This window comes from Oncorhynchus mykiss, chromosome 5 (genome assembly GCF_057628025.1).
Source record: "Oncorhynchus mykiss isolate SJ-2025 chromosome 5, ASM5762802v1, whole genome shotgun sequence".
Classification (NCBI taxonomy): Eukaryota; Metazoa; Chordata; class Actinopteri; order Salmoniformes; family Salmonidae; genus Oncorhynchus; species Oncorhynchus mykiss.
This window is the reverse complement of record NC_143026.1, coordinates 50,260,899-50,326,612: the sequence shown is the minus strand read 5'-3', so window position 1 is coordinate 50,326,612 and position 65,714 is coordinate 50,260,899. Positions and strand designations below refer to the sequence as shown.

Here is a 65,714-nt window from a genome sequence, read left to right as displayed (position 1 = left end):
AAAAACACCTTGATGATTGATTCTAAACAACGTTTGCCATGTTTTCAGTCGATATTATGGAGTTAATTTGGAAAAAAGTTCGCGTTTTGAGGACTGAATTTTCAGATTTTTTTTGGTAGCCAAATGTGATGTATAAAACGGAGCTATTTCTAATACACAAGGAATCTTTTTGGAAAAACTGAGCATCTGCTATCTAACTGAGAGTATCCTCATTGAAAACATCAGAAGTTCTTCAAAGGTAAATGATTTTATTTGAAGGCTTTTATGTTTTTGTTAATGTTGCGTGCTGGATGCTAACGCTAATGCTAACGCTAAATGCTAACGCTAAATGCTAACGCTAGCTAGCTACTTTTACACAAATTATTGTTTTCCTATGGTTGAGAAGCATATTTTGAAAATCTGAGATGACAGTGTTGTTTACAAAAGGCTAAGCTTGAGAGATGGCATATTTATTTCATTTCATTTGCGATTTTCATAAATAGTTAACGTTGTGTTATGCTAATGAGCTTGCTGATAGATTTACACAATCCTGGATACAGGGGTTTTTTCATAGCTAAACGTGACGCAGAAAACGGAGCGATTTGTCCTAAACAAATAATCTTTCAGGAAAAACTGAACATTTGCTATCTGAGAGTCTCCTCATTGAAAACATCTGAAGTTCTTCAAAGGTAAATGATTTTATTTGAATGCTTTTCTGTTTTTTTGTGTAAATGTTGCCAGCTGAATGCTAATGCTAAATGCTACGTTAGCCATCAATACTGTTACACAAATGCTTGTTTTGCAATGGTTGAGAAGCATATTTTGAAAATCTGAGATGACAGTGTTGTTAACAAAAGGCTAAGCTTGAGAGCTAGCATATTTATTTCATTTCATTTGCGATTTTCATGAATAGTTAACGTTGCGTTATGGTAATGAGCTTGAGTCTGTATTCACGATCCCGGATCCGGGATGGGGAGATCAGAAAGGTTAATGGTACACTGTGCAGAAATCACTCCGCCATTTCCTGTTTACTAAAATGTGAATACTTTGGTTAATTTCAGTTTATGTGACAAAACAAGCAAGTATAGTGCAGAGAATCATTGTTCCATCCAACCCCCTGTGAAATATATGACCAATAACCAAAAATATAGCATTTTCATTTGAAATTGGAGTACTTTAACAAACTGAAGGTAAAAGAAATAGCACACAGAGAACGGTTTTACAGCTTTCTAGACTTGTTTTCAATGAGAATGACAGATCAATAACTCCCATTTTTTGGTGAATTTGATCAGGTTGCCCCAAAAAAATTACATATTGCAGCTTTATGTCCAAGAGAATCCAACATCCTCCCCAGACCTTGCCATTTCCTAGCTTATGCTGCTCCAAGGTCTTGGATTTCTGAGACTCTACAGAGTGACCAAGGAGGTAACTACATAAGGTTGTATGGTGGCAGGGAATAGGCTCTCACCTTTGGGAGCCTGTACTTGTCTCTTAGGCACACCCTCAGAGTTGCCCGCTCAGCCTTCTTGTGTAAGAAGTCTGCTTCTCTCTCCATCCTGAAAAACAGAGAAAATTAATGAATGACTGATTGATTGATTAATTAATTGATATCTAGCATGATCAGGTCATGGATAACTGTATGTATGTACAGTATGCATGTATATACTACAGTTGAAGTCAGAAGTTAACATACACTTAGGTTGGAGGCATTAAAACTAGTTTTTCAACCACTCCGCAAAATAATTGTTAACAAACTATAGTTTTGGCAAGTCGGATAGGAAATATACTTTGCGCATGACACAAGTCATTTTTCCCAAAATTGTTTACAGACAAATTTAATTAAATTAAATTATTTAACTTATAATTCACGGTATGACAGTTCCAGTGGGTCAGAAGTTTACATACACTAAGTTGACTGTGCCTTTAAACTGTTTGGAAAATTCCCGAAAATTATGTCATAGCCTTAGAAGCTTCTGATAGGCTAATTGACATCAATTGAGTCAATTGGCGGTGTACCTGTGGATGTATTTCAAGGCCTACCTTCAAAACTCAGTGCCACTTTGCTTGACATCATGTGAAAATCAAAATAAATCAGCCAAGACCTCAGTAAAATAATTGTAGACCCCCACAAGTCTGGTTCATCCTTGGGAGCAATTTCCAAACGCCTGAAGGTACCAAGTTCATCTGTACAAACAATAGTATGCAAGTATAAACACCATGGGACCATGCAGCCTTCATACCACTCAGGAAGGAGACGCGTTCTCTCTTAAAGATGAACGTACTTCAGTGTGAAAAGTGCAAATCAATCCCAGAACAACAGCAAAGGACCTTGTGAAGACACTGGAGGAAACAGGGACAAAGTATCTATATCCACAGTAAAACGAGTCATATATCATCACACTCTGAAAGGCCGCTCAGCAAGGAAGAAGCCACTGCTCCAAAACCTCCATAAAAAAGCCAGACTACGGTTTGCAACTGCACATGGGGACAAAGATCGTCCTCTGGTCTGATGAAACAAAAATAGAACTGTTTGGCCATAATAACCATAGTTATGTCTGGAGGAAAAAGGGGGGGGGGGGGGGGGGGGGGGGAGTGCACTCAGTGGCACTGTAGTGTCCTCAAAGCGAGCAAATAAGTTCTTTAGTCTGTCTTGGTCCTGGTCTGCGATGGGGCTGGTTTTCCTTCTATAGTCTGTGATTGACTGTAGACCCTGCCACATACCTCTCATGTCTGAGCTGTCTCTATACTGATGCTTAGGTGTATGTAAACGTCCGACTTCAACTGTATGTTTGTTTACTGTGCATTCAAACACAATAATGGTTTGGACATTATCTTGTTTTAACCAAAGGTACATTATATTTGCGTGATCCACCAGCACTCGATCAGGATGGTGGAACATGGCTAACATTCTATAGCTATCATGCAAATACATTGTAATCCCATACTGTAGAACAACACCTAAAGTTCAGAGGATGCAGGGCTTATGGATGTTGACCCTTACAACAGTGTAAATGGCTAAATTGTAATTACTTTGCCACTATTGGCCTATTTATTGCCTTACCTCCTTACTTCATTTTGCACACACTGTATACAGATTTCTCTATTGTGTTATTGACTGTACATTTGTTTATCCCATGTATGTTGTTGTTTTTGTCTCACTGCTTTATTTTATCTTGGCCAGGTCGCAATTTTAAATGAGAACTTGTTCTCAACTGTCCTACCTGATTAAATAAAGGTGAAATACAAATAAAATAAAATGTTTCCTGACCTTTTGTGCCATGGGTTAACCATGAGATGGGTTTAGGTAAGAAGCTAATGAGGTGTCAGGCTACATAATCTCACTGTCAATCATATGCTGCTTCCATCATTTGAAATTAGAACATGGAGGATGACTGGCTGCTATCATAGATTTGTGTATGATTACTGTGTTATAGTACGGTTACTGCTGCTATCATAGATTTTTGTAGGGTTACTGTGTTATAGGCAAATGGCTGCTTGCTTTCTTCCTGTTTTTTTAAGGCGCACACTATGACTCCGATACAATAATTTATTAAACCAACATTTACACCACTTTCCTCTTGTTTCATTATTATGGCTTTACACAACCCAGACCATATCAATATGTGTTGAACAATGAGATACGGTGCATGGTCAATTCATTATTGTATTGACATTAGGCTAAGGGTCATGGGAATCCCTTTCTTGGCCAGTTTGTTCCAACCTCACTGGTCACTGTGGAAATGGAACTGTTTACCCTAGCCAATTAAAGAGGATTATTAGTTGGCCAGGTTGAGGGATAGGGCCAGATTGAGGACTAGGACAAACACCCCACAAAGCCACAGCATAACACTAACTCTTGCAATGCTACAACCGAGCAGGGCTCATATTACTCTCTTCAAACTTAACTCTAACTTCCTCAAGATGTTACTAAGACACACCTCAAACACTCTTGACATGTTAGTGAGTTATTACATTTAAATTACTCTTTTTTATCATCAATAACGTACCTGAAAACAGGCGAGAAATAATCACGAGAGTGATACGGTGTTGTTTTCTCAATTCAACTTTTAGTTGAAATGAGAAAAGGCCGCGATTTCCCCAGGAATATGGGTGGAGACCAGAGCAATCGATCTCAGGCTCATAGATTAAGAGCATTCCGTAGATCACAGATTAACACTTTTAGGCACCACAAAATAAAGTAATCAATATAACGTTTACACATTACTCACAATTCCTACCCTTTGTACGCTTGACGGATTTGAACTTTAACACAATTATATGAATGTTATCAATCTCTATCAACTAATACTGAATGCATCTTTTTAAGGTTAGATGTTTTAAGATCCTCACATACTATGAACTTACTAATACTTTTTAATGTATAACAGGCTATGAATATTTCCTTTAACCTGTCACACTAGAAGCACGTGTTTCAGACATAAGGAAGTGGATGGCTGCAAACTTTCTACTTTTAAACTCGGACAAAACAGAGATGCTTGTTCTAGGTCCCAAGAAACAAAGAGATCTTCTGTTGAATCTGACAATTCATCTTAATGGTTGTACAGTCGTCTCAAATAAAACTGTGAAGGACCTCGGCGTTACTCTGGACCCTGATCTCTCTTTTGAAGAACATATCAAGACTGTTTCAAGGACAGCTTTTTTCCATCTACGTAACATTGCAAAAATCAGAAACTTTCTGTCCAAAAATTATGCAGAAAAATTAATCCATGCTTTTGTCACTTCCAGATTAGACTACTGCAATGCTCTACTTTCCGGCTACCTGGATAAAGCACTAAATAAACTTCAGTTAGTGCTAAATACGGCTGCTAGAATCCTGACTAGAACCAAAACATTTGATCATATTACTCCAGTGCTAGCCTCCCTACACTGGCTTCCTGTCAAGGCAAGGGCTGATTTCAAGGTTTTACTGCTAACCTACAAAGCATTACATGGGCTTGCTCCTACCTATCTCTCTGATTTGGTCCTGCCGTACATACTTACACGTACGCTACGGCCTCCTAATTGTCCCTAGAATTTCTAAGCAAACAGCTGGAGGCAGGGCTTTCTCCTATAGAGCTCCATTTTTATGGAATGGTCTGCCTACCCATGTGAGAGACGCAAACTCGGTCTCAACCTTTAAGTCTTTACTGAAGACTCATCTCTTCAGTGGGTCATATGATTGAGTGTAGTCTGGAACAGGAGTGTGAAGGTGAACGGAAAGGCTCTGGAGCAACGAACCGCCTGGTTGGTTCCCCTCTTTCTACTGGGATTCTTTCCCTCTAACCCTATTACAGGGGCTGAGTCACTGGCTTACTAGGGCTCTTTCATACCGTCCCTAGGAGGGGTGCGTCACTTGAGTGGGATGAGTCACTGATGTGATCTTCCTGTCTGTCTGGTTTGGCGACCCCCTTTGGGTTGTGCCGTGGCGGAGAACTTTGTGGGCAATACTCGGCCTTGTCTCAGGATGGTAAGTTGGTGGTTGAAGATATCCCTCTAGTGGTGTGGGGCTGTGCTTTGGCATAGTGGGTGGGGTTATATCCTTCCTGTTTGGCCCTGGGGGAGTCCTCGGATGGAGCCACAGTGTCTCCTGACCCCTCCTGTCTCAGCCTCCATTATTTATGCTGCAGTAGTTTATGTGTCGGGGGGCTAGGGTCAGTTTGTTATATCTGGAGTACTTCTCATGTCCTATCCGGTGTCCTGTGTGAATTTAAGTATGCTCTCTAATTCTCTATTTCTTTCTCTCTCTCGGAGGACCTGAGCCATAGGACCATGCCTCAGGACTACCTGACATGATGACTCCTTGCTGTCCCCAGTCCACCTGGCCGTGCTGCTGCTCCAAATTCAACTGTTCTGCCTGTGATTATTATTATTTGACCATGCTGGTCATTTATGAACATTTGAACATCTTGGCCATGTTCTGTTACAATCTCCACCCGGCACAGCCAGAAAAGGACTGCCACTCCACATAGCCTGGATCCTCTCTAGGTTTGGCCTTTCTAGGTAGTTTTTCCTAGCCACCGTGCCTCTACACCTGCATTGCTTGCTGTTTGGGGTTTTAGGCTGGGTTTCTGTACAGCACTTTGAGATATCAGCTGATGTACGAAGGGCTATATAAATACATTTGATTTGATGTGATTTGATGTGTCTTTGAGCAAGGCACCTAATTGCTCCTGTAAATCGTTCTGGATAAGAGCGTCTGCTAAATGACTAAAATGTAAATGTGAATGAGAATTATTCCTGTCTGATACTGTGTTTATGGAGGAGTAAAGTTGACAGAGTCCTGAAATTATTTTAGATTGACCAAGCTTTAATAAGATGGCATTAGATCTATTATTTTTCACTTCAACATCAAAGTGCCTCCTACACCATCGCAGTTAAATCATCATGGGTCAAATTTGGCAGCCATTCTGAAAATTCCACCTATGGTCTTAGTAGTTCAGGAACTAAATAGGATAGTAGCCAAAGAAAATCTAATCTAAGACTATTTTGCAGATTTGTTTTACTTTATTTTAGTGCTGATCCATTTGTGTGTTAGACAGATTCAATGTTGGTTAGACAGTTGGGCGTCAACAACAATATTGTTGACAACACAGCAGAGGATCAATGATCAGAGATTAATTGTGTACTGGTGGTTGTGGTTGAAAGGGACTGGGGTGACTTGGAACACAAAAAACAAGCATGTATTTTTACAGAAAGAATATGCTAAAAAAAACTCCAGTTTGAGTTTGGGTCTCCATTCTAACCTTGAATGACTAAACCATCAAGAAATAAGTCAAATGAACCAAAATAACAATAAACTGTAACAACGGGAATACATGTAGATACATTAGAAAACTAGAATATTCAACAACAGAAGGTTGGACACACATACTCATTCAAGGGTTTATCTTTATTTTTACTATTTTTGACATTGTAGCATAATAGTGAAGACATCAAATCTATTAGATAACACATATGGAATCATGTAGTAAACAAAAAAGTGTTTAGCAAAGCTGTTATCAAGGCAAAGGGTGGCTACATTGAAGAATCTCAGATATATTTTGATTTGTCACTTTTTTGGTTACTACATGATTCCATATGTGTTATTTCACAGTTTTGATGTCGTCACTATTATTCTACAATGTCAGAAAATCGTTTAAAAAAAATAAAGTAAAAAACATGGAATGAGTAGGTGTGTCCAAACTTTTGACTGGTATGTAAAAAAATAGGAAGGTGCAGAATTCCTGCATGGTGCTAGCCAAGGTCAGATGGAATAGTGGTGGTGATGGTGTCATTATGTAGGATTATCCAGCCATGTTCTCTGCTTTCCATGATCCAACAACAACAGCAAAACAAAATGGAGTTTCGGCGACAGGGCAGTTTACTTACTTATCCTCCACCAACTGTTTTTGGTTCTCCTCATTCTCTTCGCGTGTCATCCCTGCTGCTTTGGCTGGGTCGGCAGGTGCCGCCTCCACATCCTCCTCTCCTCCACGCATAGGATTCAAACCAGCCAGTGGGTTAGGCATCATTGTCTTGATTAGGAACATCTTGCTGCCCTTGACTTGGATATACAGTGGGGCAAAAAAGTATTTAGTCAGCAACCAATTGTGCAAGTTCTCCCACTTAAAAAGATGAGAGAGGCCTGTAATTTTCATCATAGGTACACTTCAACTATGATAGACAAAATGAGAAAAAAAATCCAGAAAATCACATTATAGGATTTTTTATGAATTTATTTGCAAATAATGGTGGAAAATAAGTATTTGGTCAATAACAAAAGTTTATCTCAATACTTTGTTATATACCCTTTGTTGGCAATGACAGAGGTCAAACGTTTTCTGTAAGTCTTCACAAGGTTTTCACACACTGTTGCTGGTATTTTGGCCCATTCCTCCATGCAGATCTCCTCTAGAGCAGTGATGTTTTGGGGATGTTGCTGGGCAACGCAGACATTCAACTCCCTCCAAAGATTTTCTATGGGGTTGAGATCTGGAGACTGGCTAGGCCACTCCAGGACCTTGAAATGCTTCTTACAAAGCCACTCCTTCGTTGCCCGGGCGGTGTGTTTGGGATCATTGTCATGCTGAAAGACCCAGCCACTTTTCATCTTCAATGCCCTTCCTGATGGTAGGCTTTGTTACTTTGGTCCCAGCTCTCTGCAGGTCATTCACTAGGTCCCCCCGTGTGGTTCTGGGATTTTTGCTCACCGTTCTTGTGATCATTTTGACCCCATGGGGTGAGATCTTGCGTGGAATCCCAGATTGAGGGAGATTATCAGTGGTTTTGTATGTCTTCCATTTCCTAATAATTGCTCCCACAGTTGATTTCTTCAAACTAAGCTGCTTACCTATTGCAGATTCAGTCTTCCCAGCCTTTGTGCAGGTCTACAATTTTGTTTCTGGTGTCCTTTGACAGCTCTTTGGTCTTGGCCATAGTGGAGTTTGGAGTGTGACTGTTTGAGGTTGTGGACAGGTGTCTTTTATACTGATAACAAGTTCAAACAGGTGCCATTAATACAGGTAACGAGTGGAGGACAGAGGAGCCTCTTAAAGGAAAAGTTACAGATCTGTGAGAGCCAGAAATCTTGCTTGTTTGTAGGTGACCAAACATTTTCCACCATAATTTGCAAATAAATTCATAAAAAATCCTACAATGTGATTTTCTGGATTTTTTCCCTAATTTTGTCTGTCATAGTTGAAGTGTACCTATGATGACAATTGCAGGCCTCTCTCATCTTTTTAAGTGTGAGAACTTGCACAATTGGTGGCTGACTAAATACTTTTTTGCCCCACTGTAGATATTATATTATTGTAAATAATACTAGTTTCTTCCCTATGGTCACTACTGAAGGGTTGGGATTCTTAGCGGTTGGTTAATTCCAAAAGGATCCTGTATGTCTAGCTAACCTGTCCTGCTGCTTGGATTTGTAGTGAAGGACGCAATCACGGCTAGGGAGCAGACACCAACATTTTTTTTTTTACGCCCGGTCGTAATCTGGATTAAACCTCACCACAGCGACACCATGCTAAGAGGCAGGTGGCCTGGTTGTCCGCATTCTATTTTTATAACACACAGCTTTATGGATTCATATTGATTATGAGACATGTTCAATCAATGGCAGTATTGGTGTACAGCACCATGCAAAGGTCACGGTAATATTTTGGAATTTCAAGATCCCAAAACATTCTTGTTCTTCTGTCAGTTGGTTGGTGCAGACGTCACATACTGTATGTTGCTTCCACCCGCCCATTGCTAGTAATCCCATTACTTAAGAAAGGTTGGCCCCTCCCATGTGGCATATCTACTAGAGAGTTACATTTATACCCTGCCTGAGCTGAGGGCTGATGGCTGGAGGGGGACGAGGATGATCAGCTTGTTTATCTAGCAGACCTGGGACTCAAGTACTATTTAAAGAAAATGTAATACTCAGCTGTGCTTGATTGAGAAAGCCTGGCACGATGGAACCCAATTGAATAGTCCCAAAAGTGCAAACCCCGCTCATCTAGCACTACAGACATGCTCATTCAAACACTCAAAGTATTTGGAAGGCCGATTTGAAAGGCACCACATTCCTCAAGTCTTCTGCCTTAAGTGTGCACTTGTATACTTCCCATTCCTCAACCCTTCTGCCTTAAGTGTGCACTTGTTCACTTACCTTTATCTATTTAAAGGAAGTGAACTGGTGTAAAACCAATGCTTACACCAATCCAAGAGACACCAATCCCCCCTGCACGTTAAGACTATGCAATCACCAATGACCTTTGATAGATTCAGATTAACCCCATGCTTCTTAGATTGCCATTGGAGTGGCTGGAAAGAGATGATATGCAAACAGAAAAGAAAACATCCTTTATATGCAAACATGAAAAAAACTTTAGAGAACAGAAAATACATAACTGCATACAGATCATTAACATAACAAAATATTATATTTATAATTGGTAGGTAATTCTATAGGGATAAAGATAATTGTATAACATTTGCCTTTTTCTATAGCTCCGCTGTTGTGTTGGCCATTGATTGTGCTGTGGCAGGGGAGCCAGGGGAGGCAGCTAACTTAGCTTTCCTGGGTGTGAAAAAAATGTAATTGCCTTTTTTATGACGTGACAATATGGTCTGATGAGAGATCATTAGCTGTCCCAAATGGCAGTGCACTATACATGGAATAGGGTGCCATTTGAGACACAATGGAATTCATTGTGCATTCACAATCCACATTTGGGCTAAGCACACACCCTTGTGGGGCCCCAGTGTTGAGGGTCAATGAAGTGGAGATGTTGTTTCCTACCTTCACCATCTGAGGGCGGCCCGTCAGAAAGTCCAGGACCCAGCTGCACAGGAAGGGGCTGAGACCCAGGGCCTCCAGCTTGATGATGAGCTTGGAGGGTACTGTGGTGTTGAATGCTGAGCTGTAATCAATGAACAGCATTCTTACATATTCATTTCGTCCAGGTGAGAAAGGGCAGTGTGGAGTGCAATAGAGATTGCATCATCTGTGGATCTGTTTGGGCGGTATGCAAATTGGAGTGGGTCTAGGGTTTCTGGGATAGTCTTGGTAATCCGTCTGGCCCTGCAGCCTTGTGTATGTTGACCTGTTTAAAGGTCTTACTCACGTCGGCTATGGAGAGCGTGATCACACAGTCGTCCGGAACTCTCATGCATGCCTCAGTGTTGCTTGCCTCGAAGCAAGCATAGTAGTGATTTAGCTCGTCTGGTAGGCTCGTGTCACCGGGCAGGCAAGCCCTGCCACATAAGACAAGCGTCGGAGCCGGTGTAGTATGATTCAGACTTAGCCCTGTATTGACGCTTTGCATGTTTGATGGTTCGTCCCAGGGCATAGCAGGAATTCTTGTAAGCTTCTGGGTTATAGAGTCCCTCACCTTGAAAGCGGCAGCTCTACCCTTCAGCTCAGTGCAAATGTTGCCTGTAATCCATGGCTTCTGGTTGGGGTATGTACGTACAGTCACAATTGATAAAGCCAGTGACTGATGTGGTGTACTCCTCAATGCCATCGGAAGAATCCCGGAACATGTTCCAGTCTGTGATAGCAACACAGTCCTGTAGTTTAGCATCTGCTTCATCTGACCACTTTATTTTTAGACCGAGTCACTGGTGGTTCCTGCTTTAATTTTTGCCTGTAAGCAGGAATCAGGAGGATAGTTGTGGTCGGATTTACAAAATGGAGGGCGAGGGAGAGCTTTGTACGCATCTCTGTGTGTGTGGAGTACAGATGATCTAGAATTTTTTCGCTCTGGTTGCACATTTAACATGTTGACAGAAATTTGGTAGAACTGATTTAAGTTTCCCTGCATTAAAGTCTCTGGCCACAAGGAGCGCCGCTTCTGGGTGAGTGGTTTCCTGTTTTCTTATTTCCTTATACAGCTGACTGAGTGCGGTCTTAGTGGTATGGTTAGGGGTTTAGTGAAGGCAGGTCATTTTTTACCCTTAGGACAAGGGGATTATACAGAATGTTAAGACTACAAGGGGGGATTTGTTGAAATATGCTTACTGCTGTTATGACTGATATGCAATAATCTGTATGCCTACCGATCAGTGTTGACTCAAATACAATGTTGCCAATTATTTACATAAAGGGACATCACTATCCAATCTATGTTGATACATTGCCAAGTGGTATTGTTACAGCTGAAGGACGATATTTGCTTTCAGGAGTGCATTACAACAGTAATTAGAGATATTGGTTGTCGAGTCAATTATACCATGTCAATTTAAAGTCACATTTTTTTGAATAAGTTAGCGAGTGGAATCATGGACCCTGCTTCGTGAAAAACCCCTGGTCTCAGATCCAAGCGAAAATCAGTGACATTTCCAAGTCTCCCTTGTAAAAGACATGCATTGTATTCTGACATCAATTGGACTTCATGGATAAAGGTTAAAAAAAAGTTTCAAGGATGTACTAGACACCAGAAATGTTAGGTGTTAATGTGTTGGATTCAAAGCCAAAAGTATTTAAATACAGGTTTAAATCACATTATTAGTTGTAGATACTAATAGATAGTAGATACTGTAGATACTACTCCAATATCTAGGCGACATACACGTGTTGTTCTCTTATCACTAAGGTTGAGCATGTGTCCAGCATGTTTTCTGTCCTGTCAGAATATTATAGCTGGACACCAGCCTACCGTGCCTCACACTGTAGTCACTTTCTCAGACCAATCCTTGACCAGACTAAGCACTAAGTCAAGCATTTAGCTAATGTCTCAAAGAGTTCCTGATCAAAAAAGCCAGGATGATAGCCTGGTCCCAGATGAGTTACAAGGTGCAAGATGGCACAAACACAATGTCACATTTCGCGAGTGAAAAGACAACCAAAACAGATCTCTGATCATGCTACCAATACTAAACTTTCAGGTAAAAATTGTACTATTCGGCTACTTTTTAATAGAAGAGCACCAATATGTAAACAAGATAACATTCAGGAACAAGAAAGAGAAAAACAAAAAATAAACTGGCATTTTGCAGCTTATGTAAATTGCTCGAGAAGAAAGACAAAGTCAGTCTTTTGGCATGTTACAACCACTCAAGAAGACACCCACTGGGTTTAATTCAACATAGCAGCATTAATACAAAATTGCGCATTTATTAAATTCACAGTTTTCCAAACTATGTGAATTGGCAGACAGTGGTTTGTCTGTCTTCTGGGGGTGGGCACTTGTCAAAAATAAATAAAAAAATCTAATATCATCCAATGACTTGTAATATATTCTGTACAGTATTTTGCCATATTTGGAATCTTAACATTTCCCACTCGCTCATTCATTCACATACCACATTAAAAATATCAGATCAAATAAAAAAAAAAGAAACTTCTCAAACAAAATCTCATTTGAGTACAATAATTTACAAATTCAAAAACATAAAACAGCAAAATTAACAGTCCCTCATTTACATATCATGATATCGATGATAATGTTTCCTCAAAAGAATTTCTTTGCTGCTGCTTCTTGTTGACTCCTGTAGGCAGGAGAAGAAACAAGAAAATAGAGATTGAATTGTGAGAAACAAAAATGTAACTACAATTTTGAATTACCAAAGCTAATAAAGTGAAAACAAGATCTCATTCTTACTTGTACACGATGTAGCTGAAGAACAGGACTGATTGGATGACCACAAAGACCAAGAAGTGAATAGTACCCAGACAGGAAGGCATTTTAGGAGAGTCAGGGCATTTCTCTCCCTGATTTTCACTGGGGCTCTACATGCATTACAAAACAAAGAGTAAAAACACAAATCCAATGCTCTTTCCAAATTCATTTGTTGAGACTTGATGTGGTTTTTACAGCGGTTTACTGTAAGATAAGTTATTAACAGACCCCATTGCGTGTGATAAGGTGTTCGATGTTCCTCTTGACCACGTGTAGATGTTCCTGGATTTCGCTGAAGTGTTGCACCGTCTTATATGTCCCCATGCTCACTGGGTTGGCTTGGTGCTGAGTGGCGCCGATCTGCTTCAGAGACTCATGGAAAGAGTTTCTGAGGAGAAAAAAAACAGTGTCACGTATATCTGTTGAACACAGCTGATGCTGCAGTAGAAGAATGCATAGAATAGAACAAAAAAAAGATTTAGCCATTTTCTACATCTCATCTCACAACAGCGCACCAGAAAGGGTAGCGAAGAAATCCATAGCCCATGGTAAATAAGATCTGACAACATTAACAAGATCTAACAACATTAAACCAGAAATGGAATCAATAGGATTTCAGTTTGATATAGAATGAAGGTCATTGAATATTTTAATATCTTTGTATATGTAAATTATCCCAAATGAAACATGTGAATTTGGAGTAAAAAGAATGATTAAATGAAAGCTTGGAAATTATTCAATCTTTCCAATAAGGTAAGAAATGTTTGGCTTTTCCCTACATTATGATAGTGTGTGAAGACGTTAATGTGTGACCCAGACATAAAGGCAGGTTTAACCATGATGACACTAAAGATATTGGACCGTTGTCTGTGAACAATGCCCAGACCACTTATCTGGATTAAAAATAGGAAGATGAGGCAGAGACGCTGAGCCAACACAGATAACACACATTCCCGATTATTGTACAGCACACACAGAACTCTTTCATACATCCTTGCTCACTCACAAATGAGACATCTGTACAGATTTAACAAACTATTTTGGACAGCGAGAGGGTGACAGGAAAGTTGGTAGGAGAGATAGAAGGGCAAGAGGTCTGGATTCTAACCATCGCCAATACTGGGATATGAGCTCTGAAGGCAGTGGCACAAATCGGTGTCACAACAGGCAACCCGGAAACTACTTTAAATGATAGTGTGGGCTTCCTGCAGTTTGTTTTATTAAGTCCAGCCAAAAGTCCTCTCCAGAGATAAGAAATTACTGCAAATGTACTGTAAATGAACAATTTATAATCTTAATATTACAGTGAATTGTCCAAATTCATCTTTTGGATCTTCTATTTAGCTAACAAAAGGCAATTTATCCTTAAAGTTGAAACAAAATCTAATCATCCAATAAAAAAGGACATGATTGCTAAATTAATCCCATGGAGTGATTCCATTCAAAACCAGGACAAAAAAAAAAGACTGATTCGGGAGATTCACAAAATTGAATATATAGAATAGTCCTTTTGAAGAATTGTAACATCTGAGAAAAATACCCAAAGACACTGAAGCAGCAAACTGTGAAAATGAATGTGCGTCATTCAAAACTTTTGGCCACGACTGTATATATATTAAAAAAAATTGATTAGGCAAATGCTTCCATATATTGTTGAACATAATATAGTCTATGGGCATGTCACAGTTCGAGAGTGGGATCTCTGCTAGTTTAAAGTTAAGGACCATTTTATACAGAGAAATTGGCATAGAAGGCAAATGTAACAAACTACAGCCCTCATTTTACTTGTATCATTTGCACATCCTGCAAATCACCAGCAGATCGAGCATTTTGAATTCAAATTGGATCATAATTCTTAAACTAACAGATTCCACTCTGGAACTTTTATATGCTTGTACAGTATATTATGTTAACAGTATAGTCGTGGCCAAAATTTTGAGAATGACAAATATTAATTTTCAAAGTCTGCTGCCTCAGTGTCTTTAGATAATTGTCAGATGTTAATATGGAATACTGAAGTAAAATTACAAGTATGCCATAAGTGTCAAAGGCTTTTATTGACAATTACATGAAGTTGATGCAAAGACTCAATATTTGCAGTGTTGACCCTTCTTTTTCAAGACCTCTGCAATACTCTGGGGAGTTTCCTGGCCATGGACCAAAAATATGGATGTTTTGTTCCCCGAGCCACTTAGTTATCACTTTTGTAATTTCCGTCATGCTGGGAAAGGCATTGTTCATCACCAAACTGTTCCTGGATGGTTGGAAGAAGTTTCTCTCCGAGGATGTGTTGGTACTATTCTTTATTCATGGCTGTGTTCTTAGGGAAAATTGTGAGTGAGCCCACTCCCTTGGCTGAGAAGCAACTCCACACATGACTGGTCTCAGGATGCTTTACTGTTGGCATGACACAGGAGTGATGGTAGCGCTCACCTTATCTTCTCCGGACGCCCCAAACCACCGGAAAGGGGATTCAGAGGAAGTGACTTTACCCCAGTCCTCAGCAGTCCAATCTTTGTCCCTTCTGCAGAATATCAGTCTGTCCTTGATGTTTTTCCTGGAGTGAAGTGGCTTCTTTGCTGCCCTTCTTGACACCAGGCCATCCTCCAAAGGTCTTCGCCTCACTGTGCGTGCAGATGCACTCACACCTGCCTGCTCCCATTCCCGAGCAGGCTCTGTACTGGTGGTTCCCCGATCCCACAGCTGAAATCAACTTTAGGAGACTGCCCTGGCGCTTGGTGGACTTTCTTGGGCGCCCTGAAGCCTTCATCACAACAATTGAACTGCTCTTGAAGTTCTTGATGATCCGATAAATGGTTGATTTAAGTGCAATCTTTCTGGCAGCAAAATCCTTGCCTGTGAAGCCCTTTTTGTGCAAAGCAATGATGATGGCATGCGTTTCCTTGCAGGTAACCATGATTGACATAGGAAGAACAATGATTCAAAGCACCACGCTCCTTTTGAAGCTTCCAGTCTGTTATTCGAACTCATATCAGCATGGCAGAGTGATCTCCAGCCTTGTCCTCGTCAACACTCACACTTGTGTTAACTAGAGAATCATGATGTCAGCTGGTCCTTTTGTAGCAGGGCTGAAATGAGTAGAAATGTTTTTTGGAGATTCAGTTCATTTGCATGGCAGAGGGACTTTGCAATTAATTGCAATTCATCTGATCACTCTACATAACATTCTGGAGTATATGCAAATTGCCATCATACAAACTGAGGGAGCAGACTTTGAAAATGTATATTTGTGTCATTCTCACAACTTTTTGCCACGACTGTACAGAACAATTTACCACATCCAAAATTGTGTTTTTTCAAATATTCATGTTGATTTGTCATTATTCAAAAGTAAAAAATGTTTCTCTTGAAATCAAAATACTCATTACAGTACAAGCGGTAAAGCGTCATGACAATAATTGCTGCTTTGTAGCACCTACAGATTAAACATTATGGAGTATAAAAATGAGGCCTGAGTAAGAAAAATGTCATATGCCAACTTAAAAAAATTATAAAAAAATAAAATCTTAATTATGCTTTTAGATACATATGTCAAACACACAAAAGTATGGAGACACCCCTTCAAATTAGTGGATTCGGCTATTTCAGCCACACCTGTTGCTGACAGGTGTATAAAACCGAGCACACAGCCATGTAATCTCTATGGAACAAACATTGACAGTGCCTGACCTCACTAATGCTTGCGGCTGAATGGAAGCAAGACCCAACAGCAATGTTCCAACATGTAGTGGAAAGCCTTCCCAGAAGAGTGGAGGCTGTTATAGCAGAAAAGGGGGGACCAACTCCATATTAATGGTTCAAAAGTTTGGGGTCACTTAGAAAATGTCCTCATTTTTGAAAGAAAAGCAATTTTTTGTCCATTGAAATACAGCTACAATAGTAATTAACAACATTAACAATGTCTACACTGTATATCCAATCAATTTGATGTTATTTAAAATGGACAGTGTCAAAAACAAGGACACCAAAATTGTGAACGGTAGTGTATGCATGTAGGTACAGTTGAAGTCGGAAGTTTACATACACCTTAGCCAAATACATTTAAACTCAGTTTCACAATTACTGACATTTAATCCTAGTAAAAAATCCCTGTCTTAGGTCAGTTAGGATCACCACTTTATTTTAAGAATGTGAATCATCAGAATAAATAGTACAGAGAATGATTTCCAATTTAATTTCTTTCATCACATTCCCAGTGGGTCAGAAGTTTACATACACCCAATTAGTATTTGATAGCATTGCATGTAAATTGTTTAACTTGGGTCAAACTTTCCGGGTAGCCTTTCACAATAAATTGGGTGAATTTTGGCCCAGTCCTCCTGACAGAGCTCGTGTAACTGAGTTAGGTTTGTAGGCCTCCTTGCTCGCACAAGCTTTTTGAGTTCTGCTCACACATTTTCAATAGGATTGAGGTTAGGGCTTTGTGATGGCCACTCCAATACCTTGAATTTGTCCTTAAGCCATTTTGCCACAACTTTGGAAGTATACTTGGGGTCATTCTTCATTTGGAAGACCCATTTTCAACCAAGCTTTAACCTCCTGACTGATGTCTTGATGTTGCTTCAATACATCCACATAATTTTCCTTCCATTGATACCATCTATTTTGAAGTGCACCAGTCCCTCCTGCAGCAAAGCACTCCCACAACATGAAGCTGCAACCCCCATGCTTCACGGTTGGGAATTTGTTCTTGGGCTTGCAAGCCTCCCCCTTTTCCTCCTAACATAACAATGGTCATTATGGCCAAACAGTTCTATTTTTGTTTCATCAGACCAGAAAACATTTCTCCAAAAAGTACAATCTTTGTCCCCATGTGCAGTTGCAAACCATAGTCTGGCTTTTTTAATGGTGGTTTTGGAGCAGTGGCTTCTTCCTTGCTGAGCGGCCTTTCAGGTTATGTTGATATATGACTCGTTATACTGTGGATATAGATACTTTTGTACCCATTTCCTCCAGCGTCTTCACAAGGTCCTTTGCTGTTGTTCTTGGATTGATTTGCACTTCTCGCACCAAAGTACGTTCATCTCTAGGAGACGGAACGTGTCTCCTTCCTGAGCGGAATGACGGCTGCGTGGTCCCATGGTGTTTGTACAGATGAACGTGGGACCTTCAGGCGTTTGGAAATTGCTCCCAAGGATGAACCAGACTTGTCGAGGTCAATCAAAATGTTCCATACTGAGAAAACGATTGTTTTACCCTACACACTTCGGAACTCAGCGGTCCTGTTCTATGAGCTTGTTTGGCCTACCACTTCGTGGCTGAGCCGTTGTGGCTCCTAGACAGTACCACTTCACAATAATAGCCCTTAGTTGACCGGGGCAGGTCTAGCAGGGAAGAAATAGCTGGATCCACATATTTTTAAGGGGTGTCCAGATATATTTATTTTAGGCAAAACTATATCTGGCTTATTAACTATAATGTAGTAATACATAAATGTGACAATAATTGCTTGATTGAATCAGGGGATATAGGATTATTACTGATCAATGTATGGGCTCATCGTGATAGTTTCTGTAGCATAATTTGATTGACATAATAAATGTTTACAAATACAGTATAGATGCACATCTGGCCTATAACCTCTTATGTATCTCTTAGGCGCGAATCCCGATAACGAGATTGATTTGACAACATCCAGTGAAATTGTAGCGCGCCAAATTCAAACTACAAAAATATCAATATGCAACCTTCAAAAATACAAGCGTAATACATCAAAATAAATCTTAGCTTCTTGTTAATCCAGCCGCTGTCAGATTTCAAAAAGGCTTTACGGCGAAAGCAAAACATGCAATTATCGGAGGACAGAGCCCCGCATACAAACACATGAAAAACATATTTCAACCAGGCAGGTGCGACACAAAAGTCAGAAATAGCCATATTATAAATGCCTTACTTTTGAAGGTCTTCTTTTTGCAATCTTAAATGTCTCAATGACACAATGAATGGTTGTTTGTTCGATAAATTACTTCTTTATATTCCCCAAAATGTCCATTTATTTGGGGCGTTTGATTCAGAAATACACCGGTTCCAAAATGACTACAAAGTATCTAATAAATCACCTGTAAACTTGGTCCAAACATTTCAAACAACGTTCCTAATCCAACCTCCGGTATCCTAAAATGTAAATAAACAATCAAATATAAAGACAGAACACGTTTTTATCCGGTATTAGAAACAGTAAAGTGCGCTCCAGTTCACGCGCAACTAAAGCCCTTCAGAGGCTTTTCTCAAAAGAAAAACATCAAACAATTTCTAAAGACTTGACATCTAGTGGAAGCCATAGGAACTGCAATATGGGCCCTAATAAATCAGGTCTCCCATAGAAAACCACTGGAAAACAGTGACCTCTATTTTTTTCCCCTGGATGGATTGTGCTCTGGGTTTCGCCTGCCAAATCAGTTATGTTATACTCACAGACATTATTCTAACAGTTGTAGAAACTTCAGAGTGTTTTCTATCCAAATCTACTATTTACATGCATATCCTAGCTTCTGGGCCTGAGTAGCAGACAGTTTACTTTGGGCATGCTTTTCATCCGGATGTGAAAATACTTGTAAAGACTCATGATAGTTTCTGTAGCATAATTTGATTTACATAAATGTTTACAAATATAGTATAGATGCACATCTGGCCTATAATCTATAATGCAGTAACAGGTGATTGAGCTGTATTAGATTATATTCAGGTAGATTATGACCTCTTTAAATTCGTGACCCCTTTCTATAGACAATAATTAAGATATGTCTTTATTTTACTGTAGTCTCTGTTAAATTATGTTCTCTGATCTGAGAAGGGCTTTTTCATAAATTGGTCACTTGGATGAGATAAAGATTATATGCATGGTTTAATAAAATGTTCACTTACTTTCAAGGGAGATTTTTTGTAATTTGAGAAACAAATTAGATTTTGTTTATACAAACGTCTTATACTGTATGACTGTCCATCAGCTCTGTGTGCTCTGTGCCATGTGGCCCTGGGATGGCTGCAAGAAAAGGCCACATTTTAGCACCATTTGTCCTCAAAGTATTAGACATCAGTCTTTAAAATACATCCTTCATACACAGATACAAAACACGGGCTCCTTCTGATTGCTTTCTTGATGTCGCAGTTCCCTCGAGAGCTTGATACTTATAGCCTTCCAATTGCTTTCATTTGACAGTATTTTTGGCTTTGTAATCATCTTAAATTGCTTCTAGACAATATTAAAAGGAAAGGACGTACCCCTCCTGCTAGTAATACATAACAAATGTAATTTAATCAGAAACATGATCTTGTCAAATAACAGAGGTAGCTAAAGAATAGGGACAGTTTCAAGTAAGCAGTAACACTCCCAAATGTAGAGTATGGAGCTAAGTGTTCACTGACCTCCACAAAATACCCCATAATGTCAAAGTAAAAACGTTCTGTTTTTTTCTTTTGGGGGGGGGGGGGGGGGGGGGTTTAATGAATCAAAAATATTTAGTCAATACATATTCAAACCCTTTTATGGGAAGCCTAAATAAGTTCATGAGTAGAACTTTGCTTAGCAGATCACATAAATTGTATGGACTCAATGTGTGCAATATTAGTGGTTAACATGATTTTTGAATGACTACTGTATGATTGTACCAAACACATTCAGATAATTGTAAGGTCCCTCAGTCAAATAGTGAATATCTAGCACAGACTAAAATAAAATAAAAGAGGTTTCCCAATGCTTTGACAAGAAGGGTACCGATTGGTAGATGGTTGAAAATAATTAAAAGCAGACAATGAATATCTGTTTGAGCATGTTAAAGTTATTAATTAGGCTTTGGATGGTGTACCAACACACTCAGTCACTACAAAGATTGTCAACTGACCGAGGAAGGGAACCACTCAGTGATTTCACCATGAGGACAACAGTGAATTTAAAACACAGCTACAACATTTAATGACTGTGATATGAGAAAACTATGCATGGATCAACAACATGGTAGTTACTCAACAATACTAACCTAAATGAGTAAAAAAGGAAACCTTTACAGAATAAAACATTCAAAAACATTCATCCTGTTTGCAACAACAATAAAGGAGCACTGCACAAAATGTGACAAAGAAATGTACTTTTTGTCCTGAATACAAAGTGTTATGTTTGGGGCAAATCCAACAACACATGGCCGAGTACCACTTCTTATTTTCAAGCATGGTGGTGGCTGCATCATATGGGTATGCTCGTCATCAGCAAGGACTGTATAGAGTTTAAACTGAAAACCTGATTCAGCTTTTCAACAGACAGTGGGAGATGAATTCACCTTTCAGCAGGACAATAACCTAAAACACAAGGCCAAATCTACACTGCTTATCAAGACAAAATTGAATGTTCATAAATGGTCTAGATATAGTTTATTCAGACTTAAATCTGCTTGAAAATCTATGGCAAGACTTGAAAATGGCTGTCTAGCAATGATCAACCACCAACTTGATAAAGCTCAAATCATTTTTTAAAGAATAATAGGCAAATATTGCACAATCCAGGTGTTCAAAGCTCTTAGATTTACAGAAAAAGACTCACAGCTATAAATGCTGCCAAAGGTGTTAACATGCATTTACTCAGGGGGGTGAATACTAGGGTTTAAAGTGGGAACCGGATTACTGAGATTGTCTGGCCAAACCAACTCTGGTTTCCCGGGATAATAACTGAGAAACCAGTAAATGTATTTATATGACATGAAATGGAACTTAACTTATATGCAATGTCTAAATCTGCTTTCGCATGGCCTTCTCTACTCTAACTACCTGCATGATCAACGATCCAACGCTCAGAGTGGCTGAGTGTGCGCACTGTTGGACTATTACAACATATTTACTTTATTGTTTGTGCTGAAACTGTACACATGACCTTGAAATGCAGTTAGTAGGTCTATGGGAATAAAATTGGCACCAGCTTTTGAGCTAACGGTTAAGTAGGCCTACCTACTTTTAGTAATTCAAAAAATGTTGACTGTGTAGTAGAGCTTCACTAAAAGTAATGCCACAAGGCAGAACGCTAAATCTGCAAGCGTAAAATACAATTTAGCCTACAGGCGGTTTGACAAGTTGATTGATCCAACATGCAGGCTGGCCTACACTCCAAACACTTGGGAGGTAAGTACAGAGAAGGGGCTTCAGCAAGAGCACGGGGGTTTTACTAGCAAAACGTCTTAGAACTATGCAGTCTTACCTGAAGCTGACAAGAAATTCAAGCAGAAATGGCTGCAAGTGATGGATTCTTCTGCCATGCCAATGCAAACAGCATTGTGCTACACACAACATCTACCATATCTGCCAGACATTCCAGTGTACTGCAGTCCAATTTCATCTGGAGTTATTTACCAAACTCTTCCTTTACATAGCCTACCCCTGTAGCTTGTCATCACGTACCCCTGACTTGCGAAAGTGACTCGCAATCTTTCTCACTTTCTCCACTGTGCTGCGCAGCTCCCCTCTCAACGACTACTGGTTGTCTGTTTCTTCGCACTCCCCATCAACACCAAGTTTGTGTAGCCAGATGGCTCACTTAATTTATTTTATTTACATAAGTATTCAGTAAGTATTCAGACCCATTGTTATAAGACTCGAAATTGAGCTCAGCCGCATCCTGTTTCCATTGATGATCCTTGTTGTTTATACAACTTGATTGGAGTCTGTGGTAAATTGAATGGATTGGAAATGATTTGGAGAGGCACACACCAGTCTATATAAGGTCCCACATTTGACAGTGCACTACAGAGCAAAAACTAAGCAACGAGGTCAAAGGAATTGTCCTAGAGTTCCGAGACAGGATTGTGTCGAGGCACAGATCTGGGGAAAGGTACCAAAACATTTCTGCAGCATTGAAGGTGATAAACAAATACAGACAAACAAAACAAAACAAAACAATGGTCTATGCTACTGCACTTACCTCAACTCGTTCAGGTTTCTCAGTATCTCCTGTTGTGTTGCGACCACTGCACCCATTTCTTGACTAGGAGCCTAAAGACGATAAACAATTAAATTAATAAATGTTTTATACCTAAGGATAGATTACTGAAAGATGTTTGAGTAAAGGCATCTTTCCTTTTTAGTAATAAAACTGGCATACATACAGTGCCTTCAGAAAGTATTCATACCCCTTGACTTTTCACATTTTGTTTTAAAATGTATTAAAACGTATCAATTAACTAAATCGAGTTGTGTAGGCCAGTGACAAAAACACACCCACCACCCCATAATGTCAAAGTATAATTATGTTTTTACAAATGAATAAAAAAGGAAATGCTAAAATGTGGAAGCAGAATATGATTGAAAATGAGATTATGTAGTCTGAACCTCGTTAGCTTCTTACCAAAACCCATGGCAAAAAAGTTCAGGAAACATGTTATTTCACCTTTATTTAACCAGGTATGCCAGTTGAGAACAAGTTCTCATTTACAACTGCGACCTGGCCAAGATAAAGCAAAGCAGTGCAACAAAAACCGAATTACATTTGGGATAATACAAATAGAAAAGTATAAATACTGTGTGTGCAAATGTTGTAAGATTAGGGAGGTAAGGCAATAAATATGCTATAGTGGCAAAATAATTACAATTTAGCAACTAAACACTGGAGTGATAGATGTGCAGAAGATGAACGTGCAAGTAGAGATGCTTGGGGTGCAAAGGAGCAAAAATAATATGGGGATGAGGTAGTTTGGTGGGCTAAAATGAGATTGCGAAAAAGACTGGCTATTTACACAGGAAAAGACCAAAGACAAAGACCGATACAAGACGGCGCTGCAGTAGAACATGTGTAAAACAACCCTATTTCGACCCTAAGCCTAAATAAGTTCAGGAGTAAAAATGTGCTTAACCTCTCTTGGGTAGGGGGCAGTATTTTCACGTCCGGATGAAAAGCGTGCCCAAAGTAAACTGCCTGTTACTCAGGCCCAGAAGCTAGGATATGCATATAATTGGTAGATTTGGAATGAAAACACTAAAGTTTCTAAACTGTTAAAAGTATGTCTGAGAGTATAACAGAACTGATATGGCAGGCGAAACCCCGAGGACAAACCGTTCCCTCCAAAAAACAGCCTACCACAGCAATGGCTGTCACTTTTATTATAAGGTGAAATCCTCCCAGATTGCAGTTCCTAGGGCTTCCACTAGTTGTCAAGTCTTTAGAAAGAGTTTCATGCTGGTTTTTGGAAAAATGAGCCAGAAATGTTAGGTTTTCTAGGTGGCTCCCATTTTGGCTGTAGTGTTTCCAAGCACGTGAAAGAGAGAGGGTTCTTTTGTATTTTTCATCGGTAAAGACAAATGATTCTCAGTCTTAAATAAACAATACAATTTAAGTATTAGGGTACCTAAGGTTTGATTATAAATGTTGTTTGACTTGTTTGGAAAAGTTTATTAGTAACGTTTGGGAATAATTTTATATGCATTAATAATGGAGGGAAACTGGGTTAATTACTGCCTGAAGCACGCCAGCTAAACTGAGTTTTTATGGCTATGAAGGACATTATCGAACAAAAGGACCATTTATGATGTTCTGGGACCTTTTAGTGCCAACAGATGATCAAATGTAAGGCATTTATTATATCGCTATTTCTGACTTTCAGGCACCTGCCTGGTTGAAATATGTTTTATGCTTTTGTATGCGGGGCGCTGTCCTCAGATAATCGCATGGTGTGCTTTCGCCGTAAAGCCTTTTTGAAATCTGACACAGCGGCTGGATTAACAAGTTAAGATTTATTTTGATGTATTACACTTGTGATTTTATGAAAGTTAAATATTTATAATTCTGTAGTTTGAATTTCACGCTCTGCAGTTTCACAGGATGTTGGCCAGGTGGGATAAATAAATTGCATTTGCTCACTGTGTGCAATAATAGTTATATAAATTATTTTTGAATGACCACCTCATCTCTCTACCCCACACATACAGATATTTGTATGGTCCCTCAGTCGAGCAGTGAATTTCAAAACACAGATTCAACCACTAACAGGGAGGTTTTCCAATGCCTTGGAAAGAAGGGTACCTGCTGGTAGACTTGTAAAAATATTTCCCTTTGGGCATAGTGAAGAAGTTAATCACACTTTGGATGGCGTATCAATACACCCAGTCACTACAAAGTCTAGGTCCAAGAGGCTTCTAAACAGCTTCTACCCCCAAGCCATAAGACTCCTCTTCAAATGGCTACCCAGATTATTTGCATTGCCCACTCCCCCTCCCTTTTATACTGCTGCTACTCTGTTATCTATGCAGTCACTTTAATAACTCTACATGTACATATTACCTCAATTACCTGGACTAACTAGTGCCCCTGCACACCGACTCTGTACCTCATGTATATTTTTTATTTCACCTTTATTTAACCAGGTAGGCAAGTTGAGAACAAGTTCTCATTAACAATTGCGACCTGGCAAAGATAAAGCAAAGCAGTTCGACAGATACAACGACACAGAGTTACACATGGAGTAAAACAAACATACAGTCAATAATACAGTAGAAAAAATAAGTCTATATACAATGTGAGCAAGTGAGGTGAGATAAGGGAGGTAAAGGTAAAAAAAGGCCATGGTGGCGAAGTAAATACAATATAGCAAGTAAAACATTGGAATGGTTGATTTGCAGTGGAAGAATGTGCAAAGTAGAGAGAAAAAATGGGGTGCAAAGGAGCAAAATAAATAAACAAATAAACACAGTAGGGAGACAGGTAGTTGTTTGGGCTAAATTATAGATGGGATATGTACAGGTGCAGTAATCTGTGAGCTGCTCTGACAGCTGGTGCTTAAAGCTAGTGAGGGAGATAAGCGTTTCCAGTTTCAGAGATTTTTGTAGTTTGTTGCAGTCATTGGCAGCAGAGAAGTGGAAGGAGAGGTGGCCAAAGGAAGAATGGGTTTCGGGGGTGACCAGAGAGATATATCCGCTGGAGTGCGTGCTACAGGTGGGTGCTGCTATGGTGACCAGCGAGCTGAGATAAGGGGGGACTTTACCTAGCAGGGTCTTGTAGATGACATGGAGCCAGTGGATTTGGCGACGAGTATTAAGCAAGGGCCAGCCAACGAGAGTGTACAGGTCACAGTGGGTAGTATATGGGGCTATGGTGACAAAACTGATGGCACTCTGATAGACTGCATCCAATTTGTTGAGTAGGGTATTGGAGGCTATTTTGTAAATGACATCGCCGAAGTCGAGGATTGGTAGGATGGTCAGTTTTACAAGGGTAGATTTGACAGCATGAGTGAAGGATGCTTTGTTGCGAAATAGGAAGCTGATTCTAGATTTAAATTTGGATTGGAGATGTTTGATGTGAGTCTGGAAGGAGAGTTTACAGTTTAACCAGACACCTAGGTATTTGTAGTTGTCCACATATTCTAAGTCAGAGCCGTCCAGAGTAGTGATGTTGGACAGGCGGGCAGGTGCAGGCAGCGATCGGTTGAAGAGCGTGCATTTTTTTTTTTTTTTAAATTTCAGAGCAATTGGAGGCCACGGATGGAGAGTTGTATGGCATTGAAGCTCGCCTGGAGGGTTGTTAACACAGTGTCCAAAGAAGGGCCAGAAGTATACAGAATGGTGTCATCTGCGTAGAGGTGGATCAGAGACTCACCAGCAGCAAGAGAGACATCATTGATGTATACAGAGAAGAGAATCGGTCCCAGAATTAAACCCTGTGGCACCCCCATAGAGACTGCCAGAGGCCCGGACAACAGACCCTCCGATTTGACACACTGAACTCTATCAGAGAAGTAGTTGGTGAACCAGGCGAGGCAATCATTTGAGAAACCAAGGCTATTGAGTCTGCCGATGAGGATGTGGTGATTGACAGGGTCAAAAGCCTTGGCTAGGTCAATGAATATGGCTGCACAGTATTGTTTCTTATCGATGGCGTTTAAGATATCGTTTAGGACCTTGAGCGTAGCTGAGGTGCACCCATGACCAGCTCTGAAACCAGATTGCATAGAAGGTATGGTGGGATTCGAAATGGTCGGTAATCCGTTTGTTGACTTGGCTTTCAAAGACATTAGAAAGGCAGGGTTGGATAGATTTCGGTCTATAGCAGTTTGGTTCATGAGTGTCCCCCAGAGTGACCCCCCCGTTTGAAGAGGGGGATGACCGCAGCTGCTTTCCAATCTTTGGGAATCTCAGACGACATGAAGGAGAGGTTGTACAGGCTAGTAATAGGGGTGGAAACAATTTCGGCAGATCATTTTAGAAAGAAAGGGTCCAGATTGTCTAGCCCGGCTGATTTGTAGGGGTCCAGATTTTGCAGCTCTTTCAGAACATCAGCGGAGTGGATTTGGGAGAAGGAGAAATGGGGAAAACTTGGGCAAGCTGCTGTGGGGGGTGCAGTGCTGTTGACCGGGGTAGGGGTAGCCAGGTGGAAAGCATGGCCAGCTGTAGAAAAATGCTTATTGAAATTCTCAATTATAGTGGATTTATCGGTGGTGACAGGGTTTCCTATCTTCAGTGCAGTGGGAGGTGGTGTTCTTATTCTCCATGGCCTTTACAGTGTCCCAGAACTTTGAGTTTGTGTTGCAGGAAGCACATTTCTGCTTGAAAAAGCTAGCCTTGGCTTTTCTAACTGCCTGTGTATATTGGTTTCTATCTTCCCTGAAAAGTTGCATATCACGGGGGCTGTTCGATGCTAATGCAGAACGCCATAGGATGTTTTTGTGTTGGTTAAGGGAAGTCAGGTCTGGAGAGAACCAAGGCCTATATCTGCTCCTGATTCTACATTTCTTGAATGGGGCATGCTTAATTAAGATGGTGAGGAAGGCATTTAAAAAAAAAACATGCATCCTCTACTGACGGGATGTAATGTAATGACCTGACTAAATCATAAAGGAACAATTGTCCAGACTGAGGCTTGAGTTTACAAATTTATGGTTTATTAACCCAACTTTACACGTGGCCGTAGCCCACGCCAAATAAACGAAAGATACCCCACAAGCCAACCGTGACCTTATCCTGTGAAGCCCAGACCTAAGAGTTATATAGTCTCGCTACGGTTATTTTACCGCTGCTCTTTAATTATTTGTTACTTTTATTTATTTTTTTAATGTAAAAAAAAAAAACTGCATTGTTGGTTAAGGACTTGTAAGTAAACATTTCACTGTAGGGTCTACACCTAATGTATTCGGCGCATGTGACAAATACGATTTGATACAGGCGTGCTTCCTAACTCAGTTGCCGGAGAGGAAGGAAACCGCCCAGGGATGTCACCATGGTGACTTTAAAAGAGTTGGGAGTTTAATGGCTGTGGAAGTTCTCTCCCAAGGATGTATCAACAACATTGTAGATATCCACAATACTAACCTAATTGACAGAGTGAAAAGGAAGCCTGTACAGAATAAAAATATCCCAAAACATGCATACTGTTTGCAACAAGGCATTAAAGTAATACTGCAAAAAAAATGCAGCAAATGAGTTGCACTTTTCCTGAATACAAAGTGCTTTCTTTGGGGCACATCCAATACAACACATTACTGAGTATCACTCTCCATATTTTCAAGCTTAGTAGTGGATGCATCATGACCTAAGCACAGGTAAAATCCTAGAGGAAAACCTTGTCCAGTCTGCTTTGTACAGGAGTTGCTTTCCAAGAATACAGTGCATGTTCCTGAATTAGTTTTGACTTAAATCTCCTTGAAAATCTATAAGACCTGAACATGGTTGCAATGATCAACAACTAATTTGACAGAGCTTGAAGAATTTTTAAAATAATAAAATGGGAAAATGTTGTACAATCCAGGTGTGTAAAGCTCTTCGATACTTACCCAGAAAGAGTCACATGTGTAATCACTGCCAAAGGTGGTTCTAACATGTATTGACTCAAGGGGTTCAATACTTATATAATCAAAATACGTATATTAGTGTTTTATTTTTCATGCATTTTTTTTTTTAAATGCTAGAATTTTTCCTCCGCTTTTACATTACAGTATTTTGTGCAGATTGTTAACAAAAAAATCATTTTTAATTTCACTTTGTAACAAAATGTGGAAAAAGTCTAGGGTTGTGAATAGTTTCTGAAGGCACTATGTCCATGGCCTGTGCTCGACTTGGGCATGAGCTAACTGGAGCAGAGTACCAACACCTCAAGATTTTCTGCTCGAGTTACTGCACCTTTTATAGAATATTAGCACAAAAGTATTTCCTGCAGAGTACCTGCACCTAAATATAAACAGGACCGGCATACACCATTATTACCAGCACCTATTTCAGTTCAAGTCTAGCAAAGTTAATGGCTATATTGAGGTGAACAAAACAGAGTAAACGTCTGAGGTTCGTGGTATAGTCTGCAATGGTACTAATGAATGAAACCTTCCCTCCTTGATGCAAGGCATCTGTCAGAGCAGTAGGTAGTTGTAATTGTGTGCATAATGTAAATGTCTGTGCGCACGAGCGTACAATCAAACTTCCTACCTGTCCCACCAACTCCACTTGGCGTTTGGATAACTCGTCTGTAACCACAGAAACATAGCGGTTCTGTTCGTCGAGGATCATGGCCAGCTGACGGTGAAGCTGTTTGATCTCCAGGTGGATCTGGTTCTGACCCTCAAACACCTGGTGGATCTCCCTGTCGTTGACACTCTCGTACATGTCCTCAACTTAACAAGGAACAGGACACACCTGTTGCATCAAGTTTTAGCATCTTGACAACCTAGCATCCATTGGTAGCATCTAGTATGTACAAAGTAACCAATAACCTGCATTAGACTTAATTTGTTTTCTGTTATTTATATTTAAGTTGTGCTGACCAACTGTGTAAACTGTAGGCTATAAAGAGTCACACACACGCAGTTGAAGTCAGAAGTTTACATACACCTAGGACGGAATCATTAACACTTAGGATGGAGTCATCAACTTGTTTTCAACCACTCCACAAATGTCTTGTTAACAAACTGAAGTTCTGCAAGTAGGTTAGGACATCTACTTTGTGCATGACAAGTAATTTTGTGAACAATTGTTTACAGACAGATTATTTCATTTATAAATCATGGTGTCACAAATCCAGTGGGTCAGAAGTTTACATACACTAAGTTGACCGTGCCTTTAAACAACTGGGAAAATTCCAGAAATAGATGTCATGGCTTTAGAAGCTTCCGATAGGCTAATTGACAACATTTGAGTCAATTGGAGGTGTACCTGTATTTCAAGGCCTACCTTCAAAACTCAGTGCCACTTTGCTTGACATCATGTGAAAATCAAAATAAATCAGCCAAGACCTCAGTAAAATAATTGTAGACCTCCACAAGTCTGGTTCATCCTTGGGAGCAATTTCCAAACGCCTGAAGGTACCACGTTCATCTGTACAAACAATAGTATGCAAGTACAAACACCATGGGACCACGCAGCCATCATTCTGCTCAGGAAGGAGACACGTTCGGTGTCCTAGAGATGAACGTACTTTGGTGCGAAAAGTGCAAATCAATCCCAAAACAACAGCAAAGGACCTTGTGAAGATGCTGGAGGAAACCGGTAGAAACTTATATCCACAGTAAAATGAGACCTATATCGACAAAACCTGAAAGGCAGCTCAGCAAGGAAGAAGCCACTGCTCCAAAACCACCATAAAAAAGCCAGACTACAGTTTGCAACTGCACATGGGGACAAAGATAGTCTGGTCTGATGAAACAAAAAATAGAACTGTTTGGCCATAATGACCATTATTATGTTTAGAGAAAAAGGGGGAGGCTTGCAAGCCAAAGAACACCATCCCAACCGTGAAGCACAGGGGGTGGCAGCATCATGTTGTGGGGGTGCTTTGCTGCAGGAGGGACTGGTGCACTTCACAAAATAGATGGCATCATGAGGTAGGAAAACTATGTTTATATATTGAAGCAACATCAAGAAATCAGCCAGGAAGTTAAAGCTTGGTCGCAAATGGGTCTTCCAAATGGACAATAACCCCAAGCATACTTCCAAAGTTGGCTTAAGGACAACAAAGTCAAGGTATTGGAGTGGCCATCACAAAGTCTTGACTTCAATCTTATAGACAATGTATAGGCAGAATTGAAAAAGCGTGTGCAAGCAAGGAGGCCTACAAACCTGACTCAGTTACACCAGCTCTGTCAGGAGGAATGGGCCAAAATTCACCCAACTTATTGTGGGAAGCTTGTGGAAGGCTACCCGAAACGTTTGACCCAAATTAAACAATTTAAAGGCAACGCTACCAAATATTAATTGAGTATGTAAACTTCTGACCCACTGGGAATGTAATAAAAAAACCTACAGCTGAAATAAATCACTCCGTACTATTGACATTTCACATTCTTAAAGTGGTGACCCTAACTGACCTAAGACAGGGAATTTGTACTCGGAATTGTGAAACTGAGTTTAAATGCATTTAGCAAAGGTGCATGTAAACTTCTGACTTCAACTCTCTCTCTGTGTGTATGTATATATACAGTGCCTTGCGAAAGTATTCGGCCCCCTTGAACTTTGCGACCTTTTGCCACATTTCAGGCTTCAAACATAAAGATATAAAACTGTATTTTTTTGTGAAGAATCAACAACAAGTAGGACACAATCATGAAGTGGAACGACATTTATTGGATATTTCAAACTTTTTTAACAAATCAAAAACTGAAAAATTGGGCGTGCAAAATTATTCAGCCACCTTAAGTTAATACTTTGTAGCGCCACCTTTTGCTGTGATTACAGCTGTAAGTCGCTTGGGGTATGTCTCTATCAGTTTTGCACATCGAGAGACTGAAACTTTTTCCCATTCCTCCTTGCAAAACAGCTCGAGCTCAGTGAGGTTGGATGGAGAGCATTTGTGAACAGCAGTTTTCAGTTCTTTCCACAGATTCTCAATTGGATTCAGGTCTGGACTTTGACTTGGCCATTCTAACACCTGGATATGTTTATTTTTGAACCATTCCATTGTAGATTTTGCTTTATGTTTTGGATCATTGTCTTGTTGGAAGACAAATCTCCGTCCCAGTCTCAGGTCTTTTGCAGACTCCATCAGGTTTTCTTCCAGAATGGTCCTGTATTTGGCTCCATCCATCTTCCCATCAATTTTAACCATCTTCCCTGTCCCTGCTGAAGAAAAGCAGGCCCAAACCATGATGCTGCCACCACCATGTTTGACAGTGGGGATGGTGTGTTCAGCTGTGTTGCTTTTACGCCAAACATAACGTTTTGCATTGTTGCCAAAAAGTTCAATTTTGGTTTCATCTGACCAGAGCACCTTCTTCCACATGTTTGGTGTGTCTCCCAGGTGGCTTGTGGCAAACTTTAAACAACACTTTTTATGGATATCTTTAAGAAATGGCTTTCTTCTTGCCACTCTTCCATAAAGGCCAGATTTGTGCAATATACGACTGATTGTTGTCCTATGGACAGAGTCTCCCACCTCAGCTGTAGATCTCTGCAGTTCATCCAGAGTGATCATGGGCCTCTTGGCTGCATCTCTGATCAGTCTTCTCCTTGTATGAGCTGAAAGTTTAGAGGGACGGCCAGGTCTTGGTAGATTTGCAGTGGTCTGATACTCCTTCCATTTCAATATTATCGCTTGCACAGTGCTCCTTGGGATGTTTAAAGCTTGGGAAATCTTTTTGTATCCAAATCCGGCTTTAAACTTCTTCACAGCAGTATCTCGGACCTGCCTGGTGTGTTCCTTGTTCTTCATGATGCTCTCTGCGCTTTTAACGGACCTCTGAAACTATCACAGTGCAGGTGCATTTATACGGAGACTTGATTACACACAGGTGGATTGTATTTATCATCATTAGTCATTTAGGTCAACATTGGATCATTCAGAGATCCTCACTGAACTTCTGGAGAGAGTTTGCTGCACTGAAAGTAAAGGGGCTGAATAATTTTGCACGCCCAATTTTTCAGTTTTTGATTTGTTAAAAAGGTTTGAAATATCCAATAAATGTCGTTCCACTTCATGATTGTGTCCCACTTGTTGTTGATTCTTCACAAAAAATACAGTTTTATATCTTTATGTTTGAAGCCTGAAATGTGGCAAAAGGTCACAAAGTTCAAGGGGGCCGAATACTTTCGCAAGGCACTAATATATATATATATATATATATATATATATATATATATATATATATATATATATGCTCCCAGTAATTTATTGGGTGAACCACATTTCGGCTTCAGTGCATTCTTCATCCTGAAGAGGGAAGGCACTGATGCCGAAAATGTGGTGTTATAACCAATAAATTACGGAGAGCTTATATAGCGTGCATCTCTCTTTAGTTACATTTAATTGACCAAACTATTGAATAATAACATCAATATTAAATAAGTATATTAGTCTCAATATAAAAGCATAGCCAAAAAAGTATAACACATTTTATTGAGTGAAACTAACTGGGTTCTCTCTGGACTTCCGGATGCTCCTTCTGATAGTCCTCTTTCTTTTTGTCCAGCTCCTGCTGAAAGTTCTCAAATTCCTCCTGGTACTTGTCCTGCTCCTCCTTGGGCATCTCTGCTTCAGGTGCAGGCTTCAATGGGATAGAAAACAACCACTCTGAACCCACACCGTAGAGACCGAGGCCCCTTACTTACATCATACTTTATCATTCCCCTATTGAAATACCCACACAATTTCACTCAGATCTTCTTCCAATTAAATATTACTGGAGATTGGTATAACTAAGGACTGGGAGTGGTAGAAAATAAAATGAGTTACCAGCTCTGAGAGGTATAACTAAGAAAATCTAGTTACCAGTTCTTGGCCAGGTTCTGATAGTCTGAACGTCAAGAAGGACAGGACATCATGGTCATCTGGAAGACGGAAAAAAATGCATTAAACATGAAGTATCATGATGCAACGTTAAGCAAGGGCATCAATTGGGTATGGCAGTCGCCATATCCAAGTTCAACACCAACAATTTAAAATAGGCTATGAAAATCGTTCCAATTCCGATTAAAAAGCAAATACAGTGTAGCGGTATTAGCAGGCTGGCTTTAGGACAATGCGGTTAGCCCTGAGCAGGGGGGGGGGGGATGTTTTCCCAGCTGGCTGGCTTGAGGACTGTGAAAAGCACATCGACACAGCTCTGCAGTGAACAGCAAAACGTCTCTCAAAAGATGGCTGTAGATGCTGTTTGACTTGACATGAAACTATACAAGCCAAGGTGATAAAGGCTGGAGTTAATTTATGCTTTTAAATTGCATGACATGTTTTAAATTGAGGAAATGCAGTAAATGAACTTTATAAAAATTTCTTGTCACTTTTCCATAACCTGGGTTTAGCTGAAATTTAGCCTGACAATAATAATCCTAATGTGACAAAAATCAGTTAAATCAATGTTCACAGAAGAGTCAAATCTAATTAGAAAGGAATGACAGACAAACGTGCTTTTGGCAAGTTTAATAATGCATTACAACCACATAATGCATTACACCTGCAGGCCTTAATTAAATTGTTACCAAGTACCACCTGCTAGACCACCCGTGGCAGCTGAGATGCCAAAGTAGCCCTCCTGAGGAATGATCATGTTGTCCACCTTGGTACAGAACTCATAGTCTTCCTTATCTGGTGTGAAACCATTGTTGATCAGCACCTGAGGGGACAGACGACAGCACATCAATTAAGGCAATCAATTGAAATAAATGCCCAATATAAAAAGATGAGGCTATTTTTTTGTGCATAATGCAAAACTGTTCAGTATCCATGTCTCTGTTGATGTGGAGAAAAACAGAGTAAAAGGCAGAGATCAGAGTATAGACAGTGGTATCGATGAGAACAAGGAAGAGAGATTATTTGAGAACGTTGATTGAATATTGTCCTACCGTTAGTGTCTTCTTGTAGTATGTTATTTTGGCTCTGACAGGATAGGGTTTATTACGAAAGTCTCTTAAGCATGTTCCCAGGGCTTGAGTCGTGCCATCGCTGCAAAAAAAAACATCCTGTTTAGACACTAAAACTGAACACCATATTAATATAGTAGTACTTAATACAGTATATTTCAAGATAAATTAATTGGTCCCCACAAGCATCAACAATAATACAAAAGAACAAAGGCCAACGTCGATCCAAATAAAGTATGAAATACACATGCATGATAGCAGCACGAAAAGCAAGTGCAGAGGATAAAATGCTCCATATACAGTGTGATCAAACAAATAACATTTCCAAAGGTAAATGGTTTGGAGATTTGAGAAATTAAGGAAAATGTCATTTCAAATGTCCTATTATTGTAAACGGCATTTTCAGCAGTGACAAAACAGAACACTAAGACATAGGCCTAGATCAACTGGCACAGAGAAGTGATTTAAAGCTTTCACTGTCAAGGGAGATTAGGAAGAGACAGGACTATAATCTCCAACCACAAATGTACTGTGTAATATTTTCTAATCTTCTTTAAATTGTTTACATTTTCCTTTTGTGATGTCAGTGAGGGAAGGAAATGTTGACTTACTTTGGGTGATCATAAACAAGTTTGCCGTTGTTTCCCACCACCAGCACAGCAGGGTTATTTTTCTAAAACAAACAGTGAAACATTAATATACCTAATCTATGTTATGAAGGTCATTTGGGTTTATTTTATCCAATCCCAGCATATGTCCTCATCAGATCTAGGCATACCACTTGAAAGTATGAAAACAGTTTTTGTATCCAAGTGTGTATAGTATCAATCTATTATTCCTATAATTCGCATTGTAGTAATTTAATATTAAAGGTATATTATATACACTTGACTTTACCTATGATTAAGTAAATGAATGCATTATATTTTGTATTTTATGAATATATAATTAATATGGCCACCAACCTTCCCATCGTTGTCAAAGGAATCAAAGAAGATTCCGATGCCGTTCCAGTTGTCAGCAGCTCCATAGACAGGACCATCTAGGCCTTGTGCAGTGGTGAACCATATCGCCTATTAGAGGGACAGACAAACATTAAGACATGGAGACACTGAAGGTCCAAAAATACTTGTTTACAGTGCCTTGCGAAAGTATTCGGCCCCCTTGAACTTTGCGACCTTTTGCCACATTTCAGGCTTCAAACATAAAGATATAAAACTGTATTTTTTTGTGAAGAATCAACAACAAGTGGGACACAATCATGAAGTGGAACGACATTTATTGGATATTTCAAACTTTTTTTTTTTTTCAATTTAAGTTTTATTAAGTTTTCTTGTTTTTCAATCAACCAACAAAACACATTCCACATTCACAAATGTGACAGGCTTTAAAAACATTTTTAAAAAATTAATAATAATACTTTTGAAAAAATAAAAATACAATTAAAATGAATGATAAAGTCAAAAGCATTTATTTTTCTTAATCTATATATTTTCCTTGGTACATATATATATATATACACATACATACATACGTACGTACATACGCACATATACATACACACACACACACACACACGTACTCAAAAACTAAATTAAAATAAAAACACACAAAAAAAAAAACATATAACACTTGCAGCAGCACTATCAAGGTTCTTATCAGCTATTTCAAGCATTCGCTGAGACAACGGGCCAATAATTCGTTTTTAGGTTTTACAGTACCTTACACAACATGTATCTGCGCATTTCCCTAGTCACCTCGTTCACTCTGTCCAGTTTGAAATATAGTTGAATAGTGGAGACCAGAGTCTATCAAACTTGGGCTGTCTCTTGTGGAGGTCATAAGTGAGCTTTTCAAGAGGAAGAAAGTCAACAATCTGGTCAATCCACATTTTAAATGTAGGAGGGGTATTAGAGGCCCACAATAGAAGAATACATTTCTTAGCAAAGTATGTAATAGTCATAAGCAAATTTTCTCTGTCAGGATCAAGAACGAAGTCCTGCTGGGCATTAAGGAGATAGATACACGGGGTCATATCAAACTGTACCTCTAGTATTTTCTGTGCAGCAGTATGTATAGATCTCCCTACAGCTCCAAAATACATATATAGGTTCCACTTTCAGAGGTACATCTTTTACAGTTAGGAGACATATCGGTTTTCATTCTATGGAGTCTCAAAGGAGTATAATAAAATTTGTACAAAAATTTGTAATTAGATTCTTTCATTTTTACACTGGTAGAGGAGCAGTATACCCTGTCGCAAACCTCCGCCCATAACTCATCACTGATAGTCAGACCAAGGTCCTTTTCCCAGATTATTTTCAAAGGAGTAAAGGAGGAGCTTCCTTTCTCAGAAAGGAGTCTATAGATGTAAGATATTTAGCCTTTAATGGATTGTGCTGTGACAAGAAGGGTTTCAACTTCATTCAACTGAGTTCTAAACCTCCTCTTGGAGGTAAATGAGGAAATTACATGTCTAATTTGAAGATATTTTTAAAAAATGGGATCTTGGCACATCGAATTCACTGCAGAGCTCTTGAAAGGATTTCAGTGTAGTGGTTTTCTGATGAAATAGGTCTGAAAAGGTCCTGATTCCTAGAGTATGCCAAAGATTAAAGTTGGCATCCCTCAGGGCTTTTGGCAAGTCTGGGTTGCCTACTATAGGCGAGTGAGAACATATTTGGGAGGAAATGCCCAGGTATTTCTTACAGTCCCTCCACGCTAGTAGGGTGCTGTAAATCGCAAAGGTTTTGGCTATGTTGCCCACTTCACTAAAGTTATTAATGAATATAATTGAGCTTAAGGGCAATGAACCACAGGATTGGGCTTCTATCTGAATCCAAGTTGACTATTGTCTGTTTGTGATCCATGTTAGCATGTTGCGGATTTGGGCAGACCAGTAGTACTGTTGAAGGGAGGGAAGGGCAAGACCACCTTTAGATTCAGGTTTTGATAAAGTGGAAAACTTGATCCTAGGTTTTTTATTGCCCCATATAAATTTGGTGATGCTTTGGTTAGTTGTTTTGAAGAAGGAAACTGGGAGATAGCATGGGAGCATCTGAAATAAGTAGTTTAGTCTAGGGAGGACGTTCATACGGATTACATTCATTCTTCCTACTAAGCTAATTGGGAGGGAGATCCAGGTTTGGAGATCGTTCTTGATTCGATCCAGGAGTGGAAGATAATTTTCCTTAAAAAGGCTATTCAGATCTGGTGTTATGAAGATCCCGAGGAATTGAAACCCGTGTGTCTTCATAGAGCTGGTGAGTGTAATATTGAGAGGGCAGACAGTGGATTTGTTAAAATTGATCTTATAACCTGAAAACTTGCCATACTGAGCAATTGTGTCTAAAATGAGAGGGAGGGATTTCTCAGGGTTGGATATGTAGAGCAAGACATCATCCGCGTAAAGCGAAATCTTGTGCTGCAGGCCACCTGCAGAAACACCCATAATACTTGGATTGCTCCTTATCAGCTCTGCCAGAGGCTCCGCCCCCAACAAGTAGAGCAGCGGGGACAGCGAGCACCCTTGTCTTGTGCCCCGTTTCAGAGGGAATCTGTCAGAGTTCAGTCCATTAGTAGTCACCATGGCATTTGGATGAGAGTATAGTGATTTGATCCATTTAATAAAATTTGGGCCCATATTGAACTTTTCTAAGACTGAAAACCGAAAGCTCCACTCCATCCTGTCAAACGCCTTCTCAGCATCCAGTGAAGCCAGCAGGACAGGGGTCTTTTGTGCGTTTACTTGATCAATAATATCAAAAAGACGGCGAATGTTATCAGAAGAGTATCTGTCTCTAATAAATCCAGTTTGGTCCGCTTTTATTATTTTGGGAAGAAGAGTGTTTAGTCTTTTGGCGAGCAATTTGGTAATTATTTTATAGTCGAAATCCAACAAGCTTATGGGCCGGAAGGACGAGCAGGATAGGGGGTCCTTGTCCTTTTTTAGCAACACTGTAATGCGAGCTGTGTGCATTGAGTCTGGGAGAACTCAGTTTTTGCAGAAATCCTCCAGCATTGGCATGAAGATAGGGCTGAGCTGGGGCCAAAAAGCTTTGTAGAACTCTCTGGGGAATCCATCTGGGCCTGGGGACTTATTAGGTGGCATGGAGGTAATTGCCTCCAGGATCTCCTCAGGAGTGAAGGGGGAGTTGAGATCTTCCTGGTCGGTCTCTGATAGTTTAGGTAGCGAGATTCCCTCTAGGAAAGAGTAGAGTTCTGCCTCTGTGTGTTTTCTCTCAGAGGTATATAGTTTGCAGTAAAAATCATGAAAAGTTAAATTGATATTTTTTGGGTCATATGTGACCTCGTCCTCTGCTGTTCGGATAGCCATGATTGTACGCTCTGACTGCTCCTTTTTTAATTGGGAAGCAAGCAATCTACTGGGCCTATTGCTATACTCATGGTATTTCTGTTTAGTAAAGAAAACTTTTTTTTTATCTCCCGAGTGTAGTCCAAATTCAGTTTGGCTTTGGCTGCTTTAAGATGACTCCAGGAGGTGCTGTCTAGGGATTGTTTATGTATTTTTTCACAGCATTCCAGCTCCCTCTCAAGATCTAGCCTGTGTGCTTCCATTGCTTTTTTCTTAGAGGAAGCATATGCAATTAGATGACCTCTTAGTGTGGCTTTAGCAGCGTCCCACATTGTGGCCGGAGAAACAGGAGAGTCTTTATTGTCTTGTGTGTAGTTGTCTATCCATGTAGTTACCAATGTATGGAACTCGTCATTTGATAGCATGGAGGTGTTGAATTTCCAGCTCTTTGACCTCGGGATGTTTTTGCAGAGGTCAAAGCAGAGGTGGACAAAGGCGTGATCTGAAAGTGCTATGGGTCCGATTGTACATGTGGCTGAATTTATGAAACTCTTTGGGATAAAAATGTAATCTATACGGTAGTAGGTGTTATGGACATTAGAGTAGTATGTATAGTCCATAGATGAGCTATTATTCTCTCTCCAGATATCTATCAGTCCCATCTCTTTAGTAAGAGAGTTCAACATCTTTGCAGATCTAGGATTTGTGGTGGGGACTTGAGATGATTTGTCTAGGGTTGGGTTAAGGGTACAATTAAAATCTCCGGCCACCACGCCAAAGGAGACACAATGCTCATTGAACAGGGTTATAATTTTTGACATGAAGGCAGGAGTATCTGTGTTAGGGGCGTATATGTTTAATATAGTAATTGGTTGACCATATAGTGACCCAGTTATCAAAATAAATCTCCCCTCCGGATCAGATATGTTTTTGTCAATTATGAATGGAAAATTTTTATGGATAAGTATGGCTGTGCCGCTACTGTTTGATTTGAAAGATGAGAAATACACCTGTCCCACCCAAGCTCTGCGGAGTTTGGCATGTTCAGCATCACAGAGGTGTGTCTCTTGTAATAGCGCAATGTCTGCTTTTTCCTTTTTTAGAGCACATAGTATCTTTTTTCGTTTTATTGCATGCCCTAGACCATGGCAATTCCATGTCAATAGATTTAAGGTACTAATCATCGTCATCGAGCAGTAATCGAACTTTAGTGCAAGTCATCGCTGGGTAAAAGTGGATAGTAATTACAGCTGCGTTCACATAAAAGGAAAATAAATGGTGTACATAAAATAATAATCTCTGAACACCCCAGCCGAGTTCCCAAACAACTCGACACATCCCGTTGGATCTATTACCCCCCCGCTCAGTCTCAATTCTGTGTTCCGAATAAAACAAAAACCGGGAACAGTTAGCAACGCACAACGTCTCCCTCTCCCCACCAAAGAAATGCCTCATCCTCTCCACCCCGCATTGAGTAAATAACACAGTTGCCCTCGTCCAGACCACAGTAAAAGAGGGGAGAAAAATAAAATCAATAGCCCAGCCTACATATGCCTCCCCCAAGGGACATAGGGAACCCCAGGTAATAATAGCAACAACAAAAAAACAGGGAAATAAAAGTAGGCTGAAACATTAGTAGGCCTAGGTTAGGCTATACAGCCCATCCCTCTCAGTTAAAGGACAATAAATATAAATTGGACGGCTATAATGACATTTAGGGGGTGGATCTCTGGATATCGGCTATATGTCGTCTTACCTCCTTTAGTAATGGCATTAATCGCATTTAGTCATTGGTCTGTTTCTCATTGGCCAGGATTGTCTTTCAAAAAACATTTTGCCTCTTCGGGAGTTTTGAAGTGTCGCAAGGCTCCTTGGTGAAGAATCCTGAGCTCGTTTGGGTATTTGAATCCCCTGAAGATGCCTCGGTCAATGGAGTATTTCTTCACTTCGTCAAATTCTTGGCGCTTTCGGCGTATTCCAGCTGACAGGTCCTGGTGTAAAGCGAGTTTGGCGTTTCCCACTGTGATGGTGTTGTTTTTCGCCGCCTGTAGGACTCGTTCCTTGTCGGTGAATCTCAGGAAACGTATGGTGATTGGGCGCGGTGGTTGTCTGTCTGCTGGTGGGGGCCTCAGTGCTCGGTGAGCTCTCTCAAGTTCTATGGGCCTGTTGGTGGGCAGGTGGAGCCACTCGGGAAGTTTGTCTTGGAGGTAGCGGATCAGTGGCATGTTTCCCTCTTCTTTTTCGCCCAGATTGAATAGAACACAATTATTCCTTCGCCCCCTGTTTTCCAGGTCCTCTGTTTTCTCTTCCAGATGCTCGATTTTCTTTTTAGCATGTGCTATTGTTTCCATGGCATCTGTCAATAAGTTTTCCAGGGATAGGATTCGCCCCTCTGCCTCAACCATAAACGCGGGGCGCCTGGACATCTTGTTGTTGATGTCAGGCAAAGTGTTTTCCAGGATTGTCACCTTGCCCCCTATCGCACTTAGCTTAGAATTAATGGCATATAATTTAGTGTTTAGTTCTGTACGTTGGGATCTCAACTCAGAAAGGTTGTCTTCGACAGAGTGCGAGGTTGGCATTCGTTGTGCCTCGTGGGGGAGCGGGTTCTCTTGCTCCTGGCTAATGGCGCTAGTTTTTTCTGAAGCTAGCTTCTTCTTGGAGGCTTTTTCCGTCGCTAATACTCGAGTCCGGGTAAAAATGTCACCTGTAGTGTCGCCTTTTGTAGCCGCCATGACTTTTTCTTACTAAAGCTAAATGAGTGTGAACTTGGAGTGGAGGTAAGATTAGGAATTGGAAACTACTTGTGCGGAGCTCTTAGTTCATGCGGCCATCTCGTTCAAGGGTCACGTGATCCCCCCCATTTCAAACTTTTTTAACAAATCAAAAACTGAAAAATTGGGCGTGCAAAATTATTCAGCCCCTTTACTTTCAGTGCAGCAAACTCTCTCCAGAAGTTCAGTGAGGATCTCTGAATGATCCAATGTTGACCTAAATGACTAATGATGATAAATACAATCCACCTGTGTGTAATCAAGTCTCCGTATAAATGCACCTGCACTGTGATAGTCTCAGAGGTCCGTTAAAAGCGCAGAGAGCATCATGAAGAACAAGGAACACACCAGGCAGGTCCGAGATACTGTTGTAAAGAAGTGTAAAGCCGGATTTGGATACAAAAAGATTTCCCAAGCTTTAAACATCCCAAGGAGCACTGTGCAAGCGATAATATTGAAATGGAAGGAGTATCAGACCACTGCAAATCTACCAAGACCTGGCCGTCCCTCTAAACTTTCAGCTCATACAAGGAGAAGACTGATCAGAGATGCAGCCAAGAGGCCCATGATCACTCTGGATGAACTGCAGAGATCTACAGCTGAGGTGGGAGACTCTGTCCATAGGAAACAATCAGTCGTATATTGCACAAATCTGGCCTTTATGGAAGAGTGGCAAGAAGAAAGCCATTTCTTAAAGATATCCATAAAAAGTGTCGGTTAAAGTTTGCCACAAGCCACCTGGGAGACACACCAAACATGTGGAAGAAGGTGCTCTGGTCAGATGAAACCAAAATTGAACTTTTTGGCAACAATGCAAAACGTTATGTTTGGCGTAAAAGCAACACAGCTGAACACACCATCCCCACTGTCAAACATGGTGGTGTCACGTTCTGCCCTCTATTTCCTTTGTTTTGTATGTAGTTAGTATGGTCAGGGCGTGAGTTGGGTGGGCAGTCTGTTTGTTTTTCTATGATTTGGGTATTTCTATGTTTCGGCCTAGTATGGTTCTCAATCAGAGGCAGGTGTCATTAGTTGTCTCTGATTGAGAATCATACTTAGGTAGCCTGGGTGTCACTGTGTGTTTGTGGGTGATTGTTCCTGTCACTGTGTTTGTTGTCACAGGATAGGACTGTTTTGCGTTTTCACATTTCTTGTTTTTGTTAGTTTGTTCATGTGAAGTTATTTATTAAAAACATTAATCAAAACAACCACGCTGCGCTTTGGTCCGCCTCTCGTACAGACGAACGTCATTACAGAATCACCCACCCCAACAGGACCAAGCGGCGTGGTAACGGGCAACGGCAAGAGGAGCAGCAGGAGAAGCAACAGAGGCAGCAGCAACAGGAGCAGCAGCAGCAGCAGTGGGAGAGGCTGCACTATTTGGAGAAATGGACATGGGAGGAAGATTTGGATGGTAAAGGACCCTGGGCTCAGCCAGGAGAATATCGCCGCCCCAAGGAAGAATGGGAGGCGGCGAAAGCGGAGAGGCGCCGGTATGAGGAGGCAGCGCGGCGTCGTGGATGGAAGCCTGAGAGTCAGCCCCAAAAATTTCTTGGGGGGGGGGGCTAACAGGGAGTATGGCTACGCCAGGTAGGAGACCTGAGCCAACTTCCTGTGGTTACCGGGGGGCTAGAGAGACCGGGCAGGCACCGTGTTATGCTGTGGAGCGCATGGTGTCCCCAGTGCGGGTGCACAGCCCGGTGCGGTACATTCCAGCTCCGCGTATCGGCCGGGCTAGAGTGGGCATCGAGCCAAGTGCCATGAAGCCGGCTCTACGCATCTGGTCTCCAGTGCGTCTCCTTGGGCCGGCTTACATGGCACCAGCCTTGCGCACGGTGTCCCCGGTTCGCCTGCATAGCCCAGTGCGGGCTATTCCACCTCGCCGCACTGGCAGGGCGACCGGGACCATTCAACCGGGTGAAGTTGGGCAGGCTCGGTGCTCAAGAGCTCCAGTGCGCCTGCACGGCCCGGTCTATCCGTCACCACCTCCACGCACCAGCCCTCCGGTGGCAGCCCCCCGTACCAGGCTGTCTCTCCGGCCCATCCTTACAGGGGCTCCCTCCTCTCCAGCGCTGCCGGAGTCTCCCGCCTCTCCGGCGCTACCAGAGCCTTCCTCCTGTCCAGCGCTGCCGGAGTCTCCCGCCTGTTCGGCGCTACAAGAGCTACTCAGTCCGGCGCTTCCAGAGCCTTCCTCCTCTCCAGTGCCGCCAGTGCCGCCCGTCTGCCCAGCGCCGCCAGTGCCGCCCGTCTGCCCAGCGCCGCCAGTGCCGCCCGTCTGCCCAGCCCCGCCAGTGCCGCCTGTCTGCCAGGAGCCGCCAGTGCCGCCGGTCTGCCAGGAGCCGCCAGTGCCGCCCGTCTGCCAGGGGCCGCCAATGCCGCCAGTCAGCCAGGGGCCGCCAGTGCCGCCAGTCAGCCAGGGGCCGCCAGTAAGCCAGGGGCCGCCAGTGCCGCCAGTCAGCCAGGGGCCGCCAGTCAGCCAGGGGCCGCCAGTAAGCCAGGGGCCGCCAGTGCCGCCAGTCAGCCAGGGGCCGCCAGTAAGCCAGGGGCCGCCAGTCAGCCAGGGGCCGCCAGTAAGCCAGGGGCTCTGTCCCGAGCAGCTGCCGCCCCTCTGTCCCGAGCAGTTATCGTCCCTCTGTCCCGAGCTGCTATCGCCCCTCTGTCCCAAGCTTCTGCCGCCCCTCTGTCCCGAGCAGTTGTCCCTCTGTCCCGAGCAGCTGCTTCATCTCTGTCCCGAGCTGCCCCTCTGTCCCAAGCAGCCCCTCTGTCCAGTGGGGTCATTGAGAAGGGTGGCCATGGTGAGAAAGCCACGGAGGCGGACAATAAGGCGGACTAAGACAATGGTGAAGTGGGGTCCGCGTCCCGCGCCAGAGCCGCCACCGCGGACAGACGCCCACCCAGACCCTCCCCTATAGGTCAAGGTTTTGCGGCCGGAGTCCGCACCTTTGGGGGGGGGGTACTGTCACGTTCTGACCTCTATTTCCTTTGTTTTGTATGTAGTTCGTATGGTCAGGGCGTGAGTTGGGTGGGCAGTCTATGTTTGTTTTTCTATGATTTGGGTATTTCTATGTTTCGGCCTAGTATGGTTCTCAATCAGAGGCAGGTGTCATTAGTTGTCTCTGATTGAGAATCATACTTAGGTAGCCTGGGTGTCACTGTGTGTTTGTGGGTGATTGTTCCTGTCACTGTGTTTGTTGTCACAGGATAGGACTGTTTTGCGTTTTCACATTTCTTGTTTTTGTTAGTTTGTTCATGTGAAGTTATTTATTAAAAACATGAATCAAAACAACCACGCTGCGCTTTGGTCCGCCTCTCGTACAGACGAACGTCATTACAGGTGGTGGCAGCATCATGGTTTGGGCCTGCTTTTCTTCAGCAGGGACAGGGAAGATGGTTAAAATTGATGGGAAGATGGATGGAGCCAAATACAGGACCATTCTGGAAGAAAACCTGATGGAGTCTGCAAAAGACCTGAGACTGGGACGGAGATGTCTTCCAACAAGACAATGATCCAAAACATAAAGCAAAATCTACAATGGAATGGTTCAAAAATAAACATATCCAGGTGTTAGAATGGCCAAGTCAAAGTCCAGACCTGAATCCAATCGAGAATCTGTGGAAAGAACTGAAAACTGCTGTTCACAAATGCTCTCCATCCAACCTCACTGAGCTCGAGCTGTTTTGCAAGGAGGAATGGGAAAAAATGTCAGTCTCCCGATGTGCAAAACTGATGGAGACATACCCCAAGCGACTTACAGCTGTAATCGCAGCAAAAGGTGGCGCTACAAAGTATTAACTTAAGGGGGCTGAATAATTTTGCACGCCCAATTTTTCCGTTTTTGATTTGTTAAAAAAGTTAAATATCCAATAAATGTCGTTCCACTTCATGATTGTGTCCCACTTGTTGTTGATTCTTCACAAAAAAATACAGTTTTATATCTTTATGTTTGAAGCCTGAAATGTGGCAAAAGGTTGCAAAGTTCAAGGGGGCCGAATACTTTCGCAAGGCACTGTAACTGTCTAAATAACTATCTTGTGATTATTGTGACTTTTCCATTGTAATTGTTTGTAAGCTTGTGTAGTCAAATGAATTTATGATCGTATCCTATCCATTGTTTGTATGCTGTTCTTTGTATGACATTGTAATATTTGATAATTAACCAATGATATTAGGCCACTCTTGGCCATGATTACAGACACCTGTGTCTTTTGACACTACATTAAAGAGTCATCCCGCAGTGTTTGTGATTATACCCTGATGAAGACAGCTTGGCTGTCGAAACGTTGGTAATTAAATTTTTGCATCTGAGCTCCTAGAGTGTGCGGCTCTTTTATTTTCAAGTTTTCTACTCCGCTAGCCAGCACCTCGCCTAAATAGGTGTGCGTTTATTTTTTATTTTTTTATAACTATATGTAACAGTAGAGCAGCAAAGGGGCAGACAGATAAACATGGGGACAATAGATACAGTAAGATGTAAAGTACAGTCACAGCATAAAGTAGGAATTGAACACACGACCTTGGAGTTACTAGCACAACGCTCTCACCAACTGAGCCACACAGGGACAGGGACGAAAGAGGTAAAACATGGTTATTAACCTGAAGTCTGAGCCGGTAGGTCAGTACAACTCCACATCCTCTACTAGCACAACAGCCACCATAACATAGGTCTATGTCTCAATGGACAGAAATAACCTTTTCACACCATCCTTTATCAGTCTAGAAATAATTAATTAACTGTAGCAGAGGGTAGAAACCATACCACTATATCTGAAACCAGACCACTCAACTGCAAGTCTCGTATTTTTGAATACCTGGCTGTCTTCAGTCAGCTGTTTGTTCCACAAAACATATTTCTAAAACTGGCTAGTTGTCTCCTCTTTCCTAATAGAGGCTGTTTAATTAACCAGGCTTATGTTTACTGTACTGCTTTTGGGTAAAGTTTGTCAACTTAAATGAAGTTGATATATTTATTATTAAAATGTTTAGAACAGTTATTTAATTTTCATGATGGTCTTCATCCATAAATGTCAATTAGACAATTACTGTCTTATCCTAGTGCTGGCCCTGATATTTAACTGGCTCTTTTCACATTGTCCTTTCTAGCATTGTTCTAGCAACTAAGGTGGATGCGTAACCAGGCCTGTAAAATACAGCTTGATCAGCTACAGCATGTAGTGTGAAAAGGTCTAAAGCAGAGATGGGCACTAACTCTCAATTTACTGTTGAGCGGTAGAATCATCGAATACACAAGGTGCATTTCATTGTGCATCAGCAGTCACTTAATTAGCCCGTGTCAGCAAAAAACATTTTGATTGGTAAGTTAGTCTAGTGGCCAGCTATGAAAACTCGTAGTAAGCATGATCGAACTACCGACCGGTGTGGGGCCCATTGATCATCAGTTACCATATTAAAAACTGCAAACATGTGCCTCCACCCCATGGCAAAGTGTTGATTTGCAGGAAATAAAAAAAATCCAAACACTTTCTCAAGTGTTTTTCTCGCAAGGTGGGGTATGAATGTGGGTAAGCAGACCCACGGGCCACTGTGGCCTCATGAGTTTTGTTTTTTGTGGTCCCCGACCACCATCAGTTGCCCATCCCTGGTCTAGAGTCAAAGGAAGGAGGTTCCAGCAACTATGGTAGAGTTGTAACCAGCCGAGTACAGTTCAGCTCAGCAGTGGAAAAAGTCAGTGTATGGAAACCATAGAAAGGAGGTGTTATTCAGTTCTTACGAGGCCGTCGGCTCCCATCCTCCCCCGTCCAGACACACGAAAGGTCACCTCAGCCTCCCAGTGGTCAAAGTTGACCGTGTTTTTGGCCCAGACTGAGCCCTTCTGACTCCTGAGAGAGGGGGTGATACGGACCTGGTCGGCACTGGGGATGGCATCTGGAATACAAGGTTGATAGTTTAAAGGGTTGGGAGGGGTACATTCTAGTTAATGTTCAATGAATTCATACTGGCAAATCCTAACTGACAAAAAAAAAATGTAGCTTCTCATGCATTCAAAATGTTCCTGAATTTAAACTGTACAGAAACTGAAAACTCACTCTGTGAAGGTCCAGAAATACTTGTTTAACTCTATAGTGTAACTACATATGGAGAAAACAGTAGCTCATTGGCTCAGGGCAAACAATTGACCAGGAGGTTAATTTTCTTACAAAGCCCGAGGTTAGGAACATAAATGTGTGTTCAGCCCATGTACACCTTAATAGGTGTGCTCCTGGGATTATGTCCAAGGCTCTCTGTCAGTAACATTAATGTATCTGAAAGCCTCCTATGTAAAGGACAGAGAGACATTATAATAGGCCTAGTATTGTTAACATTGCAATGTTACGCCATGCTTGTCAGGCTTATGGCTAGAAACAAGATCATGCTATATCCAAATTACCTCGCTCGTGTTAGGCTTTATTGTCTAGCCAAGACAGATATGGCATTGGAAAGTAGAAATATGGGTAATAACAACTAGCCTAGTGCAACCAGGCTTTGGCATATGGACCTTTGCCTACACTTATTTGGTGTGACCAAATTCTAAATGACAATTGTACATGTGTAGAGCCACATGCCATCTCACTACAGCCTATACTGATAAGACAAAGGCACCATGGTAAAATGGACTTAAATCTGGGTGCGTCATCAGCTGGACCTTTGCACGGTTTTTAGAGACACTGATTTGTTAACACTTTACGTTACACAAAACCATGCCAGACTAGGGGACAAGCAGGCCACTTCAATAGGAAAGAAATGCAATGCTCGTCAACTTCAAATGCGCTCTCAAATATTAGGTATTGTGAAACCTGCCTGCTGTAGCATGTGGGTGGTTGTGTGTTGCAAGGATAAATGAAAAACTTGGACTAACAAGAGGAATGTTAGCATTCCAGATTGTGTGCAAGTAATCCATGTCTCTTTGTTTGCAATACTCGGTATTGCTGAAAGGAACCAACTGAACTATTAAGTGTCAGCTAAAAAGAAATGTAGGCTGGCAGGTATACAGATGGTCTACTTTGCGGTTTGGGTGATTTAGCCAGCTGGTGTAACAGTATAATTTTAGACCGTCCCTCGCCCATACCCGGGCGCGAACTAGGGATTTTCTGCACACATCAACAGTCACCCTCGAAGCATCGCTCCACAAAAGCCGCGGCCCTTGCAGAGCAAGGGGAACTACTACTTCAAGGTCTCAGAGCAAGTGACGTCACTGATTGAAACGCTATTTAGCGCCCACGCTAACTAAGCTAGCCGTTTCACATCCGTTACACTGGCAGGCAAGCGCCTGAAACCCTACCTCTTCAAAGAGTATTTAAAAATACCCCTCCCCCTTTCTAGCTCTGACTTTACTGAGAACTAGTTTATGGAGGGAAAGTGTAGTTACTAAACCTGTGATGTGGTTGTCCCAACTAGCTATCCATCTTAAGATGAATTCACTAACTGTAAGTCACTCTGGAAAAGAGTCGCATATTGCCTGACGGTGCATGTACCTGTCGCTTCTCCTGTTTCTCTACAGTATTCTAAAGCTGCTGGCTATTTAACGGCCATGACATGTTGAAGCGAGTTTGATATCAGGCCACTCTTTAGAAACTGTAGCAAGCCAAGTCTGCACAGTCGAGAACTTCTCTACACAACAATGAACTGGTCCCCCTACAGAAGTTCTCTACAGCAGGCAGTAGCCGGATAGCTACGACAAACGTGTCAAATGTATCCCCTACATGCAAAATAGCTACAATCGCTGGCTAGAGTGGCAAAATAGCTATCGCAGCTGATTTTCCAATACACCTATTTATAGGTTATGATAATTGACAACAGTAAGCAACTGCCTAGCCAATCTAACTGAAACTTACTTCCACTGTGCACCCAAAAAGGAATAATCCCGTCGGTTTGAGACAGGTGCGGTCCCTTGAAACTGTACTTGTATTCAAATCGACGGTGTGGAGCTTCTTCAGTCGATGCAACGATATTATCGGCATTACTGTGGTGAAATGTTAAAGCTAATATTAATAAACAAGCATCAGCAGCCAGACACCTTCCTATGGACACCGCCATCTTTTGGTATCACTGCTTACGTAGCATTGAAACAGAGAGGGTGACGTGAATGCCTGTTGAGCCAACAGGGCGCTTTCTTACTGGTTGAATCTTAGACACCACCGAGTTGCGGCCACTGAGGTATAATATGAACGGTTGCAGCTTGCTTGTACATCACAGAACGCAACTAAATTACATTGTATCCTTAGATAAATTATACATTGTAGCCTGGTATGTGTCTTCATTTATTTCACAATGTTAACAACGATTCTGTTTCTCGATGTTTTTACAATGTAACCAGTGCCTTATTTAGAGGATCAGGTTTCATCCAGTGTGATTTTTATTTTGTATTTATTTTATTTATTTAAATTTTATTTTATTAGTGAATCATACATTACAGAAAATACACACATCAAAATATAAATACAAAATTCAAGCAGAAAGAAAAACAAGGTCACAAAAAACAAACACATGCATCAGTAATAAAGGTCCTCAATCAGCTTTCTGTATTGCCCTAGAGCAGTGGTTCCCAAACATTTTGTACACCTTCAAACATTCAACCTCCAGCTGCATACTATTATACTATTATAATAATATAATAATAATCAATAATTTTGCTCTTTATTTAGCCATCTTACATATAAAACCTTATTTGTTCATCAAAAATTGTGAATAACTCACCCCAGGTTCATGAGAATGGTGTGCTTGAAGGGATGCACATAACTCTGCAATGTTGGGTTGTATTGGAGAGAGACTCAGTCTTAAATAATTTTCCACACACAGTCTGTGCCTGTATTTAGTTTTCATGCTAGTGAAGGCTGAGAATCCACTCTCACATAGGTACGTAGTTGCAAAGGGCATCAGTGTCTCTACACCACTATTTACCAAGAAACTGAGAACGCAGCCCTATCCACATTTTCCCTATCCAGAAATCTGGCAGTGGCTTTTGATTAAATTAAACTTTCACAGAACTTCTTGTTGCAATTTCGATGAGGCTCTCTTGTTCAGATATTGGTAAGTGGACTGGAGGCAGGGCAAGAAATGGATAAAGAATCCAGTTGTTTGTGTCATCCATTTTAGGACAGTACCTGCGTAGATGCGCACCCAGCTCACTCAGGTGCGTCGCTATATCACATTTGACATTGTCCGTAAGCTTGAGTTCATTTGCACACAAACAAAATCATATAATGATGGAAATACCTGTGTGTTGTCCTTCTTAATGCAGACAGATAAGAGCTCCAATTTCTTAGTCATAGCTTCAATTTTTGTCCTGCACATTGAATATAGTTGCGGAGAGTCCCTGTAATCCTAGATTCAGATCATTCAGGGGAGAAAAAACATCACCAGACAGGCCAGTGGTGTGAGAAACTCGTCATCATGCAAGTGGACAAACAAGTGAAAAATATGGTCAGTAAAGAAAACTTTATGCTCGTCTCTCAATTAAAAGAAACGTGTCAATACTTTGCCCCTTGATAACCAGCGCACTTGTGTATGTTGTAAAAGTGTTACATGGTTGCTGCCCATATCATTGGATAATGCAGAAAATACACCAGAGTTCAGGGGCCTTGCTTTAACAAAGTTAACCATTTTTAGTGTACCCAAGTGGCGTCGGGAGCAACTGCTTGTACGTGCATTGCCACTCCACTATGTCTCCCTGTCATGGCTTTTGCGCCATCAGTGCATATACCAACACATCTTGACCACCAAAGTCCATTTGATATCACAAAGCTATCCAGTACTTTATTAACAATATCCTCTCATGTTGTCCTGGTTTCCAATGGTTTGCAGAAGAGGATGTCTTCCTTAATTGACCCCCCATAAACATAACGGACATATACCAGGAGTTGTGCCAGGCCCGCCACGTCTGTTGACTCATCAATCTGTAACGCATTTAATTCACTGGCTTGTATGCGAAGCAGTAATTGTTTCAAAACATCTCCTGCCATGTCACTGATGCGTCGTGAAACAGTGTTGTTTGATGAAGACGTCTGCATATTTTTTGGGGCCTTTTCCCCCAGAATTGTCACAGCCATATGGTAGCTCACCCTATAAGATGCTTCTAGCCCCTTCATATTAATGGTATATGTTGCTTTTATACGTCTTACTACTCGAAAGTTGTGTTTATTCTCGCTCAAAACTCCAAAAATAAAAATTTACTGTTTGAAAATGTGAAGAATTTGTATTTTTATTTTCAATTTTTTTTTTTTTATGTGAATCACATTGTTATTGCGTGTACCCCTGGGGGTATGCATAACCCAGTTTGAGAATACCTGCCCTAAAGGCACCAGAACATCAAATTTAAGAGCATTTTTAAGATATTTGAGTAACTAAGGTGCAAGAAAACTAAAAGCTGATTTACCTAATTCAGAGACCAAAGGAATTTCCAGAGTTAGCCATCTCTAAGACCAGGTGTGGTAACTCGTATGTCCAAAGTTCAGTAAAGATGTTAGATACAGTGGGACTTTTTGTAAAAGGGCTTTATAAATGAAAACATAGCAACGTACCAACCTACAAGACATCAAAGAGGGCCAACCAACTTTCTGGTAGAGAATGCAGTGATGAGTTCTATATGTTGCCCTTAATAAAAGCGCTGTGTGCTATGATAAACTGCATCTAACGGCTTTAACGAAGTGGCACCTGCATTCATATAGATGATGTCGCCATAGTCTAGGACCGATAGGAACGTCAACTGAATAATCTGCTTTCCATTTATTTAGCAAGAAGCAGGACCTATTTCTATGGAAGAAGCCCAGTTTTATTCTCAGTTTCTTAACTAACTCACCAATATGCTTTTTAACAGACAGCATTTCATCTATCCAGATGCCCAGATATTTGTAAGCAGAGACACGATCAATATGGTCACCATCCAAAGTACATATGCTTAAATCAGACTTATTTTTAGGTGCTTTAGAGAACTGCCATGACATTCTGATACTCAATATTTGCGAGTAACAGAATGCAAAGGGTTAATCTGTTGTTCTGCCCTTGAACAAGGCAGTTAACCCAGTGTTCCCCGGTAGGCCATCATTGTAAATAAGAATTTGTTCTTAACTGACTTGCCTAGTTAAATAAAGGTTAAATAAAAAAATAAAAATTTAAAACAACATACAGTACATTCGGAAGGTATTCAGGCCCCTTGACTTTTTCCACATTATGTAATGTTACAGCCTTATTCTAAAATGTATTAAACAAATGTTTATCATCATCATTCTACACACAAAACAAATGTATAAAAAATTTAAAACAGATATACCTTATTTATATAAGCATTCAGACCCTTTGCTATGAAACTCGAAATTGAGCTCAGGTACATCCTGTTCCATTGATCATCCTTGAGATGTTCCTACAACCTGATTGGTGTCCACCTGCGGTAAATTCAATTGATTGGACATGATATGGAAAGGTACACTCTTGTCTATATAGGCACCCACAGTTGACAATGCATGTCAGAGCAAAAACCAAGCCACGAGGTTGAAGGAAATGCCTGTAGACTCCCGAGACAGGATTGCATTGAGGCACAGAACTGGGGAAGGGTAGCAAACACTTTCTGCAGCATTGAAGGTCACAGTGGCATCCATCATTCTTAAATGGAAGAAGTTTGGAACCGCCAAGACTCTTCCTAGAGCTGGCCGCCACGGCCAAACTGAGTAATCGGAGGAGAAAGGTCTTGTCTTGGTCAGGGAGGTAATCAATCACTGATAGAGCTCCAGAGATCCTTTGTGGAGATGGGAGAACCTTCCAGAAGGACAACCATCGCTGCAGCACTCCACCAATCAGGCCTTTATGGTACAGTGGCCATACAGAATCCACTCCTCAGTAAAAGACACATGACAGCGCGCTTAGAGTTTGCCTAAAGGGCCCTAAAGGACACTTAGGCAATGAGAAACAAACTTCTCCGGTCTGATGAAATCAAGATTGAACTCTTTGGCCTGAATGAGAAGCGTCACATCTGGACGAAACCTGGCACCATCCCTACGGTGAAACATGGTGGTGGCAACATCATGCTTTGGGGATGTTTTTCAGCGGCAGGCACTGTAAGAGCAGTCAGGATCAAGGGAAAGATGAACGGAGCAAAGTACAGAGAGATCCGCTCAGGACATTCCAACGGGAAAACGACCCTAAGCACACAGCCAAGACAATGTATAAGTGGATTACCTCTGAAGATCCTTGAGTGGCCCAGCCAGAGCCCGGACTTGAACCCATTCGAACATCTCTGGAGAGACCTGGAAATAGCTGTGCAGTGACGCTCCCCATCCAACCTGACAGCGCTTGAGAAGATTTGCAGAGAAGAATGGGAGAAACTCCCCAAATTCAGGTGTGCCAGGCTTGTCGCGTCTTCCCCAAGAAGACTTGGGGCTGTAATTGCTGCCAAAGGTGCTTTAACAAAGTACTGAGTAATGGGTCTGAATACTTATGGAAATGTGATATTTCAGTTGTTTTTTTTAATAAATTTGTCCAAATTTTTAGCTTTGCCATCATGGGGTACTGTGTGTAGATTGATGCTGAAAAAATAAAATGTAATACATTTTAGAATAAGGCGGTAATGTAACAAAATGTGGGAAAAGTTAAAGGGTCTGAATATTGTATACATAGTTTTACCTGCATTCAGTACTAATTTCAGGTCAATAATTTCTTTCTGGAATATAATGAAGGCAGATAAAGATAAAGCCTGGTCAACCGTTGAGGCAATAGCGTACACAACAGTATCATCGGCATACAGGTGCAGGTTACAAACAGTAAAAAGTACAGGATCCAGAATCGACCCCTTGCAACACCATCAGTATATATACAGTACATTGAGTTCTATCTGTCAAGTCATTTATAAGCAATTACATGCAGCCTGGTCTAGGTCAATTGAGGAAAGCCTCTGAACTAGCAGTGAGGGATCAACAGTATCGAAAGCCTTTCACAGGTCAATGAAGAGGGAAGCACAATGTTGCCTCTTATCCATACCGTTAACCACATCATTTATAACTAGGGATGCAGCAGAGATTGTGCTATGACCTGGTCTAAAACCCGACTCATGTACAGTACCAGACAAAGTTTGGACACACATACTCATTCCAGGGTTTTTCTTTATTTGTACTATTTTCTACATTGTAGAATAATAGTGAACACATCAAAACGATGAAAAACGATGGAATCATGTAGTAACCAAAAATACAAATATATCTTATGTTTGAGATTCTTCAAAGTAGCCACATTTCCTTGAAGACAGCTTTGCACACTCTTGGCATTCTCTCAACCAGCTTCACCTACAATGCTTTTCCAACAGTCTTGCAGGAGTTCCCACATATGCTGAGTACTTGTTGGCTGCTTTTCCTTCACTCTGCGGTCCAACTCATCCCAAACCATCTCAATTAGGTTTTGGTCAGGAGATTGTGGAGGCCAGGTCATCTAATGCAGCACTCCATCACTCTCCTTCTTGTCCTTCTTGGTCAAATTGTCCTGTTGAAAACAAATGATAGTCCCACTAAGGGCAAACAAGAATGCGTATCGCTGCAGAATGCTGTGATAGCCATGCTGGTTAAGTGTACCATAAATTCTAAATAAATAACTGACATTGTCACCAGCAAAGCACCACCACATCATCACACCTCCTTCTACATGCTTCATGATGGGAACCACACATGCGGGGATCATCCGTTCACCTACTCTGAATCTTACAAAGACCCGGCGGGTGGAACCAAAAATCTCACATTTGGACTCATCAGACCAAAAGACAGATTTCCACCGGCCTAATGTCTATTGCTCATGTTTCTTGGCCCAAGCAAGTCTCTTATTATTATCAGTGTCCTGTAGTAGTTTGTTTATTTACAGCAATTCAACCATGAAGGCCTGATTCACACAGTCTCTTCTGAAGAGTTGATGTTGAGATGTGTCTGTTTCTTGAACTCTGTGAAGCATTTATTTGGGCAGCAGTTTCAGAGGCTGGTAACTCTAATGAACTTGTCTGCAGCAGAGGTAACTCTGGGTCTTCCTTTCCTGTGGCGGTCCTCATGAGAACCAGTTTCATCATAGCGCTTGATGGTTTTTGTGACTGCACTTGAAGAAACTTCAACGTTTTTGAAATGTTACGGATTGAGGTCGATTGACTAACCAGGGTCACCCACACCAAAGTTTCTGTCAAATAAAAAGCTTGCCGAGATAAAATGATTATTAAATGCATCACTTATCCCATTCTTCTCGGTTATGTTTTTAGAGTCAAACAGAACTTGCTCAGGTGCTATGCCTAGTCCCGCTCCCCTGCTCCTGCGCACAATGTCACCGGTCTCCTAACCACCGGTCCTGGCAATCATCATTATGTACACGTGCTCCCCATCGTTACACACACCTGGACCTCTTCATCACATTGATTACTCTCCAATTCTTTAGCCCTCAGTAGCCTCAGTCATAAGGCAGTATTGGTTTTGTTCACGTTCAGTGTGCTTCTCCTGTTTTGTTTATCTGCCTTTTCTTAAACTTACCTTCTGCACCTGCTTCCTGACTCCTAGTGTATACATTACAGAATACTGCCTCACATATTATGGAAGCAGCAGAAGAGGAAGACATCTCCTAGATTGTCGACGAACAGGGACACCTACTCCACAAACACCACAATCAGCTAGCGCATCTGGGTGTGGCTGTTGAAGAGGTCCTCCGCGTCCTCCATAGCATCGATACCACCTGAGAGAATTCACCTCCAATTAGCGGTTGGCTTCCTACAACAAGTCATCCCAGTGAGCCAGCCCCCCCAGCCTACCCAGCAGTCCACCCAGGTCAGCGATGCCTGACTGTCCCACCTGGACAAGTATGATGGGACTCCATACCAATGCCGTGGCTTCTTACTTCAGTGCTCCCTCTCTTTCCTCCATCAGACGGGAGCCCACAACACAAGAGGTTCAAGGGTGTTAGAGTGGGATACGGCCGTCTGGGAGAGGGGTAGAGGAGCTGGGTTCCAACGAGAGATTCTTGGCTCTGTTCACACAGCTGGGGCTCTGTTCCTATTGTGGCCAGGAGGGGCATCAGCTTCAGCGGTGTCCGGTGCGTCCCAACCCAGGTTCCACAGGGACAGAGGGGCAGCCCCGTGATCATCTGGCTCCCGGGGTAGGCTTGAGTATTCCATCATCATTGCTTTCCGCCAAACCCTTCCTGGTTTCCATTTCACTGACTGGCTGTCCCTCTAGTGGACTCCGGTGCCATGGGGAATTTCAACGACCAGGCCCTCGTCTCCTTCCTGAACATCCTCTCGTACCCGCTCTCCTCTCCTTGTCCAAGCCTTGGATAATCACACACATCACAGCACCACTCACCCTCACCGTGGGACCCCTGCACCAAGAAAGTCTTCCTCATTTTCAATGCACCGTACACAAAGTCATCCTTTGCCTCCCGTGGCTCCAACTTCATGAACCCACCATCTCCTGGTTGAGGATGAAAATCATCGCCTGGCCACCCGGATTTCGGAAGACCTGCTTTCCCTTACCCTGTGGTTCCACATTGGTTGAGAGTCCTGTGGTTGCCCTCCAGCCTGACATCCCAGAGGTTAACCAGGATCTCTGGGAGGTTTTCTCCAATACCAGAACCACCTGTCTCCCCCGTCATTTCCCTTGGGACTGTGCCATCGGCCTGCTTGCAGATTCTGCACCCTCCACTTAGCCATGTCTACCCTCTGTTGTGGCTGAAACCGAGGCCATGGAGGAGTACATTCATGAAGCTCTCCAACAGGGTTTCATCCACTTATCCACCTCCCCTGCATTGGCAGGCTTCTTCTTCGTGGCCAATATGGACGGAGGTCTACATCCGTGCATCGATTACAGAGGCTTCAATTCCATCACCACCAACTACCCCTACCCTCTCCTGTTTGTGCCGGCTGCCATCGAACAGCTCTGCGGGGCCCGTTTTTTTTACTAAACTGGACCTGCGGAGTGTCTATAAACTGATCCACATCTGGGAGGGGGTTGAATTGAAAACAGCCTTCAGCACATTGTCTGGGCACTACGAGCACTTGGTGATACCTTATGGATTAGCCAGGTGTTCTGAGACAAGCTCAGGCGCCAGGTAGTTGTGTATATCGACAATATCCTGGACTACTCGGCCACTTTCGAGAATTACGTCGCCCACGTCCGGGTAGTCCTGGGACTCCTCCCGGAGAACCACCTATATGTCAAAGCAGAGAAGTGCCAGTTCTATCAGGTTGCTATCTCTTTCCTGGGATACTGGATCATCCCGCAGGGAGTGGTGATGGATGAGAGGAAGTTTGAGGTGGTTAGGTCATGGCCACTACCATCCACCATAAAGGGACTACAGAAGTTTGAGGTTTGCCAAATTCTACTGCAGCTTCATAAACAACTTCAGCTCTATCGCCTCTCCTCTCACCTCAAGGGCGGTCCCCGTAAATTGGTGTGGAGTCCTGCAGCCAATGAGGCCTTCTGACTACTGAAGGGGCGTTTCACCTCCACCCCGTAGCTGAAACACCCAGATCCTAACACAGAACCCAAACAGGCTGCACATGTGCAAATCGTGCATAAATGTATTTTGTCCAATCACACCAAACGCGATCACAACACGCAGATTAAAATATCAAAACAAACTCTGAACCAATTACATTAATTTGGGGACAGGTAGAAAAGCCTTAAACATGTATGGCAATTTAGCTAGCTAGCTTGCACAGGCTAGCTAATTTGTCCTATTTAGCTAGCTTGTTGTTGCTAGCTAATTTGCCCTGGGATATAAACATTAGATTGTTATTTTACCTGAAATTCACAAGGTCCTCTACTCTGACAATTAATCCACACATAAAAACGGTTAACCGAATCGTTTATAGTCATTTCTCCTCCTTACAGGCTTTTTCATCTTTGAACTTATATGGTGATTGGCATCTAAACTTTCATAGTATTACCACAACGACCGACAAAACAGTTCATCTTTCAATCACCCACGTGGGTATAACCAATGAGGAGATGGCACGTGGGTACCTGCTTCTATAAACCAAAGAGGAGATGGGAGAGGCAGGACTTACAGGGCGATCTGCGTCAGAAATAGGAATGACTTCTATTTTAGCCCTTGGCAACGCTGACGCTCGTTGGCACGCACAAGCAGTGTGGGTGAAATAATTGAATAACATGGATTTCTACATTTACTTTGCAATCCTCGAGCACGCAACATGTCCGGTCTGTTCAGCATGTAAGCTGCCCTTTGTTAAGGAGGTGGATGCCTCAGAAGTGGGCATGGGTGCCATCCTGTCCCAACGCCAAGGTAACCAACATAAATTGTATCCATGTGCATACTACTCTAAGGGTTGGTTTCACTAACATGGATTAACACTTAAACTGGGTTAAATCAAGGTTAATCTATTAATCTTGTTGCACAACATTTTAAATCTAGTTTTAAATTAATCCTAGTTAAACTAAATCTAAAGTTTAGTTTTCACTTTAAACCTAGATCAATTTTAAACCTGTTGCTCAATAAAAACAATATATATATTTAGATTGGAGATTAATTCTAAACTGCCACTTGTGGTTTAACTGATCAAATGGCAGGATATCTACTGTGAAGAGACCAAAACAACAGAGTTCCTCAGAGAATAATTATAGGTTAAATCTTGTCAAATGTTTTGATAATGATGAGTTAAAGGAGATGCCTCTTCTCCAAGGACTCTGTAATGCAACTGGAAAGAAAGGTTAGACCAAACATTAAGCATGGGAGTGATAGGAACAAGGCTGTACCCCAGCTACTTCAGTTTCTGGTGACCCTACGGTTCTATGCAATTCGATGTTTCCAGATGGTGGATGGGGACCTTTTTGGATTCCACAAGTCAACCGTCTGCAAGTTTGTAGTCAGTGTCCAGTGCTATTGCCGGTCTAAAGAATCAGTACATAATGTTCAATCCTATAGATTTTACAGGAGAGCTTGATTTCCAGGTGTACTAGGGGCAATAGACTGTACACACATTCCTATTCCCAACCCTGGTGGCGATAATGGATAACTATTCCGTAATCGGGAAGGTTACTGCTCCATCCATGTGCAGGCTGTCTGTGATGACACCTACTAGGTGACAATGGATACGCCTGTCGTGGGTACCTTAGCATGCCCCTTTAAAACCCCCAGACACCTGAAGAGAGAGAATGCAACCCCTCTCATATGCTGGCAAGATGTCTCAGGGAGACCGTTTTTGGAGTATGGAACAAAAAGCTTCTCGTGCCTACAGGGCCTCCGCACATAGATGGACACTACACTGACAATCATTATTGCAGTGGCTGTTCTGCATAACTTTGTCAAGAGACTGAGGAGGACCTACCTGAGGAGAATGCAGAAGACGGCCAGCTGCAACATGTTGCCAATGCAAATGGGAATTCTGTGAGGAGACCCTTGTTTGAGAACCATTTTATAGCCTAAATTCTGTACAATGTAACATTAGTAACATGTAAAAAGTTATATTATATTTTGATAGACACGTACAATTCCTAATTAGGCTCTCTGTATTAAAATGTATTATTAAGACCTTGTTATTCTCAAATCAAAACAGGGTGGAACTGGAAGCACCAGAACACAAGAGTGGGGACAAGACTGGAGGACACCAATTGCTTGGGAAAGGATTGTTTTAATAAATAATTGTTTAAATAAATAAAAAGATCAGCATTCTTTACACAGTGGCCATTTGTTTCCCTGAAGGAGTTTCTGAATTTACAGTAGATCTTTTTGTAAATTCAGGACAGCAATCTGCAGTAGATTTTTCTCTCTCTACAGCTCCAAAACATCAATATGAGCTTGGTTCATGTCAGTTCTGGGGCGTTTGCTTGGCCTGTCAGCTGTTTTTGCTGCTGGTGCAAGACCCAGGCACTACTGTTTCTCCACGGCACAGGGTGTCAGCTTAACTAAAGGAAAGGAAAGAAAGAAAATTAACTCAATATTAGTAGGCTATTTACATGCCCATTTTGTACAACAATTGAATTGGGGCTTATGATTTGCACAGTCTAAGTATGAATGATGTTACGCAACATGCTGTAACGTGACAGTAACAGTAACAGTAACATTGTAGTGAAATAGCATTGACGTTAGTTGTAACGTGCATTATAGTCCTAGATATTTACCGGTTGTTTAAGCTTACTAAAAATTAGTGGGTCGAGTTGTCTTTGGTCATCATAGGGGTGAAGGACAGGGGTGAACTGCTGGGGAATCATTTCACATATCTTCCGGGCGAGAGTATCAATTCCCTTGGATGGAGGCCCCCCTCCGGTCTGAAATAGCCCCCGCCTCTCCTCTGCTGCATCCTTTTTTGGTTTTGCGTTTAAGTTTTTCAAGCACGCCTTCATCTGCTTCTTTAATCCGTGTCGCTCTATTAAATCTGTTGCATAAAATGGCCCATCTGTCTTCCTTCTTTTTGACAGTCATGTTGTATGCCTTTTTCTCCCCCAGTACATTACTAAATTCTTCATTCAGAATTTTTCAAAAGAAGAGAAATTTGAATGTCTTTGACATGCCATGATCAGGTGGCTAGCAGACAAATAATACATGCATAAATAACGTTAAGTAATGACAATAATACGTTATATTTAATGCTAGCTAGCTTGGTTTACAAGCTAGCTAATGTTAGCTAACAAATTAGTTTTCTGTCTGGTACTGGCAAATAACAGATTTGATTTCAAACCAGCCAACCTATGAGAACTTTTCATGATGGAGTTGTAGTGGTTCTACACTGTTATTATTTGATCAAGGAACATCAACTTGGTGGCCTCATTTGTCAAGTAGGCTACTTCGTTTCAACTCACAAAATACCTCATATATTGGTGTAACATGTCACTAATCATAGATTTACTGATCCAGACTAATAATTATCTTCTTGTGACTCTCAAACCCGGGTCCGGGAGCGTAATCATCGCCTGACACTAATTAGCATAACGCAACGGACATAAATCTTCCTAGAAAATCTTCCTATTCATGAAAATCACAAGTGAAATATATTGGAACACAGCTTAGCCTTTTGTTAATCACCCTGTCATCTCAGATTTTCAAAATATGCTTTACAGCCAAAGCTAGACAAGCATTTGTGTAAGTTTATCATAGACTAGCATAGCATTATGCCTTGCTAGCAGCAGGCAACCTTGTCACGAAAATCAGAAAAGCAATCAAATTAAATCGTTTACCTTCGATGAACTTCGGATGTTTTCACTCACGAGACTCCCAGGTAGATAGCCAAAGTTCATTTTTTCCCAAAATATTATTTTTGTTGGCGAAATAGCTCACCTTTGGCTGAGAAATCGCCCGGAAATTGCAGTCACGAAAACAGCGAAAAATATTCCAAATTAGCTCCATAATATCGACAGATTCTCATCCTGACTGACCATCGGAACCTGAGTACATACGGACAGCGAGGCGGCTGAAGTTGCGCCAAGCAAGGTCAGCCCTTTTGTTCACTAGATTCAACTTCACCCTGTCATATCGCCCAGGTTCAACGAACATCAAAGCCGATGCCCTGTCCCATCTCCACAATTCGAGAGAGGTTGCTGTCCTGAGTGCGCCAATCATTCCATCCTCTCGAATCATTGCCCTCATGCTTTGGGATGTAGACGTGGACATCCGCCAGGCTCTGGAGAAGGAACCCGCACCTGCATCCTGCCCTCCAGAGCACACCTACATCCCCACAGAGGTAAGGGATCAGCTGTTGAACTGGGTGCACACATCCCTAGCCACTGGACACCCCATGTAATACCCGCACCATTCAATCTATCTCCGCAAAGTACTGGTGGCCCATATTGGCGCAGGATGTCACCCTCTACATCAACTCCTGCTCCGTATGTGCCCAAACCAAATCCCCAGGCTTGCTCCAGCAGGGAAACTCCTTCCCCTTCCCGTGACTCAGCGACCTTGGTTCCATCTGTCCGTAGATTTTGTTACTGATCTTCCCCCATCTAATGGTTTCAGATTTGCCAAATCCTGCCATTTTATCGCTCACTCTGGTCTGCCTAGCACTCTCCAGGTCACAGACATTGTTCCAGCAGGTCCTCCGGCGCTATTTTTATTTAATTTATTTTTATTTCACCTTTATTTAACCAGGTAGGCAAGTTGAGAACAAGTTCTCATTTACAATTGCGACCTGGCCAAGATAAAGCAAAGCAGTTCGACACATACAACGACACAGAGTTACACATGGAGTAAAACAAACATACAGTCATTAATACAGTATAAACAAGTCTATATACAATGTGAGCAAATGAGGTGAGATAAGGGAGGTAAAGGCAAACAGGCCATGGTGGCAAAGTAAATACAATATAGCAAGTAAAACACTGGAATGGTAGATTTGCAATGGGAGAATGTGCAAAGTAGAAATAAAAATAATGGGGTGCAAAGGAGCAAAATAAATAAATAAATACAATACAGTAGGGAAAGAGGTAGTTGTTTGGGCTAAATTATAGATGGGCTATGTACAGGTGCAGTAATCTGTGAGCTGCTCTGACAGTTGGTGCTTAAAGCTAGTGAGGGAGATAAGTGTTTCCAGTTTCAGAGATTTTTGTAGTTCGTTCCAGTCATTGGCAGCAGAGAACTGGATGGAGAGGCAGCCAAAGAAAGAATTGGTTTTGGGGGTGACTAGAGAGATACCTGCTGGAGCGTGTGCTACAGGTGGGAGATGCAATGGTGACCAGCGAGCTGAGATAAGGGGGGACTTTACCTAGCAGGGTCTTGTAGATGACATGGAGCCAGTGGGTTTGGCAACGAGTATGAAGCGAGGGCCAGCCAACGAGAGCGTACAGGTCGCAATGGTGGGTAGTATATGGGGCTTTGGTGACAAAACGGATTGCACTGTGATAGACTGCATCCAATTTGTTGAGTAGGGTATTGGAGGCTATTTTGTAAATGACATCGCCAAAGTCGAGGATTGGTAGGATGGTCAGTTTTACAAGGGTATGTTTGGCAGCATGAGTGAAGGATGCTTTGTTGCGAAATAGGAAGCCAATTCTAGATTTAACTTTGGATTGGAGATGTTTGATATGGGTCTGGAAGGAGAGTTTACAGTCTAACCAGACACCTAAGTATTTGTAGTTGTCCACGTATTCTAAGTCAGAGCCGTCCAGAGTAGTGATGTTGGACAGGCGGGCTTGTATTTAAGAGCAATTGGAGGTCACGGAAGGAGAGTTGTATGGCATTGAAGCTTGCCTGGAGGGTTGTTAAGTTAACACAGTGTCCAAAGAAGGGCCAGAAGTATACAGAATGGTGTCGTCTGCGTAGAGGTGGATCAGAGACTCACCAGCAGCAAGAGCGACCTCATTGATGTATACAGAGAAGAGAGTCTGTCCAAGAATTGAACCCTGTGGCACCCCCATAGAGACTGGCAGAGGTCCGGACAGCAGACCCTCCGATTTGACACACTGAACTCTATCAGAGAAGTAGTTGGTGAACCAGGCGAGGCAATCATTTGAGAAATCAAGGCTGTCGAGTCTGCCGATGAGGATGTGGTGATTGACAGAGTCGAAAGCCTTGGCCAGATCAATGAATACGGCTGCACAGTAATGTTTCTTATCGATGGCGGTTAAGATATCGTTTAGGTCCTTGAGCGTGGCTGAGGTGCACCCATGACCAGCTCTGAAACCAGATTGCATAGCAGAGAAGGTATGGTGAGATTCGAAATGGTCGGTAATCTGTTTGTTGACTTGGCTTTCGAAGACCTTAGAAAGGCATGGTAGGATAGATATAGGTCTGTAGCAGTTTGGGTCAAGAGTGTCCCCCCAACAATTTCGGCAGATAATTTTAGAAAGAAAGAAAGGTTCCAGATTGTCTAGCCCGGCTGATTTGTAGGGGTCCAGATTTTGCAGCTCTTTCAGAACATCAGCGGACTGGATTTGGGAGAAGGAGAAATGGGAAAAACTTGGGCAAGTTGCTGTGGGGGGTGCAGTGCTGTTGACCGGGGTAGGAGTAGCCAGGTGGAAAGCATGGCTAGCAGTAGAATAATGCTTATTGATATTCTCAATTATAGTGGATTTATCAGTGGTGACAGTGTTTCCTGTCTTCAGTGCAGGGGAAGCTGGGAGGAGGTGTTCTTAATCTCCATGGACTTTACAGTGTCCCATAACTTTCTTGAGTTAGTGTTGCAGGAAGCACATTTCTGCTTGAAAAAGCTAGCCTTGGCTTTTCTAACTGCATGTGTATAATGGTTTCTAGCTTCCCTGAACAGTTGCATATCACGGGGGCTGTTCGATGCTAATGCAGAACGCCATAGGATGTTTTTGTGTTGGTTAAGGGCAGTCAGGTCTGGGGAGAACCAAGGGCTATATCTGTTCCTGGTTCTAAATTTCTTGAATGGGGCATGCTCATTTAAGATGGTTAGGAAGGCATTTAAAAAAAATAACCAGGCATACTCTACTGATGGGATGAGATCAATATCCTTCCAGGATACCCCGGCCAGGTCGATTAGAAAGGCCTGCTCGCTGAAGTGTTTCAGGGAGCGTTCGACATTGATGAGTGGAGGTCGTTTGACCGCTGACCCATTTCGGATGCAGGCAATGAGGCAGTGATCGCTGAGATCTTGGTTGAAGACAGCAGAGGTGTATTTAGAGGGCAGGTTGGTTAGGATGATATCTATGAGGGTGCCCGTGTTTACGGCTTTGGGGAGGTACCTGGTAGGTTCATTGATAATTTGTGTGAGATTGAGGGAATCAAGCTTAGATTGTAGGATGGCTGGGGTGTTAAGCATGTTGCAGTTTAGGTCGCCTAGCAGCACGAGCTCTGAAGATAGATGGGGGGCAATCAGATCACATATGGTGTCCAGAGCACAGCTGGGGGGAGAGGGTGGTCTATAGCAGGCGGCAACG

At 41.8% G+C, this 65,714-nt stretch overlaps 1 protein-coding gene across 6 annotated transcripts; it reads right to left on the bottom strand.

Annotated features, from left to right (window-relative positions):
• Window positions 1-12,485: 12,485 nt before the first annotated feature.
• LOC110523995 (protein ERGIC-53) lies at window positions 12,486-50,035 on the bottom strand. 6 transcript variants are annotated; one of them, XR_016496107.1, is made up of 14 exons: window positions 49,752-50,035; window positions 47,651-47,805; window positions 35,798-35,905; window positions 35,444-35,505; window positions 34,815-34,914; window positions 34,462-34,585; window positions 33,745-33,803; window positions 33,388-33,520; window positions 29,475-29,681; window positions 22,993-23,063; window positions 19,151-20,073; window positions 13,299-13,458; window positions 13,053-13,180; window positions 12,486-12,939 (listed from the first exon to the last, which is right to left on the bottom strand). XR_016496107.1 is itself a non-coding variant. In XM_036977753.2 (13 exons), the coding sequence occupies exons 1-13, from the start codon at window positions 49,951-49,953 to the stop codon at window positions 12,903-12,905; spliced, it is 1,524 nt and encodes a 507-aa protein (XP_036833648.1). In that variant the 5' UTR covers window positions 49,954-50,035; the 3' UTR covers window positions 12,486-12,902. The 6 variants fall into 6 exon arrangements, 3 of the variants coding, with proteins under 3 accessions (XP_036833648.1, XP_090091230.1, XP_090091229.1); XR_016496106.1 differs by lacking the exon at window positions 19,151-20,073; XM_036977753.2 differs by lacking the exon at window positions 19,151-20,073 and having other exon boundaries at window positions 29,475-29,659.
• Between the last annotated feature and the right edge of the window lie 15,679 nt (window positions 50,036-65,714).

What these genes read in the sequence shown, in the direction of transcription:
- LOC110523995 (XM_036977753.2), bottom strand. Translation starts at nt 49,953, where the DNA reads ATGGCGGTGTCCATAGGAAGGTGTCTGGCTGCTGATGCTTGTTTATTA. An exon ending in ACTACAAGAAGACACTAACG is followed by an intron (nt 34,586 to 34,814) that starts GTAGGACAATAT and finishes CTGTCCCCTCAG; the next exon opens with GTGCTGATCAACAATGGTTT. An exon ending in TTCAGCTACATCGTGTACAA is followed by an intron (nt 12,940 to 13,052) that starts GTAAGAATGAGA and finishes TCCTGCCTACAG; the next exon opens with GAGTCAACAAGAAGCAGCAG.